At 44.6% G+C, this 63,495-nt stretch overlaps 2 protein-coding genes and 1 long non-coding RNA gene across 5 annotated transcripts; 1 reads left to right on the top strand and 2 right to left on the bottom strand.

The window, feature by feature from the left end:
* Nucleotides 1-4,887: 4,887 nt before the first annotated feature.
* On the bottom strand, nt 4,888-51,662 carry LOC146175413 (PI-PLC X domain-containing protein 1-like). Of its 3 annotated transcripts, none has more exons than XM_084581759.1 (4): nt 51,596-51,662; nt 20,369-20,437; nt 10,473-10,554; nt 4,888-6,711 (listed from the first exon to the last, which is right to left on the bottom strand). In XM_084581759.1, exons 1-4 carry the CDS (start codon nt 51,626-51,628, stop codon nt 5,480-5,482), a joined length of 1,416 nt encoding a protein of 471 aa, XP_084437885.1. In that variant the 5' UTR covers nt 51,629-51,662; the 3' UTR covers nt 4,888-5,479. The 3 variants fall into 3 exon arrangements, with proteins under 3 accessions (XP_084437885.1, XP_084437887.1, XP_084437886.1); XM_084581761.1 differs by lacking the exon at nt 51,596-51,662 and adding an exon at nt 32,328-32,740; XM_084581760.1 differs by lacking the exon at nt 51,596-51,662 and having other exon boundaries at nt 20,262-20,369.
* LOC146175414 (uncharacterized) lies at nt 22,007-27,054 on the bottom strand. The gene is made up of 4 exons (XR_014701135.1): nt 26,951-27,054; nt 24,993-25,164; nt 24,436-24,518; nt 22,007-22,024 (listed from the first exon to the last, which is right to left on the bottom strand). It is a non-coding gene; the product is annotated as an uncharacterized LOC146175414 (long non-coding RNA).
* Nucleotides 32,338-58,348, top strand: LOC146175412 (xaa-Arg dipeptidase-like). Its single transcript, XM_084581762.1, has 6 exons — nt 32,338-32,569; nt 37,403-37,548; nt 41,353-41,502; nt 53,597-53,738; nt 56,278-56,520; nt 58,014-58,348. The coding sequence occupies exons 1-6, from the start codon at nt 32,338-32,340 to the stop codon at nt 58,346-58,348; spliced, it is 1,248 nt and encodes a 415-aa protein (XP_084437888.1).
* The last annotated feature ends 5,147 nt before the right edge of the window (nt 58,349-63,495 follow it).

Here is a 63,495-nt window from a genome sequence, read left to right as displayed (position 1 = left end):
TCAGTCACGTGATATTTTTTTTTTATTTCGGGTGCATTTTATAGAGGTAGAAAAAAACGATGCACGTGAGGTTTTTTTTTTTAAACCAGAAATAAATGGAATGGGGGTTTCAGGAGGTCCTCTCCAACTTTGCAAATCACATTTATTTGAAAGCAATACTTAGTAAATTAGAATTGCAAAATGAAAAATTGCCTGTACCTAGAGATCGAAGGATATACCATGACTACGCAGAATTGGGTTTAATTTAACCTAGCTGTCTTCTTTATTGAGTCAGTGGTAGCGTTCGAGAGTAGCCTGTATCACGCAAACAGTAAAGCTAATTCTTCTCCTTCAGACCTGGTGCGCCAGATGGCTGGCAGCAAATGGTTTCTCTGGCCTATCTCAAATTGTTTATTTTTAACCCTTGGTTGAAGTTAGCTTGGACACGCGGTATAAAATATGTCGCCTATCATTTGGGGCCACATGCTGAATAGCAAGAATCTGCCCTGAGCACAACTCTCTGCAGCACCTATATTGATCACATCCAGCCTTGGCTTCACGGGTTTGACGGTAAGATATGCCGGACAACCCGACAAGGTGCCAGTGACAGCTTTTCACGCGGTATATCCGCACTTCTGCCGTTGATCATATATGCGCGTAGTCACGCAGCAGCTCACACACTGCCGATGTTTATTTCAGAGGCCTCTCCTGCCTTCACAAGCTTCGTTCCCACTTTCTGCGAAGTTTGTCGTCCCTTGGGCGCAGCAAACAAAGATGAGGGAGCACCCGGATAGCCGCACTTCAGCATCTCGGAGCAAAACAGTGTAAGTTGGTCTTACTCCTGGCGGTTTCTAACTGCACATGGCGCTTTTGAAGAGCTGAGATGCCTTAGTTGCTTTGATGGAAGGCAGAACTGAAATTTCGAGGGCGAAATCGCAACTATGTGTAGGTTGCACGGAGCGAAAAGCCTCGACTTCCCTTTGCGGACGCACGCGCGGTCCTAGGATGGATGGATGGATGGATGGATGGAATATAGGAGCGTCCACTTTGAAACGGGGTGGTAGCAGTAGCTATCATGCTCATTTTTCTCCATATATCTTAATTATTGATTTAGATTGGTTAACTAAACCATCATTCTATTTCTTAAATTTTTGTTCCTAGATTACGAACATTATGTCACTTCTCTGCTTTTCCTAGTAAACGTAACTGCAGCGCCACTAGCGGCTGTCAGAGGCGTCCAGCGTGCCCGAGCACGGCCGGTCTCGAGGGAGAGAGAAGAGAAGCGCTCTCTCCCTCGAGACCGGCCGTGGCCCGAGGCGCCCATTTCCCTTCCGTTCGTGCCACTAGAAAGTATTCTAGTTCACTATAACCACGGTCCTCGCGGTCATTTCTTCTGGCGTGGTGCAGGCAGCTACGAAAGCCTTAGGCCTAACAGCCATTACGACGAAGACCGCTTTCAAAAAAAAAAGAAACAACAACCGGAAAAGGGTTACGCGCACACAGCCGCAAGGAGACATCGGGTCGGTGGGATGGTCCCACCCCGCACGAAGCAGATTTGCGTTTGGCGCCCACCGGCCCGGACGGTGTCGGAATGCCCGGTGCCGAGCTGCAATACCAGCAAGCTCGCTATGGCGCTCGTGGTCCAGCCCACTCGGCTCCCAGAGCCCGCGACTCCAGGAGTTGCAAAACAGACAGAAGAGAAAATATGTACAAGAAAATAGGGACCACCCACAGGGCTTCCGTACTCACTCAGGCCGGCAACTCCGCGGGCACTAGGCCTTGCACTCCCTCGAAGTGGACCGTGCACGTTGTCCTAAAACTGAAGGAGGTTCTCCAAATGGTACAAAAAAAAGCGCTGAACATGTCGAAAAGTTCAAACACGCTGCAGCGGAAGTCACTTCGCACTTAAGAATGCATGCCGTAGGGCCTAGTGATCAAAATTCACGCCTAGCACTTGTCATGTCCGGACAAAGAACGTCCCTTACCACGAACGAACAGTCGTCCAGTGTTCCAAGAGTAGACCCCACGTTGGGCTCACGTGTCACGTTAATTTAGTGTCACGTAAAAGCCAATTTTATCTCACCTCTACGAATGTTGTGTGCGTTTAAGCAGGCAGTTTTTGTACTGCTACCGTCATCCACAGAAATAGGCTTTGTAAATGCCTATTTCTGAGCGCGCTATATACATGGCTGCTAATAATGAATAACATACCCTTCAGTTAGTAAGTATGCGAAAACATTATTTCTTTTCTTCTCCTTTAGTAAGGGCGGCTAATTGGGGTACTTGGTGGGGATTAATGAATAACATACCCTTCAGTTAGTAAGTATGCGAGAACATTATTTCTTTTCTTCTCTTTTAGTAAGGGCGGCTAATTGGGGTACTTGGTGGGGATAAATGAATAACATACCCTTCAGTTAGTAAGTATGCGAGAACATTATTTCTTTTCTTCTCCTTTAGTAAGGGCGGCTAATTGGGGTACTTGGTGGGGATTAATGAATAACATACCCTTCAGTTAGTAAGTATGAGAGAACATTATTTCTTTTCTTCTCCTTTAGTAAGGGCGGCTAATTGGGGTACTTGGTGGGGATTAATGAATAACATACCCTTCAGTTAGTAAGTATGCGAAAACATTATTTCTTTTCTTCTCCTTTAGTAAGGGCGGCTAATTGGGGTACTTGGTGGGGATTAATGAATAACATACCCTTCAGTTAGTAAGTATGCGAGAACATTATTTCTTTTCTTCTCCTTTAGTAAGGGCGGCTAATTGGGGTACTTGGTGGGGATTAATGAATAACATACCCTTCAGTTAGTAAGTATGCGAGAACATTATTTCTTTTCTCCTCCTTTAGTAAGGGCAGCTAATTGGGGTACTTGGTGGGGATTAATGAATAACATACCCTTCAGTTAGTAAGTATGCGAGAACATTATTTCTTTTCTTCTCCTTTAGTAAGGGCGGCTAGTTGGGGTACTTGGTGGGGATTAATGAATAACATACCCTTCAGTTAGTAAGTATGCGAGAACATTATTTCTTTTCTTCTCCTTTACTAAGGGCGGCTAATTGGGGTACTTGGTTGGGATTAATGAATAACATACCCTTCAGTTAGTAAGTATGCGAGAACATTATTTCTTTTCTTCTCCTTTAGTAAGGGCGGCTAATTGGGGTACTTGGTGGGGATTAATGAATAACATACCCTTCAGTTAGTAAGTATGCGAGAACATTATTTCTTTTCTTCTCCTTTAGTAAGGGCGGCTAATTGGGGTACTTGGTGGGGATTAATGAATAACATACCCTTCAGTTAGTAAGTATGCGAGAACATTATTTCTTTTCTTCTCCTTTAGTAAGGGCGGCTAATTGGGGTACTTGGTGGGGATTAATGAATAACATACCCTTCAGTTAGTAAGTATGCGAGAACATTATTTCTTTTCTTCTCCTTTAGTAAGGGCGGCTAATTGGGGTACTTGGTGGGAATTAATGAATAACATACCCTTCAGTTAGTAAGTATGCGAGAACATTATTTCTTTTCTTCTCCTTTAGTAAGGGCGGCTAATTGGGGTACTTGGTGGGGATTAATGAATAACATACCCTTCAGTTAGTAAGTATGCGAGAACATTATTTCTTTTCTTCTCCTTTAGTAAGGGCGGCTAATTGGGGTACTTGGTGGGGATTAATGAATAACATACCCTTCAGTTAGTAAGTATGCGAGAACATTATTTCTTTTCTTCTCCTTTAGTAAGGGCGGCTAATTGGGGTACTTGGTGGGGATTAATGAATAACATACCCTTCAGTTAGTAAGTATGCGAAAACATTATTTCTTTTCTTCTCCTTTAGTAAGGGCGGCTAATTGGGGTACTTGGTGGGGATTAATGAATAACATACCCTTCAGTTAGTAAGTATGCGAGAACATTATTTCTTTTCTTCTCCTTTAGTAAGGGCGGCTAATTGGGGTACTTGGTGGGGATTAATGAATAACATACCCTTCAGTTAGTAAGTATGCGAGAACATTATTTCTTTTCTTCTCCTTTAGTAAGGGCGGCTAATTGGGGTACTTGGTGGGGATTAATGAATAACATACCCTTCAGTTAGTAAGTATGCGAGAACATTATTTCTTTTATTCTCCTTTAGTAAGGGCGGCTAATTGGGGTACTTGGTGGGGATTAATGAATAACATACCCTTCAGTTAGTAAGTATGCGAGAACATTATTTCTTTTCTTCTCCTTTAGTAAGGGCGGCTAATTGGGGTACTTGGTGGGGATTAATGAATAACATACCCTTCAGTTAGTAAGTATGCGAGAACATTATTTCTTTTCTTCTCCTTTAGTAAGGGCGGCTAATTGGGGTACTTGGTGGGGATTAATGAATAACATACCCTTCAGTTAGTAAGTATGCGAGAACATTATTTCTTTTCTTCTCCTTTAGTAAGGGCGGCTAATTGGGGTACTTGGTGGGGATTAATGAATAACATACCCTTCAGTTAGTAAGTATGCGAGAACATTATTTCTTTTCTTCTCCTTTAGTAAGGGCGGCTAATTGGGGTACTTGGTGGGGATTAATGAATAACATACCCTTCAGTTAGTAAGTATGCGAGAACATTATTTCTTTTCTTCTCCTTTAGTAAGGGCGGCTAATTGGGGTACTTGGTGGGAATTAATGAATAACATACCCTTCAGTTAGTAAGTATGCGAGAACATTATTTCTTTTCTTCTCCTTTAGTAAGGGCGGCTAATTGGGGTACTTGGTGGGGATTAATGAATAACATACCCTTCAGTTAGTAAGTATGCGAGAACATTATTTCTTTTCTTCTCCTTTAGTAAGGGCGGCTAATTGGGGTATTTGGGGGGGGGGGCTCATATTGCTGTGGTGCACCGCACAGACGACGGACAAGAAACTGACACACAAGACGCTGACACTATCAAGTGAATTTTATTAGGAGAAACGCATCTGTTTAGTCTACAATCACTCATTTTTGCACTATGCTATTTATTAGTTCAACAGATGGCTTATTTATAGACATATAATTCGAATAAACTTCGACAGCGGTGGCAGAAGAGCTTTAAAGACGTGCTCATAAATAGGTCAAAGCCGCCGCTATATATCACACAGCGCAAGAGGACGTCTCTAGCGCTGGACAAGAGTTGAGGTGCGAAGCGCGCTCTCTCCGCAACCCTAAAATCGCATATTCTATTTGTCGCAAATGGTGAACTGCATAGTGCATTAGCGGTCCACCTTGCTAGCCCCCCGGGTTAAACTTGTGTTCGCTCAAAATGACAATCGCCAGTGATATAACGCAGCGTTCAAACAGCTTATGGAGCTGAAATGCATGTGAACTCCGCGAACTGCAAAGTGTCTTGTACTTCACTATGTCCTCATAGTCAGTTTTACGGGGAAGAATAGCGTACATTATCAGGACGTTCTCTGTGGCCTCAAACCATGAAAGGTAAACTTGTTGCTCGAATGCGTCTTATTCGTTCAAGGGCTCTTTTCTTAAGATAGCTTTCACACTTAGACTGTGACGTCATTTGTACACTTTCGTAGCCTTTGTTTCATCGTTCCTTTAATCTTATTCGCTTCTATTGCCAGCTCGATGATTCCGCTTCCCAAAAAATAATCTGACGCCACAATGTTTGCACACTTCCAGAATCTCTCCCTGAAAAGGTTTGTTACATTAAAGTTCACTATTTCCGCCAGTTCACGCAGCCTGTGCACTTGGACAGGAAACTTCACCGTAAGCTCCGCTTGCGCCGATGATAATGCACCCGAAACCTTTTTGCACGCGTGTACTTCCAGGTAATCTACCAAATGGTCGAGATCTTGAGCATTGGCCCAATTTTGTATCACGCCTGGACTCAGCAATTCGGAGTGCTGGCCTTTGTAGTCGTAGTTGTACATTACAAACACTGTCTGATTACACCGTGCTGAAGTAGCGCCACAGACACCGAGTATGTCTCCGATGGTGCTGTTAAACAGTAGCCGCGGAGCCATGACATCTCCGAGAGTCTTAACGATGAGCTGGACAAGACTTCGATGACGTTCCTCGACTGGATCAATGGAAGGGTCGAAGCCAAGCGTGAACCTGTGGAAATCCAACACAATGATCTCTCCGGTAGTCTCGGCGAATCTTCTGACCTGCTCTAGGACTGATTTAATAGTCACCTGCGCCTTGAATTTGTTGTGGAAAATCCAGAAGACGCCATTTGTGAATCCGACTCTCAGGTCTAGAGATCTGATTCCAAAAGCTAATTGCTGTGTGATGGTTTGATCCTGCGTGAAAATGAAGTCGCCGATCGGCCACTCTGGCTTGACGAGGTACATGGCCGAATCATGAGTTCCTGGTAGAAAGAGTTCGTGTAATCTGAGGCTTGATAAGTGGCAACAATTTTCGTGCATCCACCTAGACCTCCCGCGTAGACAAGAATATTCGATCACTCTAGCATCCCTTATGTCCACGTCGAACTGTAGTAAGACGGCCCAGTAACCGAGACAGCCTCCAGTCATAAGGCGTTCCGTGGTGTAGCCCGGAAACCTCACCAAAGTCTTCACTCGTCCCACGTCTTGTGTAACTGGATACAAGGTCGCGCCTTCCCAGCTGCGTGAGCTGGGCGGGTGCCTGAGCAGAGTGGCGAATATGTCGCTCTTCGGGTCTACGCCGTACCAGTTGATCTCAAAATGGCCGGCTTTCTGGAGATTACCTTCGAACGACGACACAGTGAGGTACACTCCGCGGCGTTTTAGTCCTGCAACAGACAATGTTTATATATAAAAATAGGCGAGTATAGTGAGCTTGCAGAATAAGCATAATCACAGTGTGCACCTTTCGTGCAATGGACCCTGTGTCAGCGATAAGTTATCTCTGACCCCACATGTACGACGCAGAGATTTTTGAAAAACATAATCATTCGTTTAGGTGGCCCACTCATAAGCTTTTTAGCCTGGAAAATAAAAATCTATGTAAGATTTATGGAACACAACTCAATATTTATTTCTACGTTGGGACTATTATCTGGCACCGAGAACGAATGATATGGTACGTTTGTTAGTAAACAAGACAAGACCTGACGCTCACAAGGGTTATTTACAGCGGGAAGAAATCATAGAACACGTAATCTTGCCTCACAGTATAAGTTTCCTAGCATCTGCTAACTTATTTTGGCGAACCCACATGACTTACTAAAAGGCTTATCTTGCGACGCGCAGTTCTCCTTTCACAAATGGATTTAACACTTTAATCGACGCCCCCTTCTTAATTTTTGAGGCCTTGATAACGTTTTTTGCAAGCAAAATTTGTTGAAAGCATCATATCTGAATCTCAACAATTATGTTTTTAATTGGATTGCCACCTTTCTGAGTAGTCGGTCAAGTTGTCGGTAATAAACGTTAACATTTTGGCTTTTTGTCCAAGCTAACTTTAGCCAATGGTTAAAAATAAAATATTTCATGTAGGCCAGAAAAACACTTGTACACAGCTGCCAGACATCTGGAGCGCCACAGAGAATATTTTACTTCACAAATAATTAATTAGTAGATAAGATAATTTTCTAAATTACTAATTATTGCCTGTAGATAATAAATGTGATTTGCAAAGTTGGAGAGTACCTGTGAAATCACCATTTTATTTATTTCCGATAAGGAAAGCTTCACGTGTACATTTCTTCTAAGCTCGAAAGAAAGCCCGTGAAATAGAAAAAAACATCACGTGACTAACGCATTCGCGCGCGACGATTGTGGTGCTCTCCACCGTGGCTTGTGTGAACAAAATTAGCTGCGGCCTTGACTCGACAGTCCAGTTCCAGCGGTAGGCTGATATTTTGGCGATGGTTGCACCGAGCGCGGCGAGCAACTTGCACCGTCACGTGCGCCGACTGTCGGAAACTACCGCAGACATATCGGCCTGCCGCTGCAGGCCACGGCCACAGCCATGGCCTCCAAGATCCCCCCCGCGCGAGCGTAGGCCACGCCGCAGCTTATTTAGCTCACTCAAACGACGGTTGAGAGCACCACAATCGTGGAGTGCGAATGCGCCAGTCACGTGATATTTTTTTTTCGTATGTTTCTTTACAGCTTGGAAAAAAGGTACAGCCTTAGTAAAAAGTTAAAGCCAAGTGGTCCACTTCTGAGCCATACCGTGTGGCTCGTAATGCATTTCCAGGTTTCCATACTTGCTGAAGGCAAGCTTTTTCGTCCTACCTTCTCCAATGGCTAGAATTTCCTCGATTATTAAAGAAGTCATAATTTACGGCTTAAAGGAAAGCCTCTGGACTAACTTTTGACAAAGGCTCTACATGGGAGGCTTTCTTTACCGGAAATAAATGGAATGGGGGTTTCAGAAGGTGCTCTCCAACTCTGCAAATGATATTTATTGTCTAAAGGCAATGGTCAGAAAATTAGGAAAATTACCTTGATTACTAATCAGTTATTTCAAAAATTAAAAAAAAAATTACTGTTGTGCGCCAGATGTTTGGCAGCTGTATACAAGTGGTTTCCATGGCCTACCTTAAAAGTTTTATTTTTTAACCCTTGGCTAAAGTTAGCTTGGACACCCTGTATATCCAGGATGTGTAATGGCATCGTCCTGCTGAATTGTCCGCCCAGCTCTCACGCCCGTGACGTGCTGATCTGTGACGCTATTTTTTTTTCCGGCGGCCATCAATACCAAAAAGTAACTTTCCTATACCCATGATATGACAGTCGTGTTTATTTAATGTAGTGGCTTCGTGATGCTTATCCTCTGTTGACTTTACAGAAATGCACAGCCGTTTAGTGCGTATATCACACTGGCAGCGGCCACTTGTAAAAGTACTCTGATTCATTAGCAAAGCCGCACTAATAAAATTTGATCTGCTTCTGAAAACTACCGTAATGGACGCGCACACATAATGATCCACGCCCTTCCCAATATGCCGCCACTGTGGCTCACTGTCAGAATGAATTAAATTCTTTTAACTCCCACTGTTTGCGCCACCAGGTACCTTCCTGCCAGAACGGAACTTCCTGCATGCTGTGCGCTGCCACTATAGAACCATCGCATGCCTCAGCAATTTTCTTCCTAGTTCAGCAATGTGCGAAGCAAGCGTGCCGCGCGAGAAATATCACGCTGGTTACACTTGGATGCTCGAGCGGTGCATGACGCTGGAGGCACGTGTTAGGCACGTGACGAGCGAGGCGACAGCTGGCGGCAGCGCCGAGTTGGCTGACCACTGACGTTACTAACACTATAACGTTACAGATTATGCGCGCCATTCGAAACTGCACCAACACCACAAAGGCATCGAAGCACCCTAACATGATGATGATAATGATAACTATGATGAGTTGTGGCTGCACCACAGATCTCGTGGCGCCATCCATCGGCATAAGGTGTCACCGGACGGCAGCGTGAAACGGAGAAAAACTACAGAGAAAACGCAGCACCAGATACTGTACGGCACTGCTCAGTCTGCTATACCGGTAGTAAGCCCACTTCGTGATAACATCTACTCTGGAATGATGAAGCACAGATATTTTCTCTCGCGCGCACTCCCTTCTCTTTACCGGCAGTCTGCTGCTGGTGACCGAGAATGCGCCTTTTATTGATTACGAGAACAACTCAATGAGCGCCATTTGTCGAGTGTCACCCATACTCATCCTTACGGGACGAACCATCATTGAAATTGATTGGTAGTAAGGAGTGGGTAAACACCAATCAAGAATTTTTCTTCAATAATAATAATAATAATAATAATAATAATAATAATAATAATAATAATAATAATAATAATAATAATAATAATAATAATAATAATAATAATAATAATAATAATAATAATAATAATAATAATAATAATAATAATAATAATAACAATAATAATAATAATAACAATAATAATAATAATAATAATAATAATAATAAATTGATTCACAGGAAGGGAAAGGCGCAGTATCTGTCACACCTGTGGATACCTGAACCACGTCGTAAGGAAAGGGAGGAAGATTACGAGTGAAAGTGAAAAGAGAGAAAGGAGAGCCGTAGTGGTATATGGGTTGTAGTAGCTTAATGCTATTGGGATTCTAGCTCCAAGCTCTGACGTTTGCTGGATTGAAGTTTAGTTTTGCTCTCTTTTTGGGCGCCATTACATCCGGCTATGCGAGTTGCTCGTGCTAGCTTAAGATAAATTGAGTTGTTCATTATACCGAGGAGCATTGGGCACCATGCAGATGTATATATTTTATTTTATTTGAAGGTTCCCTGCACTTTATAACATGCCTATTCCGTCAGCCCAAATTTTGTACCGTTCTTTACCGCTTCAGATTTTTTAAAATCAATTTTTGACCCTGTGTATAACTGACGCACAATTTTTGTGTGATATTTTAAGAGAAAGAGAGAGGGGGGGGATCTGTCCGTATATTATGAGGATAAATACGATGCTATTCCCACAGCTCTAGTTATGTACCATGATGTTTTCCAGGAAATATTACTTTCGCTGTTAACGAACACATCTATGACTGCCGTTATACTTACCACCGGTGGAGACGTAATTTACAATTGACAGGAGTAAGATTGTTGTGAGGACGGTGAACCTGGCCTTCATTTTGGCAAAGCCCTGGAAAAAAATGCTACTTTAAGTTAAGTAGTTTGGTGACTGTGCTGCATTTGCACTGTACATTTGCATAAGAGTACACCAGCTCATTTATTGGATGTTTACTTCACTGTTTCGCCCGAATCAGTATCTTAAGTGCAGGCGTCAAATGAAGAAGTCGGAAACAGTCACTTACGTGGAATTCTTCAGGTAGTTGTAAAGCCACTTTTGAAAGGGTAGGCAAATACACCTATCGTAATCGGTCTTAGTGCTGTGCATTGCCAGCCGCTATAGCTCAGTGGTTAGGTTGCTTGACGTCTGAGCCGAGCAAATCGGATTCTATCCTGGCTGCGGTGGCCGCTTTTCGATGTAGGCGAGACACAAGATTCCCAAGTAATGTGTGATACAGTTGCATGCTTAAGAACGCCAGGTGGTCGAATTATCCAGTCAGAAACCCTGACCCAATCGCCCATTCTCAAAGGGAGAACTGCAAGCAGCCCTCGAAAGAGGCCGATCTCGCGCCACACCCGGGCATGACCGAGTCAGTTGGTAGGAGCTTCGCAATCTAGACTCGGCAGCCCAGGATGCCCTTCTCGACATCATTATTTCTTACTGGGAGACCGGAACGGTACCGGATAATCTCAAGCTTTCTCTTATTCTTTCTATCCCTAAACCTGGCAAAAACCCTCGACTTCCTAGTAATTTGCGTCCAATCGCCCTGACTTCACATCTCTAAACTCATCAAGTGCCAGCTGCATACCCGAATTAGTCACTACATTGAATACGTCAGTCCTGGATTTCATCCAGCTCAAGCCGGCTTCCGCCCTAACCTCGGAACGCATGACTGTCTTTTGCTTTTGCGAAGAGTTCTGAATAGAGCTCATCATAAAGCGCTACCTGACTATCTCCTGGCTGTAGATATACACAAAGCCTTTGACAATGTTCGCCATGAGGTTATCCTGGAGGAACTCGCCAAACGCTTTCCTAGTACTCGTGCCCAAATCTGGATCCGCAATTTTTTGACATCTAGACCCATTCGGCTACATGGCAAAGTTCCAGGATGGGTGCCCAGAACCTATTACTTGGATGGGGGTGAACCTTAGGGCTCCATTCTCGGACCCATATAGTTCCACTTGGCCATGACACGCGTCGCCGAGAATCTGGAAATCAGCACAAGCACGAGATTCGCTATATGCCGATGATATTACCGTCTGGACTGAGGCAGCGGATTACGTAGACAAATATTCTATGCAGACAGAACTTCAGGCGGCCCTTCTTTGTCTTGAAGATACACTAACCAAATTGACCTCGAACTCGCACCACATAAAACAGAATTGATTAGTATCGACGGAAAACATAAAACCAAACCCAGTATGCAGATCCATCTTCACATCGGAGGCAACACTATCACCTCCTCAAATGGGCAAATCCGCATTCTTGTCCTGCCCATCTCAAGCTGCAACAGTCCCCAGAAATGGGTTCATCAGCTACAACGCCTTTGGCCATCACTGCTACACACTATTCGTCGCCTGTCCAACCAGCACAGCGGTGCGCGGCAACATGCCTGCCGTGCGATGGCCCAAGCAGCGGGGGTCGGAAAAATCCTCTATGGCACACCCGTCCTCCAACTGTCGAAGACTGACTTGGCTAAGGTCGAACGCCTTCATCGCGCAACACTACGCACTATTACCGGTCTACCTAAGCCGAACTCCTATAGCCGAACTTGAGCGTTTGGCCGCTCTTCCACCGCTCACTACCATCGTTACCGAGTCACAGACGCGTCATCGAATACGTCTAAAGAACACTGTCCGAGGGCGTCGCCTGCTGGCCTGGGATGAACAGCGTAAAGAGAAAACAACAGCCCTATATGCATCTCTTCCCCCTTGGGAGATGACAGTAATCACACGCCTCCATCGCCGACCTATAAACCGCGATTTTGTCATTCCCCGAGAGCTCCTCGCTGCCCATCACCGACAAGAGCGAATCCCTGACACGACTGACATATACACCGACGCATCGATTACAAGCGAATTTGCATCTATGGGCTGGGTATGCGATGACAACACTTCCCTTTTAGGCGCTTATGCCTGCCACCTACCTCAAGGTACCCCTCTTCATGCTGAACTCCTCGCGATTTGGGGAGCCTTGTCAGGAGTGCCTTGCACCGGAACTGGTTCAATACGTATTCTTACTGATTCCTATGAAGCTTACAAGGAAATCGCTACACCGGGTTCACAAGATGCAACAGCTACGGCCATACAGCGCCTCCTTAAACGCCACCAACTCGCGACCAGAACTGTCGCTATTCACTGGACCCCAGGTCACTCGGACGAATCAGGGGGCAATGCGGCGGCACACGCCGCGGCTGCCTTGGCAGGTGGGATGTCCACATTTACTTCCTCACCCCCCTTGCTTCATCCTTACTCGACCTTGAGCGAACAACTCACACCTTCTCTTGCCCTTATGCACTATACTCGGACCAGTCTTCGTAGCCTCAGTCAGCATCGCATGCAGGTGGCCACACCAGACCCACCTTTTACGAGAAAAACCCACCTCACCTTAAGTCAAGAAGTTTTTTTGAATAAGCTCATCGCCCATGCGGCTTACACGCCACTTATTATGGCCCGCTGGCGTCAGTATAAAGAGAAAATGATTACGTGCCCCCACTGTATACGGCTATTAACGAGCGGCGGCATATCTCATCTACTCTGGGATTGGCCTGCTTTTTATACTGGACGCTCCGAGATCAAACCCTACCGCCTGAACTACCGTTCCCTTCTAGAAACTGATGCTAACACACAGATGATATTTGCCAAGTATGGCTCGCTTAGTGGCCTGGTTAGAGCAATGTGATTTGAGTGACGACCTAAACAATGAAGATTCTGTCTACTCCCCTTTATCCCCATCCCTTCCCATTCAATAAAGGACATTCAATCAATCAATCTGAGTTCCTCGACTAAGACGTTTCTTATATACTGAGTCGGTTTGCGGAGTTAGGCCCTATAAACCAATAAACGTACACTGACGGCTATTTTTGGTAGATACATTATTCCACAGGGCCGAAGCAGCGCGCTACATAGAAGTTTAGAGTCACCCAGCGTTCTCCTGTGGTTCCGTGAGAGCTTGCTACTTAGCTCGTGCGTTGATTAAAGTTTTCAAGCACAACTGACCACTAATTTTCGCCAGAGCTTCTTGCTGCAATGAAAGCTCTTTCAACGACAGACACGAAAGGAAAAAAATATTCACAAACCATACCTTTAATTTGAGCTAGTTGACTTACAGGTGTAAAATTTTAAACGGCGGTGCATACAAGGACCTGTTCAGGAGTCTCTGAGCAAACAAAAAATATTGAGGAACGGTTAGGCATCATATTGAAGGGTATATATGGCAACATTGATGGCTCCCGTCTCCAGGTCTCTTTGCAGAGCTTCGTTAATTGATGTACGTGGTCTTTCATATAATTTGGCACTTTACGACTGTAGCGTAGAATATAATAAAGACACCTAATAAATGATTAAGCGAGTAGTATTGTGCGTGCACGTAAACGAACATCCGCAAGGTCAATTATCAAGTGGGACTGATTAACGCTGTTACGTCATAGCTTTGAATGTACAGCTCAAGTGTCTTAATTTCATCTAATTTCTCTCGCGCGAGTGTTCCTTTTTTGCTCCCCGTAGTAGAAACACCTATCTCTAGATACGCGATGTCATTAAGATTAAAAATAAAAATCGTATCGTCATTATTTCCAAAATTAACTCGACCATATAGAAGCACCTATCTTATATGGACGCTCGCCACACGAGACGCTAATAAAGGACTTATCATTGTTCCCCTAAGACGAGAAACGCAAAATGCAATCTAATGAAGGTCGCCATGTCGGTTGTAACGCCGTAACACAAACCTAAGCGACAGGTTTTTCATGCCGGCTGCATGTCTTTTAAAGGCATGAAGTTGCGCGCTCCGTGGCAGCCGCACGCGGCGAGCGTCAGCTGACTGAGCTATCGCGCGAGAGTCAAGGGTTGTTATCGGCCAAATGCGCGCCTCTCGTCCTTCAAATGTGGTCACGCGTTTATCGCAACCGCTGACGCGCAGCAGTTTTCCGGTGCGCACAGGAACTCCGCCCGGATAGTGCCCGTCCCTGTAAAGCACTGAGCGAACTTGACTGAAAAAGCTGATAACACCGATTTCATATGTATAACCGAGCACCGCTTAGCAGCGCAAACTTCGGAAAGGCCATCGTTAAACAGGATTAGAAGGCAGCACAGAATGGGAATATGGTTGCGAATAAGGCTAAAGAAGCACCGCTAAATTAAACTTGAGCGAGCTCTCGACAACAAATACTGAAGTGGTTTGAGGCTGCATCTCTTTTTTCGAGCGGCAAAATACTTGGGATTTCGCCGAGTCAGATATTGATAAATCACTTAAGACCGTTCGCGCGCGTCAATCTGAATCTCAGTGACTCATCAGCGGCTAAGAAGAGGAGACAGGCTCCCTTTTAAGCCAATTTATACTCATGTTGGGCCATACAAGTTAAATCCGGATATATAAAGTTATTTTTCACTGTACATTTATGAGCATAAATGAGCTTTGACCGGTTCTTTATGAGTTGGTTAGTGTATGCAGAAATGGGGACAGGTTATGTCAACTATGATCTGACTACAAAGTTTTCTAATTCTTACCGCTACAACCAGTAACTATAAAATATTCGCAGTGTGAAGCGAATGGTTATATTTTCTTTTTGAACAACCTGACAGTTTCACTCGCTGTCGGAGAGTCGTATATATTATTAGGCTGCTCTAGAGTGAATGATTTTGCTTTCATTCGCGGAAGGACACAACAAGCAATTTCTGAAATATTAGCGATGCAGATGAACTTCGACCAGGTACTAATCGAAGCTTTAAGAACTCGATTGCCCACGCAATATTCTGTCACAATGTCCAGCTTCTAAGCCCTTGACCTACTCATTACAATTAGCACAATCATCGCTGCAACAGCACCGGTGATAAGTAAGGGTATCACTGATCGCTGTTCTGCTTTGATGACGTAGGTCTGAAATTTAAACGGAAGCTAACATCTTCTAGTCATTTAACCCTCATTACATCTTTGACAAAGCACTGGGGTGAATAAGCAATGGCTTCAGCATGCATCACTTGAGTTTTTTGGTGAAGCAGGTTAATATTAACTAAGCACACTGAAAATTTATGAAAATGTTCACTCCACTTTATCATGTTCCTTTCTCCTTAAGAGCTATAAAATGTATTATTAAGATGAACAAACTTTGGGTCACCCAGAATGGTATGAAATAGTTACAAACAACATTCGGGTTTACTGTGGGTTTATAATATAAATCATTAAAAAGTTAAATATGTATACATACTATAAACACTAAAGTTAAGCTGTCAAAGAGAGCATATTTTACTTAACGTTGCCGAAACAATCCAAGAGGTCACACGAAAGGCAGTAAATAATGTCCTCCTAAAAGCATTGGCTATTTGTTTCCTTAAACCTGGACAGTCAATGGCACTAAATCTGAAGGGAAAAGGTCTTACTGAGCATTTCAATCGTGGCTTTATTATCGTCAGTTTATTAATGTTTCAAATACTGTCAAATACAGCTCAGTACACTAAAACATGAATAGTGCCCTCGAAAGCATCTTCCTTTATCCGACGGTCGAAAATGACGCGATTGATTAACGGCAGGGCGCTACGTGCATGCTGCTTTGTTTGTGAAGCGGTACTTATATATTTTTTGTATATGTGTTCAACGGTCGCACATGCGCAGTTCCTGAACACTAGCTCGCAAGCGGCACAAACTTGTTTACATTGAGCATATTTTTGACGATGTACATACCTCTTGTCCTGTCCATACTCGCAGCTGCTACACCTTGAAATTCACATCCCTATAACTTTACTTTCCGCTTTATTTCCCTCACCCGCAGTTTGAATGCTTCAGATATCAGATAGCGATTTCCCCATAGCTCGCAACATATTTAGTTTACCTTTTCGATTTTATTTACTAAGTCAGGGCTTCCGCCCTTACAAAATAAAGCATGTTACTATCTACAGATTTTGATAATACCTGTTCTCCCGAAAGATCTTAAGGAGGTAATATCTATGGCTGTATTTCAGTTTGGATTTTGGGAACAGTAGGACACTTGTTTACTTAAGCAGTGCATTAATTGCCTGCATCACAATACTTCTGATACTGAACTCTAACCTGCACAACAAAATCCAAATTGCTTGCAGGAATAAGACTTCATTTTCCCCATTTAATTATGGTGTGTCACAGCTGAGTGCATTGGAGTTACCTTTGTTGTATTTAACAAATGACGATTCAAATGATCGATTAGTACAGCTCGTCATATATGCTGATGATAGCAAAGTACTCGTTTTTTGATAATGATGCAAATTACCTTACTTTGCACTGTATAAAACATTTTCGGTATCGTAGCCAAAAGCTGTATAAAATGAACATCGAGAAAGCAAATGATACCTTAATCCGAGCCTGAAATAAGATACTCATTCCGTAAAACTGCTCAATAATATATAATCAGAAAGACTGAGCGTGTGTATTCCTTGTTATCTGCTTTGGTACACTAGCGGTAACTACATGGTAAACAATCTCCAGTGACAACAGCTCTGTCTATAGGTTTTATACGCCAAAGGTATAGATATAGCAGGTATTATTGGCTGGTGTACTTTACCGATATGGTCTTTAAAAGGATACCACGTGATTTAACTGATATCAGTCGGCCTTGCAGTCAGCCTTGGATATTACTGCCAGCTATGTTAAATCTGTCGGCCTAGAGCTTTCCACGAGCAAAACTATGTTCACGTCGGTCGCCAACCGCTGCGGTCGCCGTAAACTCGCGGCGACGCCGCTCCGTCTCCAACTATCTGGAATCCCGAAAGTGCGACATTGAAAATTCTGGCATTGTCGATTCATCAGTCGGTAACAGGAACCGCCTGGCTTTCTCAGGCTGAAAAGCAGGTGATGCAGACCTTGGGCCTAATAAGACGTATTGCTCCTAAATCCGGTGCCGCATTTGGTGACAGCGGTTCTGCAGCCACGCCTCATTTATCAAGCACAGTTTCAGCACTTGACAAGAGCTCAATGGGATCGTCTAGAAGCAGTAAATAGAGAGGCATTGAGAACAATCACTTGTCTCCCCGGTCGTGGCCTACACGAGAACGCTCAGCTCAACTCATTCGATGAACAGCAACGCTGTGGTGCTCGCAGCGATCCTCTTGCACTCACCGCGAGCACTCCGAGCCTATGCTACATCGCACACCATTTTGCCGTCGCCATCTCTAGTTTCCCCCATGGAATTTTGTTCAGCTGAGCGAAAACAAACCTACTGACGTTCACAGACCGACCACATCTTATGCGGTGTCATCCCTTCGTGAAAGGATCGCAAGGCTCAATAATTGCATATGTAGATGCCAGCATTGACTGATGTGAAATGACAACTGCAATTCATTGTCCTTGTAAGCCGGAACCTAATAGCACATCCACATATCAATTTGCAGAACCTCCCCCTTCTTTCTGTGCTGAGCTGTTGCCGTCCAAGACGCGCTTCGCTTTCTATCGGTCACAACCTTACTACCTAAAGCCAAAATTGTCATCCGCACCGACACCCTACAAGCAATACGTCTGCTCCTACGCGTCAGTCGCAGCCCAGAAATCTGCCAGAATATACATCGTCTGGCGGCTCGGACCTCGCAAACCATTCGAATTGAGTGGGTCCCACGTGACCTACTCAGTTCGCAAACCTCTGCAGATTCTGCAACCCGCCAGGCCACTCCACCTTCATCAATGACACGCTCCCTCACTATGGATGATGCCACTCTGCTTCTCACAAGAAAGGAGCACCTCCGGCGCCGCACACGTGCTCTTGTCCCACCGTGTGCGGTAACCCTCCTGAGCGGTCTTACCCCCGCAGAGGAGGTTGCGCTACGGAGGATCCGGGTCGGGGTTGTCCACACACCTGCTTTAACGTCGTGTCCTGTCTGCAAGTCACAAGATTATGAGGCAGATATTCACGACGTGTTGTGGGTTTGGAAGCCGACGAGAATTCGGCACCTGACGGCAGTGGACCTTTCGCCGAACTACTCACCTTCGTACATTGCCTTAACGCAAGGGCCTTATCATCGCTCTCTCTCTTGAACTTTATTACATCATCCAACTTTTTTCTTTCATTTATTACCCCTTTAAATTTTTTTTTACATATTCCATTATGCCCTGAGGCAATAAACAACGCTATTAAACCCTTGACAAGGCATCCTTATAGATGGTTCTGTTTGAGCAATGTTAATGTAATCATTACATGCTGGTTATTTTTCATAAAAGTATACTTAATTCTTTTTTTTTCCTTTACCATTGTTGCAGACCTCGATAGGACTCTTGTTTTAAGTAGAACTTCTTAACCCTCGTTTTCTGAGCCCTTGTTTACTGAATAAGATTACAACCACCAACTGCAATTTACCCGCTTTCCTAAACAAAATCAAACGAGCATCATATGTTGCCCAAAACAGGTGCAGAAGTAACTTTAATGCCTGTAAATTTGCGACTAGTGACCATCGCTAGTCGCAAATTTCTATTTTATTTGCATGAATCCCACATCAGCTGCCCCTTTCTTCATCTTTTCGTTGTAGTCTCTTCTTGTAATTTTGGATTCGAACAACTGTTTTTGTACACAGGGCCCCAGTCAGGTTGTCTGATACAAGTCAAAAGCCTGGGGACCATGCAGTTTTACGGAATACAAAACTGAATTCAACTCTTTTCGGGTCAAACGACTAAATGGATCAAATGACCGAATCACATTGCTACAGCAATTCCCACGCAGCCTATGTTATTACATTATTACACGTCCTTGATTGCTTATACGGCTGAGGCTGAGACTACCGCAGGGCGTGACTGTTCCGCCTACTTTTCTTATCGCACTTATTTACACAGGTCAATAAATATTAACACTACTATCTCTAGAGCGCTGTAGGAATGGCGTAATGGCTCATGATCATTCCTGCTGGCTTCATCAAGTGACACTTATTTGTTTCGGGCAGCCTAAATCAAGGAAGCAGTTATGTAATTTGAAAGGATCAGGGAAACAAATTTTGGGCAGTTGACCATCTTTCGGAGTTGTCCATACCACAAAAGGCTGTAAAATGTCCTCCTACGGTAACTGCACTACAGCTAACTCTGTAACGTCCTCGCAGGGAGAACTAATGAGCCTATCAGTTCCATTCTTTCGTGATATGCAGTGAGCACAGGGAAGCTTTACTCTATAATTAGACTGCTGTGAAACAGAATTTTACAACCACAAATGATAACACAATTGTTTGATAAGTGCTTAGGCACACGTCATCATCTTCCTTTTCGTGGCAAGCAGGAGGGAGTGTGAAACCGAGAAATCGAACTCTCAACTTAAGCACCTCGCTTTTTTTGCGCCTAAACGAAGGCGACAAGGGCAGCTGTCGCCGCTGATGCACTACCACTGCTCCATGAAGGCGAACGCGCCAACGTTAGGGAAAATGTCAGAACGCTCAGTGGCATCCAAAGGAAAGGTCCTTCCTATTCGCGCCATACATGCGGGAAACAGATATCTCCCCTTTTCCTGCCGTTAGCAGACTGCATAGAAGTATAAAATGTTGCTCCTTACAACATACAAGTTTTATAATAATTAATTATTAGGGTACACGTACTTCAAACAGTGACTCGGTAGATGTCTTTACCTTTTGGCATCGACTGCGAGGGGGCCGAACCAATGACTCGGAACCGTGCGGCTCGAGCGGCCACATGGCCGAATTCTCATCCGCGCAAGGAATTGTCGAAAACGCACCTTTGGGCGAAGAGGCGAAGTTGATAGGCCCTTTCTCGCACTGCCGCTTTCATCTGGAGCTTCCTGCGTCTTTGTAAACAGAAAGAAGCATTATCGTTTTGGCCTATTACCTCCCTCAGTGACGCAAATGCAACGCTTCGATATTTATCAGAGGCAGGGGTGTGAAGAAGCTGATTACAGCGGCTCGCGATAACATGGGCAAAATGCCACAGCCACAGCAGGCTGATAACAATACGCATGACATGGATTAGCTAGAACCATTTCGAAAGCAAAAACGAAACGATAACTCCCGGTCTAGGTTTCACAAACTCTTTATCACCACTTTAAAAATCCTTCAGGGGCGGCAGATAAACGAATTCTTGGACATCCCAAGCCTGTCACGAACGCTAGAAGCAGACGATGACGCCGGATTCGTCTCCCCCTTGACGCTGGTCAGAACAAGGTCAAGAGTGACTACCCCAATTACCAACGCTTGAATGTCCCAAGCTCCCGTCGCTTTCCTCTCAGGTCTCTTGTTGTATGCAAAGATCGCATATGGTCAAGTGCTAAACGCTGGTAGAGTTTAAAACTTTAACAGAAGGACTTTCGATCTGACCTCAAGTCATTGTTTATTTATTTTTCTGAACCCTTTTTTTTTGTCGGCAGTTTCAGTGACGTCACGGGGTCACTTGCCATGGCAGGAGTGGCCAGCTTTGGCAGCACATTAGAGACGCGAATCCAACCGATGGCGACATTCGGAACTGACACGTTGTTTGTACGCCATGCAGGCACGTTCGAGCAGCTTGGTTCAAACATGGGTTTACATGGGCCAGCGCATGATAATTTGGTGTTAGCCCCAAGCTAAGCCATCTGGTCGTTTTTTTTTTGTTCGACATCTTTGTGCGCGGTAAGAATGTCACCAACAGATGTGTTAAAGCGCTCCATGGGGTGATCGTTTCTTCGAGTGGCGGACACTCCTTGTGAGGTACTAGCTCGCCTCGCTTTAGCGTGGAACTGCACTGTAAAAACAAAAACACCTTATTAGGTGTTTTCGCATGTCTATAACTAACACCCATGCACCCTTGAAAAAAAAAAAATGGCTTCAGAGTGCCAGTACACCCTCAAAGATGGTGCTTCGGTTGGTCATAACACCCTTCTATGGGGCCAATGCACTGGGGTGTTTTCATCACCTTTACACCCTATTGCAGGGTGGAAGCAGTGGCATTGCACCCTTACACCCCTTGATAAAAATCAGTGCGGATAACGTCCATATATTGCATTCCCTAATTAGGAAATACTTTTGCCACTACACGTTCCTTAATGCTTTTCCTATGTGCACATTTGCTATCAAGCTTAATGGTATTCCTTTTAACCACCTATAATGCCAAATGAGCATGTAAAGAGATGCTGCATGGCATTATTTTGACATCTAGAATGGCCCATGCCAGTATGATTGTTTTTTCAAATTCACAGAGCATGGTACAAAAAAATGTCACACAGAAGGAAACTGGAAGTCTTTTATTCGGCATAGAAGGGTCAGGGTTCGGGCTAGTGGGTGCTCGGGTGCTGGTGGAGGGGAGGGGGGGGGGGGCAAGGGGCACTTGTGTTCTGTTTCTTCATTGATGCGCGCTATGGAGCCTCATTTATTTAACAAAACTGCTACTTTCCACCGAGAGCCTAGCAGACGGGCAAAAACATACATGGTATGTACGTAAATACCTAAAAAAATGAAAGCAGCAAAACAGTTCCAACAAATGCAGACAACAAAGTATACAATTTTTTTCAAAAACAGAACCGAACAATGAACACAACAGCATGGTGACATTTCTTAAAAAATAACAACAAAGCTTTTAGTCGTATGCAACAATAATCGCATTACACAATATTAATCCTGTGCTTTGTCAGTGTCAACGCGTGCGCTTGCATAAAATTCGGCCTTAAGCGATGAAATAAAGCGTCGTGCAGCGCATCTTGGCTTCGACACGCAGACGCCCAAAAAGAGGGCTCTATAAAGCAGCACAAATTGTCGGACCCCTTGTCATATGTCAGATTGAACAGCCAAAATCGACCCATTATTGGAACAATACCCTAAGTAGAGTCGATGACTCGAAGTAGCTTCCGCTGCTGAATGAAGGGGAAATGCCCTTCAGCTTCTTTGATTCTGCTCCCAGTATATCCGACACACGGCGTGGCAGGCTTTTCTTCCTGTTCCTTCAAAAAATTGTGAAAACTGCATAACAGAGCAGCTGTATAAATATGCACTGCACCTGGCAAAAAGCAAATTCAACATATTTTCTACTCTATATTTAGAATACGCCAATGCCCCTATCAGAAACCACTGGTGGTTATCTCAAAATTAACAATGCAGAGTATACTGTTATGGTTGGTTCAGGAGGCAGAAAGCCAGCAGTGTGATCAAGTCATAAATGAGAGCACATAAGGTCAACCCATTTTAATCCATGCAGCATGCTGTTGCATGGTAATTTTAGATTATGCAAGCTATTTTATCAAACAAAAATGGCTACACTCATCAAAAGCACCTGGGTTAGAGAACTTCTATGCTGCCCCACGAACTTTTCATTTCACATGAACTGGAATGCTTATTATGATAGTTAAAAATATAAATAAACAATAAACAGCACTGGAGCACGGTGTTTCCTACTGAAATAATAACAGCTGGCTCAATTGAAGGCTTCACACAAGGCCTACAGCATACCCTGCACTAGCCAAGTAGATACTGCAGAACCAAACAAAAGAAACGTGGAAAGAGCATACTTAGTGATGGGGCACTACAAAAAAAAAAAAAAGTGCATGTAATACATAACACATAATGCATTTCTGAACTTTTGCACGTCTTCTTGTGCTAAGTATGAACCAGCCAAGCCCTAGGTCATCGCAATGCTTCCTGAAGTGTTTACATTTAAGGTTTAGTAACAAGGAAAAAGTGTTCTCGCTGCTCTATGTGGCAGTTCTGAAACTTCATCACACATTATTCATTGAAAGTGTACACTGGAGCTTTGAGTTGAGCGACAATTACATGTGCAACAGCAGAGCATTACCAAACAACCAAACAGCAGAAGCTCTAAAAAATGTCGACACCGAAGCATTTCATGTTAAAACATTTTCCACGCATAGCACATTGTATGCATAGACATCCAGAACAACAGTGGTGAGCCTCAAGAGGCGGCAGGAAGCTCAAGTGTTCAAGAAGTTGTAATCGTTATAGCGGCAGGCAGTCTGAGCACTTTGAAATACTAAAGTTTCGAATACTAAAAATATGTTGACTAACTTGAAATGCAAAAATAACAATTTGGATTTATTCAAATGTTTACTAAAAATGAAAATGTCTATGACAGTGCCACATGGTTAATGCATGAAATTTTAGCATCTGTAGTTGAAGGCATTATATTTATACAGCATGAACCTTGAAACACAGCAGTATTTTCTCCCAACCAATGTGGTAAACCTAATCTCAGAAGAATTAAAATTATTACATCATTTCAAACTTGGCTAGCAAATTACAGCATTTTTTTAAAACAACTATTAAACTGCAATACCCACCTTCAAAAGCCTGTACGATAAGACAATGTGGCAAATATTTCTTTTGAAGCAGTCGCAGATTATATATTCCAGACATTAGGAACATGTTAGGTACTAGCATGCATGAGCAGGTTGAGAGACCCCTTTCCAGCAAATGCTAAACCCCACCAAGCTGCCTGCAAGAGCCATCTGATAAAGCACTGCTGGTCCACTGCAGCAGAGTGCTTAGACAAATGGCACACTGCACCAATCTTGACATTACCAGTGCTTCATCAGGTGACTCTTGTATGCAATACGACGGGGTAAGCATGTGATGGCGGGAGTCCCTTAAAAGTGCTTTTCATTGTACTTACAGTGCAAATAATCCTTTCACAGCAAAGAATTCACAGTTGTGATGAAAACTTGTGTAGTATTTCTATTTGAATTATGAAACACTAATACATATTACAAGTTAGACTGTAAACCATTTTAGAAACAAAGAAAATTCGCTAATAAAGTCGGTTTCAAGTAGGCTTCCTGAATATTCAAGTGACAAAGAGAAAACTTACAAATGATACAAACATAACATCCAGAGCTCCCGGCTGGTTCCCAATGTTTGCCAAGAGTTGCAGAATGCATACTGTCTGTACATCTACAACAGAAATAAGCAACACAACAATGGTGTACCTCCTTGCAGGTAAAAAGAGACAGCCGAGTTTTGAGGCGATAATTTATTGTCTAATTTAGGAAGGCAAATAAACAAAATTGAGAACATGTAGAGGAACGCAAACTGAAAGCCAAACATCTTACAGCAAAAATTAGCAAAGCTTGTGAAGATTTGAATCAGGTATCACCTAATTCTCTGCTACTAGTTGAACAGATTCGAAAAGGCTGCACCATTACAATGGAGAAGAACAATAGGTAATTTAAATTTAGCTAATGCGAAAATTGTTACATAAGAAGAAATGCACAGGCTAGTTATGGTTTTATTATTCTTTCTGATGCTCAGCCATGTTTTTAGTATATCTATAAGGCACTGCAAAATGGCAAAAATTTAGGCATTTAGCGAAAAACTGCCAATTAGATATCACATGCAGCAAACAGAAGGAAACAGCTTAATACTTACGCTTCTTTCTCCTTTCACGCATTCCCTCAGAACATACTTCGAGCACCCGGGCAATGTCCTTTTTTCTTGCACGAATGGTGTCCTTCAAAACCAAGACAAGTGTCTTGTTAAGGCCAATTTCAACTGCCTCTTTGCCGTCCTTCTTGATCAGCATGTTGAAGTCATGTAAGAACTGCAAGTTTGTGTGAATGGTAGACATAAAGAATTCATTTTACTCAATGTTTCAAGTAACTGAATATTAAAAACCATTGTACGAAAGCTAAGGCAATTGATGCCTTTGTACATATCTAAAAAAAAAACAAAAAACTGACATTAGCAAACAGCAAATACAAATATTTACTAAGGTTAGAAAACTGCAAAAACCATCAGTATTTTGCCACTCATCGCCAAACTGCAAGCAATATTAAGGAAAGTCTAATATAAAAAATAACAAAGCAAAAATTATGATCCTCCTTCCCTCAACTTGGCACACGGCTGAATGGCAATAAAATATGTAATATATCTCTAAACTAAGGGTCCCCGCTCAGCTTTAAAAAGTAGGCTTCAATTCTTAGAGACAATCTACAGACATGCATCGTTAGCATATGAAAGTCAAATTGTTTTCTGGGCCCTTTAAATCATTAAACTGCTTTCAAAACATACATTACAAATTTTTTAATAACAGTAAGTCACAAATTTGCCTTCAATATGCGCACTGTGATGAGCAAAGAAGGTAAACATATGCGAATAAGGCTATGATAACCGCTTCATATGTACATTTAAGAAAAAAAAAATTAAACATCTGGTCAGAATCAAACTCTGTAATAGCAACATCCGGTACAATATTTGGCCACAGAATTTAAGCTGTCGACCTCTACTTGAATGCTGAGGCATCAGTATCGAAATCCATTTATTCTAGTCTAAAGACACAAAAATCAAGTAATACGGTCAAACAGTTATGTTGAATTGTGACCACAAAAATAATGAAAACTGGATTGTTTGAACCACATCAGCTGACTTAGCACGTGTACAAGTGCCTTAATTGAAGTCTTGCTGAAAATAAAATACGTACCTAAATGATTCTTCGAGAGCGAAAGTAAACGCCATAACAAAAGCAGCATAATAAAAATGCAACTTCACATTCCATGCAACCGCAAAATATGGTCCCCGTAAAATGAAAAATGCTCCCATATTGATTAAGAAAGGCAAATCCAGACGCGGGGAAGTTAACATAGGCTGACGATAGCGGCATACAGTTTACGCAGTTTATAATAAACTATTATGCAACCAGGCCGGCCGACCAGCGCACTTCGATGCCGAGAGCACGAGCGTAGAGGCGTGCCGCGCTAAACGGCCGCCGAGAACGAACATAGCCTCCTCGAACAAAAAGTTTAAACAGAAGGGCTGCGGGAGGACGCTCCCCGAGCAGCAGGACGGTGCGCGCCTATGCTCCGAGTAAATAAAAAAGAAAGGGGGGGGTGTCGCAGCGCTCCGAGTGAAAGAAGATGACGAAGCATGAAAGAGGTTTCAGGAGAGCGAGCGCGAAGTGTAAGAGATGAGGGAGGAGGGGGGAGTCGAGAGTGCTAGGAGAATTAAGGTAGTACGCCAACATGGCCTTGCCGCACGAACGGAAACGGTAGAACAAAACCGAGTCGTTGCGAACTGAGCGCAAGTATCAAACTGTCAAGAAACGAAAATCGTTTCGTGAACCTCCTGCGCGTACAAAATGCAAGGAAACGTAGCACATACATTATTTCTGTTCAAGAAAGTTGAGACTGATGTTCCTGCGCGAAGTCTGCGTAACTCGCCGCGACATCTACCACATGTGCGATGTCATTTTGGCAGCCGGGTGAAAACAAGCGCGTGTCTCACGTTTTCACAACACATTCTGGAGCGTTCCGGCACAAAAAGACACAGAATGCCGCAATCCGGTAGGAAACTGTTCCCACAAAGCGCAATATGCGTGAGAATAGGCTTACCTTTACAGACGATTGCGTCAGCCGCAAAGTACGCTGTCCGCCTTCGTATCACCGGCACCGAACCAACCAGTGCGATTTCTGCGCGAGTGCAATGTAGTCGGCGCATATACCTCTTAATCACGCGGAAAAAAGTCGTCCATGCCTTCTTCTTTCGAACATCTCAAACATAAAGCGGTGCAGCAGTCCTTCGGCCTGAGCAAAGCAAAAAGAAGCCCGGACGCCCGGACACTTGCCGACACGATAAATGCCCGTTTGCGTTAAAAACCACATGTAGAAGGCACTTCACAAGCGTACACACTTCTGTAATACATATGCATGGGAAATGCAACACATTTCACGAGGGTACACAATCGAAGAAGCACATTCAGCATTCGCCGAAACGTGGTCGAAACGCACCCCACAATGCTAACGGTCATATTGTGAAATTTGAAAAGAGCGTTCGTAGCTACCGGCGGCCTCCTGGCGGTGAAATTTTGTTTCAGTTTCTGTTTCATTTTTAGAAAGCATTCGTGTGTAATTTTAATTTTAGCGTTACTTTTGTTGCTTTATTTAGGTGTTGGGTTATATTAGCAGCGCCACTTGTGTATAAAAGGCTACGAAGTTACGCAGCCACATACCCCCAGCATGTTAGGTGATATTGCTTGCCCGTAACACCCTAAGGCATATTCTCCAACCAAAGCACCCTTTTGGCATGCAAGAGGTGATTTTCAATGGCACGAACACCCTAGACTCAGGGTGTAAGGGTGTTTTGAATCAGACAAATGCCCAAAGAGGTGTATTTGTTTTTACAGTGTGCTTGCTAAAGTACGGGTGTAAAAGCCTCTTTTTGAGGAGAAAGTCATGTCTGGAACGTGTCTCAGCGGGATTAAGCAGAGAGGGGGAAAAAAAAATCCTACCTACTTCAAGGCCGGTGAAAAGTTTTCACTTCAGTTAAAAGGTCGCGTGACCCCTAGATGTTGCAATTGAGACAAAACAAATGCATAACCGGTTAGAAATGCCTTGTCGACAATGCAAGCTTCGAAACTCTTCCTGGCTTTGTCAGTGACGTTTTCCGCTTCTGAACATCACGACAAGCTTCAGTGCACTCCCCTATGCTGTGAGATATGCTTGGAGGGTACCGTAGGCATGGAATTCTTCGGAACGTACAATTGAATCCAAAATCAAAATTACTCTGCGTGAGACTCGCAGGCGTCGCCATGCAAGAAGTAGAGGCAGCCGCCTCATTCCCTTAATGGCATATATAGATATCTCGATCTAGTCGGTAAAATAAATACCGGAGGCTCGCTGGTACAAGGAGACGGTAAGCTATGCTGTTGAGAGCAAAGTTCATTTTTCCAGCTACGTTATTTTCTGAATTGCAACACACTTGGGGTTTTGATAGATATTACTTGCTTGTCACATTGGTAGGGAGAGACGGGGCAGCCGCAGCCATTGCCACACACCTGTTTTAGCTGTAATGAATTTCTATGACACAATACTGTGGAGAAACATTACAATCGCATTCACTGCCTCCTAATATGCGCAACAAAACAAACAAACGAAGTTCGCTGTCACTGGAACATCCTGTGCATTATTACGCATGGCTTGAAACCGAAAGCTGTAGCAAATGAAGCGCACCGCAGCGATATAGTTGAGCGAAATTCTCCTAACCTCTACGTGCTCGGTGAAGGCTACTGTAGTTCAGAATTGGTGCACTATGTCAGTACAAAAGTACCAGCGCATGTAGGTTACTGAAAGCGGTCGTGATTGTGACAGTTTTAATGCTGTTGTGCTAAAGGGCCTGTTCTCCAAAATATCCGGTGTTTTCGGCGTTGTCGGTGTCGACTTTGTGAGCAAAAAATCGCAGGAATGACTTTGACAGAAATTAGCTGGAAGCTGATACGACCGGGCACTCACGGGTCATGGGGTTGTGCGACATGACGTGACGTGGTCTATTTGTCAGATGCTTCCATACCGGTCGTCTCGATTCAGCTGGGAGGTTGGGGGATTCAAAACCTCCATGACTCTTGCATCCCGAGTGAGACATGCTATACCTCTTCGCCACGCAAGCGCGTTTGTACGGCGTGGTTAATCGGGCCATAATAACTATGCAGATTATTCTAACATAATCTTAGGACTGCGCTAAAGAGCATTTGTGCGATAATACAGGCACAAGTGGAAGGATCAGTCACTGAGCCAGTCGCAAGAGGAGCCGCGGACGCTGTTTCAGCTGTCGCGTCCTATCCTTAAAGGCGGCGCTTAAGTATCCCTTTCAAATCTATTCAGGTGCGTGCTCTGGAATTTGTCAGTGGTCATACGCGTCCATCCAGGCTCTTGTGAACCATTGTGCCGTCGAACGTTTTGAATCGGAAACTCTAATCAGTGATGCGACCGAGCTACGCTGATGGCCGCCAACAAGTTTTGATAGTTTGCCGTAGAAAATACAGTGTGGTTTTGGTGCTGTGTAAATAAGTGCATTGATTATTCGTTATCCAAACCGACATTTTTAAGAGGGAGCGGTTAGTCTAGGAGTCTAGATGGCCATGTCTTACGACTACTTCGGGAAGGTGCGGCGCCATGCTCGTATACACGCCGGTTGTCTCATGTTCGGCGTCTACCTCGAAGTGCCTCTGTACTTCTGGCGATTGTATCCGGTGCCGATGTTCTTGAAAGGTGTCAATTTAGGTGCTTTCCGTCCGAATAACGCTCAGCCTTCATTAGCTATAGTAATAACGGTGCTACAATGCGCTGCCTACGCGGGCCTGCAGGCCCCATCAGCAGGAGAACTTGCGCGTTGGTGCGCTGACTGTGGTCGCTGCGACTTTGTAGGACCTGGTAGCTGCTCCACAAGCTCCGGTGCATCCAGCGCACATTTAGAATCATGCCGAGTGACGATGGCTAGGTTAACAGACTTTTTATTGCGCTTTGGGGGACGTTTTTTGCAGGCCCTTGCCAACCGCAGAATGGATGCTCTCTCGAATGGCCTCGTTGGCAACGATTATTCCGTCATCATTGCTCGTCGCAGTGTCTCCGCGGAGGTCGTGCTGCACGGCATGCAACTGTCGCCCGCTATATCTCTACCCGTGGTTCCAAGCTCAGCTGTGTCGACCGACTCCAGAAACTCGGGGACGAGTACTAAGGAACTCTTCTTTCAGGTCTAGCAACTAAAAGTCTATTCTGTTTCGGTTGCGATGGAGTTGGATTGTTGCTCGAAATGATCCCTGCAGCTGCTCTAAAAGATGAACGGCAGTGGACTCATGCCACTTTCAAGCAGTGACAATGCGAAGACTCTGATTGGACCCCTTCGTGCCATCAAAGTGAGCACAGACAGCACGCTGATCGACACTCAGTATTGACAAAGCCAATCACAGCAGCGGGATGGTAATCAAAAGTGTTCTTTCCAACACCGGGTCTCCTAGCGTGGTCGGTCCAGAAAGGAAGAAAGGCGGACAGGCACACAAAAGTAATATCTCTAAGGCGAGATGGCCGCAGCCTGTTTCTGTGCACGAAAATTTACAGAATTTCTTTAATTCTTCTTTCAGCTGAGAGTTTGTATTTGTACTAGGGTGGATAGAACTCGTATGTTGCTGCTCGTGATGGATGTCACTTCGGAAACGTTTTAAACTATCGAGTGGGCTCATATACATACGCGTGTTGCTTGTTTAGGGATATGTTTCAAGTTGTGATGGTTATGAAGGTCAGCAGTGAACAAGAAGGAGCCGGGGACGACGAAAGGCAGGGTTTGGTCACGCTCACACGGAGTCGGCACTCAAAGCGAGAGCTTCCCACTTCCCCGCTCTCAGAAAAATATAAACCAGCTGCAATACAGCAAAAAGCGGTTAACCTGGTCTTAATTTGAAAAAAATAAAAAAAAAATAAAATGGCTAATTGATACACCGCGTCCTGTCAGGTGCTTAATTTTATAAGGCGTCAAGCTCTCACTAATTTGTTGAAATGTGGCCGCATCGGTTAATTCGGACGTGTGGCGGGTCTCGTATATATATGGGGCGCAGATGATGGAATAACAATAATAAGCCGATCTCACCGAAAGGTGACGGTGATAAGCCCAGGTAGTCAGCAAGTCTTGCACCCCTTTTGTCCAATTTCTGTGTAAATGCTGCGTAATAATATTTGTGATAATAACTCTACAAGTGAGGCCGAATGATTTTTATCGTTTTGCGCTGCGTTCTTCTATGTCCTTAGGTGTTTTCGTTGTGCGCGCGCATTGAACACAGGACTGTTAGCTTTATCGCAAAGCCACTGATAATTTCGCGTGTAGGTGAGCAGGGTGTGCATTAATTTTTCAGGTAACGTGTGAGAGGCAGCAGATGCAAATAAGGTCTTAATTTTTTTACAGTGTGCAAGCCCTACTGTGGTGCAAAGGCATGCAAAAATGGCAAATTCTACACAAATAACTCGAGCAAAGCAATTAACGAATGTGGGTTATTCAAGGAATATGCACTCGCTCATGCAGGAACCAGTTCCAGGACCACCTGAGTGCCGAATGTCAGATTGAAAAGCGATGACGCGGCAGTAGGTCGACATCACTGACTATCGACAAGGTCCTTAGCAGTAAACACTATAAAGTAATTTCAACAGCACGCTTCAATATAGTACAGCATGTATTATGTGTCAAAAGATTTTTTTCTGTTTTCCTCTTGATAAAATACAAGCTAAATGGGGCATCTAAATCACTCACTGTGATCAATATACGTGCATTTTTCCTGAACCTGCTTTTTATGCTGACAGTCGGATTCTGACATTGCCGTCCTCCCTTTCAAGCTTTCAAGTCAACTATGTCGCAAACTTTCGACTCTGGATGTTCATGCTTCAAGAGAAGAGATCATAAAGGGGAGGTAATAAATTCAAGAAGAAAAAACAACAACGGAACCGCACACCTCCGTAACTCTTTGGCGCCGGCCTAAGCTTCGGAGTGACGATATAGAGCCAACACAAGAAAGTAACTTGAATATGCAACGAGCAGAAATCATATTTTGTTTCATTTTCCAGACGCCAAACATTACAGAGACACCAGACATTTTTTGAGAATGGAAAAGCAAGCAGTAAATTACAGATAAGCATTGCTTGAAACGGAAAAGGGAAACATTTCAGCACTCTGCAATAGGTCCTTAAGTACCCATGTTCGCCTGTTTACCACATACCACAAAAAGATCGCAAGATAGGGCGTGTCGTGTGCTCCAAAGTGCAAAGGATGCCGGCCTTGCATCTCACTGCTTGCTTTGTCCGCGCTGCGGTAGCAGCTCAGACAAGCTGGTGGACGTTCTCCAGAAAGTGCGCAGGAGTGCAAGGAAAAAAAAAAAATTTTCAGCTCTTGAAACGCGGACACATAATCGCTTCTACTCTCCACGTCAACAGTACATCCTAGCGTACGTCTTACCGTGGAAGCGATGGCGACCGCCAACCTCGGGGATCTCGTGCATAACGTCGTCGAGAGAAATTCGCAGGATTTGCGGCAGCTTAGTCGCTTCGTCTGGGAGCATCCGGAGGTCGCCCTTGAAGAGGTGCAATGCCACGCCTGGCTGACAGACTTCCTCGAACGGCACGGGTTCGACGTGACGCGTCATTACCTCCTGGACACTGCCTTCAAGGCAGAATTCGACGCGCCCGGAGGGTCGGGAGGTACGGCCGGCAATTCTCTCATTCTTATTATCCCTATGGTTGGATGTCTAGGCGACTCATGTGCCAGCTGCTGGCTGTAATTATGCCTTTCTGAGTCAGAGGCGATGACGTCCAAACGCGTGTGGCTTTTCAGGAAAAACAGCTGATTATTAAGGTTCGCTGCACGTCGCCTGTGTCGCAAGTATCGGGAACTTTCGTCTGTTGCGAACGTCTGATATGCACGAATAACAAAAGTGTGCTGGAGAAAGTATTAGAATAACCTGTCTTCTGGGAGCTCGTTCACTTATGTAGGTGCTTCGCATGCATAATCTTCATAGTTTTTCGAAAGCGTGTGACAGTAAAGGAGGACCTTTCGAGTGTACGAGATATATGCATGGTAAGGTTGATGCAATGCTTGAAACTTGCAAGCCTTTTCTGGTTTACACTTCTACACGACACAAGCTGGAAGAAGGCGGACGATAAAAGGTCGCTCCAAGTATTTCTCCACCGATGGAGAAACAAAACGCCGCCAGGCGATCACTTGAAATGTACTTTGCACTTTGGTTGACTATTCCTACTCTTTTCGGCGACTTAAAAAAATAGGAACAGGAGGCGAATGGTTTAACCTGACTTTAATGAGGAAATTCTTTACACTGGACAATAATTTGAAGTTAATAACAATGGTTGGAGCGGATAGAAGGAGTTTTCGCGATAATGAGGCACGCACAAAATTCTATTTAGGATTCATGCTAGCTTCTTCGCCTTTAAGGTGAATACATATAATGCAAAATTGTTAATGACTCCGGTCTGTACATCCACACGCGGATATTCGTTCGCATACATAAGATTTGCTACTCGCTTACCCGGTGATCTTTTAATTTGTGTCTCTGCAATCTCGTGTCTCTGCAGTTTTATTTGACCATTTTTGAAGAATTCTCCAGCTTCAGCCAGAACCGCAATTGTGGTGAAACCATGTAGAAAGCAACTATTTTTAATTCCTCTTTATGTTGACGCGTACAATGAAGTCCACTAGTCGTCCCAGCTCCTTCAAGCACTTCAGATGTTCTTATTACAGCGCAAATCAGCTCCATTGTCAGAATAGGTAAATTTTTCCCCTCTTTGAAGAAAAGTTGCCTCACGGAGAAACCTTAATTGTGCTTGCATAGATGAGACATATCGTAATCGCTGAATTGGTAAAATTTCTGAAATGCTTCATTAGTCCCTGCACTTTTCTTTTTTATCAATTCTTCATCCATATCAGCTCCTTATTGTCTCGGGACTGCTTATTCGGGCTCATCGTCTCGCGAACTCGGCTGGCAGCAGAGGTGGCCAAATTGCCATTTCCCTTCTGAAGCTGTTCGTGTAACGGGAATATATTTTATCCCAAGACGACGTAAAATCGAGACCATGGTTCTGGAAATGGTAGTTGAATATCGGTGTGGGGGGGGGGGGGGGGGATAACTTATTAGTAATGACGTCAGAAGGTCACGCTGGCAGCAGCTACCAACTCAGGCGCTTGGTTTGAGCGGGGAATCAAACCTTCCGACACCCTTGGATTCCGAGGAATAAATTAAGCTTTAAGTTATTAGGTGAGCAGCAAAGTGCATGAACGCGATTGAGGACCCGAAAGGGGAGCTGTAGACGGGAGCCATTAAACCTGCAGCCTCATGCGCTTAAAGGCGAATCCCAAGTCTCCTCATTTTTTTTTTTTTGTTTCAGTTCAAAACACGGCCTCAAATCTGGTGACAAAGAAAGCAGTTTTCCTGAGAACCCTTATTCACCGTTTTCAGATATTCGCAGACATCATGCATTCATGAAAGCCCGGTATTAGTGTCTAAAAATAGGCATTTTGAATTATCAAAACGGCTTCTGTGGCACAGTGGTACTAGTCTTAGAGAAAATCAGAAAATAAGGAATTAATTCTAACTAGTAGGCTCAGTAACTAATCTTTTATAATTATCTATTTAACTATTTCAGCCATAGCGTCTCGGTCAAGTTTGAGACCTGTAGTCAGCTACTAGTTATAAACCTATCAGCTTTTAGAATTTCAAAATATTGCTGCCCCTCCCGTAATTAAGAGTATAGATGTAAGCATGAAAAGGTTACGGGCATAACAACTTGGTTGTAGATGTTACTAGCCACCATCTTGAAATAGGTCTAGCGCACACCGCAGCTTTTCTTCTTGCGACAGGCCAGCGCGCTCAGCATTTCCCGAAGGTTTTTCTAGTCGCGTTGAAGCGATTGCCTGCAATTGTTCGGCCAGGGGTTGAGACGTGTGGTCCGTAGCGGCCTTTCCACCTTCGTGAGCGACCAGATAATCATGGTTTTTTTGCCAGTCTTCTACCTGGGCACGTAACTCGAAAGCGATCGCTTCTTTCTAAATTTCCTTTCATCCATTGTTTGGTTTAAGCAGCTGTCATGTTGACGGCACTGAGATGCAGGACTTTGCAAATGCTTACATGGAGACAATGAGATGCGGATCTAACAAAAACTGGCAGGGTTCAAACCGGCTGAACCTAGTTAGCGAGCGCAATTGCTCCTGTTAAGTAAAGCGTTACGTGCACGGGCCAGCCGGGCTTCTCGCTGTTCGTGAGTCTCAGTTGCAAATCTAGCACGACTGTGTTTCTAATGGCAAGCGAGGTAGGCGTCGCGTCTGGCTACTTTAGCAGGATTGTCCGATTCAGCCTGACACTTGCGACACAGTGTACATACCAACGTCTCAGACACCGCATCATGCATGGCTAGAGAGAGGAAGTGAGATTCAGTTAAGTAGCTTATGAACCCTCTCTAAGCAGCTGTCATGTGGCGGCGAGAGCAACGGTTTGAACTAGCGGTGAGGCGAAGGTGGAGTTCACGGCGCAGTCGGTGGTACAGCGAGAGAGTGTATCGCGATGAGAGTGTAACGCGATGATCGAAGACGACGATGCATGTTGCGCATGGTGAGTGTGTTGCAGTTTTACACGAGGTGTAAAACTGGAAGGCGGAGAGATGCGCTTTTAATGGTTTTTACTATGTACGTCCGACCAATTTTGGAATTTGGGTATGTGTGCTTTTCTGGTTTTCTGGATTTGCTCCTCACCCTTGCCTTTCGTTGTGCTGCAAACATTTGGGAAGCGCGCAGTGTAGAGTGAAGGTGTCGCTCAAACGCTGACTGTCGGCTGTCCGTGAGTGATAAGTGCCATGCTATTGGTGCTGAACGCTCCTGAAGGCCCAGCCTTCAGTGCACTGCAGTGCTGGAAGGTGGCATAGCTATTCTCATTCTCAGTATGGTTTTCAAGGCTTAGTGATGCCGCTCCCCTTTTTTAGACGGCTGGCCTAAGTTCACCGCGCGGATTTTCTGCTTTCGAGGCAACCTACCTGACAAACGCAAAGCCTAAACGCGAAGGCTAACACAAAGAGGATAAGCGGTTTAATTGTAACAAAGCAAAAGTAATTTCATTTGTAATGTGGTTATTTAGAAATAGTTTGTTTACATTTCTGAATACCTACGTCACAGTAGCAGATCATTGGCTTAGATTTATCGATAAATTGATATTAATTAATGTAATTTTATTGCTGTTTTTCATTACCTTTTTTATGCTGCATGGATATGTCCTCTCTTGATGGCAGCTCGATAGGTGTTATTTATCTCAGTACGCATGCACTTAACAGCTGTGCGAGAAATGCAGATGCCATTTATGCCCATTGACTTTCTTTTCGTTGTAGACAAAGTCCTGGCTGCCAGGATGCGAGAACAGTTTTGTGCTGGTACAGTTCGTTCCTTAAACCTATCCTACGCGGCAGCCCAATTTACGTCGAGAAACGAGTTTTACAAAAAACGCCCATTTAGAGAGGTTTAGGAGCACGTTAAAAACCTGCATGATCGAACTTGAACGATTACTACGGTGTTCCTCGAAGCTCATGGTATTGATTTGTTCGATCAATTACAGCTTCCTACACTATCACGTCGCCGGCATTTGGAATCGTTGAAATTCTTGTATCATTCATGCTCATTATCGACTTTCATCTAACAGTTAAATTACTCCAGCCTAGCCTACTGCCTCCAGATACTACCATGAGCTTAATATTGTCCCCTACTTTGCTCGACATAATCCATTTAAAAACAGCTTCTTCCCTCGCACCATCGCAGCTTGGAACAAGCTTCCTGGTTCAATTCGCTCCCTTCCTTTACAAAACTTTACTGATGCCATCGCACACTGACTATTTCATACAGTTAAGTAACCTCTAGCCGTTATTAGTGTTGTTGCTCTGTTTCAATTCTGTCCTCTTATTGCTCTACTGACTGTATTGTATAATTATTTTATTTATATCATGTTCGCCTCCCACTCCTGCTATAGCTCCGGATGGAGCTGCAGTGTGTAAAAATAAAAATAAAATAAAAATCAACCAACCAATCAATCAATTAATTAATCAATCATCCCGGACATGGCGGCCGCTTTTCGTTGTCGACGAAAAGCAAGGTGCCCATGCACTGTGCGATGTGAGTAAATGTTACCAGGTAGTGGAAATTTCCGGAGCCCTCCACTGCAAGGTCTTTAATAGTCTGAGTCACTTTGGTACGTTAAACCTGATGAAGTTAAATCAAACCAATGGAACAATCAGTCAATCTATCAATCAATACAGCAATCAATGAACAATCGTGGTACACAAGGACAATAACCCTGAATTAAAAGTGGAATCGAATTCGTTCTCCGCGAGCCGAGCCAGATATTTGTCCCGCCTAAAAGTAATCCCTAAAACTTGGCACAAGGTCACGCGAAAATCTGGGACGAAAGTCTGGGAGCACAAAGTTTACTCTGTCTTTGTGCATATTGTCCTTATCTTTACTCCTTATCAATCACGTGGCTGATGCAGGGCCCTGCGTGGCCTTCCTGTGCGAGTTCGACGCCCTTCCAGATATCGGCCACGCTTGCGGACACAACCTGATCGCCGAGGCCTCCGTGGGAGCCGCCCTGGCAGTGCAAGAGGCCATGAAGAGGCGCCCGGATATACGTGGCAAAGTATGATGCCCGGATACGTGGCACGGTATAGGTTCCGCGGACATACGTGATGCAGTCGGTAGATATGGTGGTTCAGAATTTGGGAAATATCTGGGGAAAATATATTAAGGTGGAGGACACGTAATTGGGAGGGATTGAGACTTCTTATTGAAGGAAAACATTGCAGTGTGTAAAACAAAATGACCCTCGCATGTGCGAACTTGTTTATGGCCAAAAAGGGAATTCTACAGCTAGGCCAAAGCAGCCAATGCTACCTGGACACTAAACAATTTCTTACCATTAACGGTGGAGCGATGTCCCCGGGTTATCCACCTATAGATAGAACAGCACTGCTTCACCGTCGCACATCTTTCGTAGTGCAAATGTCACTTGCTTAGCCATGATGCAGTGGTTAAGATGCCCGACTACTGCGCCGGAGTACACAGGTTCGATCCCGGCGATACGTTGTGGTGTTCATGTGCTGTGCAATGTTAGTACTTGTTAACGGACCCCAGGTGGTCGAAATTTCCGGAGTCCTCCACTACGACATCTCTGATAGCCTGAGGCGATTTGGGACGTTAAACCCTACAAAGCGGATGCCGTGATCTGTTGAGGCCGCACCGTGCGGCAACCTTTACAATGCCCAGGACACTGCTGCAGTGGTGTTTGGCTTTCAGACCGCATTTCTATATTTCGCTTTTTCTTATACGTCCCTCTTCCATTTTACGCAACGTAGGGTAGACAACCAGTAACCCTTTATTGTTAAGAGTCTTGCAGTTTTTTACGTAGTGTATTAGCCCGAGGACAACTTTACACCTTTAATGGTGAGAAATTATTTATTTAGTGTGTGCGTCACCTGTGCGAGCGATAAACACACGAACGACATGGGCACTGACCCATAAAGCAGCTTTTTCACTATAAGAAACAATAAAAAGAGAAACAGGGGACACTTAAGCTCCTCCTGTAAGGGTATGACGTGATAGCGTTAGTGGTTTCACTGTCAAATCCTCGTTCGGGTATAAATGCACTTTGCTACCCGCATGCTCACTGAACCCTCCACTTGTGCCTCTAATTTACCTCACACACCCTCATTCGTACAGAGCCTTAAGGCGCTGTATTATGTGAATAACCACTTGGCTTAGATATAAAGCACCAAACAGTGCGAGCGTATAGCTGCCTGGCCTAACCCGGGGCCCAGCGGTCCTGGAGAAGGGCTGCATTCTGGTCTGACCCTCGCTTCTCAAAGGCGAAGCCTGAGTTGCCATGTCATGTGTTTTCTTAGCGTCAAAAAATCTAACCAACGCAAGGATATATGTTATGCGTCTACTAGCAAGTATGTATAGTGTTCTAGAATTGAGAAGTGTGCCGTCTGCCGCCGGCGAACTGGTCGTTTCAGCGATGACAGGAGAGAGGGCGCTGTGTGCAGGAGGAGCGCAGTGAGCGCGGAGCAGACAGCTGGGTGAACCGCCTTCGTCACCGCTAGTTCAATCGGACTCCGAAGGCGCGTAGCAAGAAATTGTGTCGCTTTAGCTCCCACACGCTTGTCTAAATGTATTAAAACGGTTATGTTCATGAACAAAACAACTAGTTCCCTATAAAATAAGCGGCTATGTAAGATACAGATTGCCGACGAACTGACAAGCAACGGCAAGATATATTTCCTGAACTTAATGGGTACTTTATTTCTCGAACGCTAGCGGGAAGTTCAATGACGAATGTCTAACGTATTTCTATGATCACGTAAATTTTTAATATTGGATGCACCGGTTTATGCGGACTAGACTGAAGTCTTCCATCGACGCTCGCACGTACTGAAAACGCAGTGAATGGTGTTTTAGGCCAGGCTAGCGTACTTTTTGCGCTACATGTAAATAGAGGTATGCGAAGATTGCTTGAAGACAGAAATTATGCCAGCGCTTACTGATGACTTTATTTAAATGTGGGCGAGTACATATGAACTGGCAGTTCTACTCAAAACGAAATGAATGAATGAGAGCACATAGCAATGAACGAAACCACACAATGGACGACGTGAAAAAAAAAAATCGCTACTTAGTGCAAGAATATGGTACAAACGTATAAAACTGTACAGATCTGTAGGAGAATATTAAGGAACTGTACTAGGCCGTGAATAAATTAAGCTGCTAAATTTGAAAACACACAAGAGAAAGACAGAATGATTAAATAAAGTCCTCAAACACGATTACTTGCACCTCCTCAGCTTTAGGTGCTTTACCTGCTCTGCTTTAGAGGTCTGCTCTTGGTTTAGCGACTTGGCATAAAAACGCAATAGCATGAGGACGTAGAACTTCACTATGTTAAGTGTCATTTCTTTGTCATGAGTAGGGCAACCAAGCTTGGAAACCTCTGCGCTTTGCAAAAACAACGCAAATTCACGCCTGCTATTTGCGTTAATCTTTCTTGAACTAAAAAAAAAAAAAAAAAAAAAAAAACCATGAAAGACTCTTCCAGTGTGAGCACGAGCTTTGCAAGCTCCGAGGACGGATAAAGAAGACCTCCGTGGTCGAAGTTTGAGATAAATTGATTTTCTTCTTTTTGTGCCGCGCACGATTTGCTTGTAATGAGATAAGCGGAGCAAGTACTGCATTTTGACTTCTTCATGAACTTTCTAGCGACATATCCTGCAATATAAGCTATGAGACGGCTAGAACTGTGCCTAGTGACGTATCTGTGGTCATCTCAAGGAAGGGAATTCAAAGTAGTTTCGACGTCCTCGAGCCATCCCTCGTCAACCAAACGGTCAAGCTCATCAATAGGATTTGAAAGAAGCTGGGTAGGTTTCTTGCTTGTACGGCTAATTCCAAGTAAGGCATTTACAATTTCCTGTCTTTGGGGGCTTCGCTAAGTTGTAAAATGCCAGGGCATTAACTGTCACTAAAACTTGAGCCGGTGTGGGATGATCGTTGCAGCCATTAAATTGCCTCACGATGCCGAAGAGGTTTTCTAGTTTGTCTTGGCTTAGTCTCGATGTGATAATGTCTGTAAAACCGCATTTTGCAGATAAGTAGTCGATGAGGTCGACTGTGGACTGCAAAGTTACCCGAAGGCCTTCCGCGGTGCTGTTGCTTAGGAAACAATGCTTTGAGTCAACCATGCTTTGAGTGTATTTCGAGAAAGGAAGGGTTCGAATAGGGAAGGCAGCAGAAAGAGCGCGCAATGAGCAAGAAGAAAGAACGAAAGGAAAAGAGCATTCAGTAAAAGAAGGGGGGGGGGGGGGGGGGGGCGAAAGTCATACGAGACGGACGGAACTGTGACTGTGCTCTCTGCAAACATGTATTTTTCTGCTTGACCAATCATCGCTCTTCGCTCAACAACGCGCCATAGTACAACAGCCAGAGAAGCAACGCGATGCAACAAAATTCACGCAGGAAACGAGCCGCAGAAGCAGACGCCCCAAGCGTTTCCTCTGCGGCGCGCGCGCTTGTGATGCGCTCCTACGGCTGACAGCGCCACCTACGCTTTTCATCGCTCCGGCGACCACGTCGCTCCCATTGCCGCGCGCCGAAGACGGCACATTTCCCAATTCTAGAACACTATAAAGTATGTGTCGGAGCCATGTTTGTGATTTTTCGTTCACAACGACGGCCGACGCTGGATTTTCTGGAGAACTGGGCGTTTAACGTTCATTCGTTGAAATATAAACGCTGAGCAATAAATAAGAAATGGAGTGGTATTTAGAATGCGTGTTTTCTGTTATCGGGTTGAAAGGAAGGGATTAGAGGCAACTTCAAGCAGCTTTCGCATCTTTTTACATATATATGGGATATACACAGTTGCGGCAACCATTCTTCCTTTCTCCGACAGCTGATCGTTCTGGGTACCCCGGCTGAGGAGAACTTGTGCGGAAAGGAGCTCATGATACGAAATGGAGCCTTGCAGGGAGTCGACGCGGCCCTCATGGCTCATCCGTCTCCCAAGGACTTCTTGATGGCTGCCTTCACAGCGACGCACCAGGTGGGATGGGTATATATTAAAGCGAAAACCTTTAATTCCTCATCGTTGTCAGCAGAAGCTGTCCGCAGAGGCTGTCGGCAGGTGTCACGCTTTCGAGGGAGATACTTAAAATAAATATATAATACTTGACTCCACCGGAAATCGAACCTCCATCCCTTGGATCCCCAACCGTGCGCTTTACCAACTGCGCCACGCCCCGGATCGTGAAACGTACATAATTCCCCTTGTCTACCGCGTGGATGATAGCGGGGTTTTAATTTCCTGTAAACGAATTATAAAACGCCGGGGAAGTTTGATGCGTTCAATGGGATGCTGGTTGTGTTCGGCAAGAGGTGCGCCATGTACCATCACGACTGGTGCCGACGTCACCAGGCGATTCATGCATAGCCGATGCTGACCCCGCCGGGCGTCCCATCCAGGCGTCCGTGCGGCGCCTTTCATTTGGCGCATCCTCGAACGCCGCACCACACAGCAAACAGACCCAGATGTCTAGGAGGCGTTAGTACAGCAGGCATCAGCGGCATTTGAAATTGATTTACAGGATAGAAAGGCGCAGTATCTGTCACAATTGGTTGGTTTGGTTGGTTGGTTTGTAGGGTTTAACGTCCCAAAGCAACTCAGGCTATGGAAGACGCCGTAGCGGAGGACTCCGGAAATTTCGACCACCTGGGGTTCTTTAACGTGCACTGACATCGCACAGTACACAGACGCCTTTCTTTTCGCCTCCATCGAAACGCAGCCGCCGAGGCCGGGATTCGATCCCGCATCCTTGGGAACAGTAGTCAAGCGCCGTAACCACTGCGCCACCCCGGCGGGGCGTATCTGGCACAATTCTCCGCGGGAACATGTGCCATGCCGTAATGGAAGGGAGGTGGGAGCGAAAGAAGAGAGGGAGATAAAGGGGCCGTAGTGGAGGGCTGCGATTCACCGCGCTATAATGGCTTTCGCCTCATCGCACTTTAGTGGTTCAAAGTGTCCTTTAGACGTTTTCAGCGATGCTGTTCATACGGGTATTTAAGTAAATATTGTGTAATGTGAATAAAACACGCCTCCTTCAGCGCTGCTCATTCAAGAGGTAAATTAAGAGCACACACAGAGTGTGCAATGCGTAGAGCTCGTACACAGTAGTCGTTCAGAGTGTAAGTGCGGTCAACAAGAGCAGATGCAGGCAGTTAGGGGTGGCCGCTCCTAAAAATGGATTGACGATTTTCACAAATTTCCTGGAACAACGAGGTCGTCGCGAACTTAGTATTCGGGGGGTCATAAGTAACCTCTTTTCCGCCTCTTGGGTTCTATACTGGTGACCGTGAGCATGGTAGTGATGCGATCCTTTACTTTGGCCATCCGTAACCGATAGAACAATGGCCATCCATAAGCGTTTCTAGAGCGTGTTCTATTTCATTTCATTTTATTTATTGTACCCTCAGGGCTTTCGCATTCCAGAGGGGGTGGGAGTAGTAAAACAAAACAAAATCAAGAACAAGAGGAAGCGTGGCACGAAAGGATTCTATTGAAAATTGCTGAAAACGAAATTCAACAAAAAGGAATATAGTACACATGAGTCAACGAAAAGAAACCAAACAAAAACATCCAAAATAAATTCGTGAAACAACTTGGGTTTAATCAGTTTCCAACAGTGCGATTAATGCGGCTCTGAAGCGCGCAGGGTCGATGATGCAAGTAACTTCGTGTGGAAGATGGTTCCAGACATTGCATGCTTTAGAAAGAAAGCAATTAAAGCAGGTCATTGTCCTACAGTGGGAACAGCAACGTTTTGAATGTGGTCGATGTGAGGCAAGATGAAAGATGGCTCTTTTATACAGGTAGCCGTCAACTGCACGTTGTGGTAGTATAGCTTGTGGAAAAGACAAATGCGTGAAAGTTTACGGCGAGTAGACAGTGACTGAAGCTTGAGGTTAGATTTCATACGCGTAACACTTGTAGCCCGATGATAATTTCCAACTATGAAACGGGCGCTTTGATTCTGCAGAGCCTCTAGTTCATTTATTGATGTGATATTACCGGGGTCCCAGATGGAGGATGCATACTCGAGTTGCGGACGGATAAGTGTGGTGTACAGTAACATTTTCAATGAAGGTGGCGATGAAGAGAAATTTCTGCGGCCATACCCAAGCATGCGGTTAGCCTTCGAAGTGATGTGCTTCAACAGTATCTCTTGCTAGGCTAGTTGGTGTGACATTGTGTTTAACCAAAGAAAAAAACAAACAGCGCTAAATGTTAGGCGGAACACACAGAAAGACGAACGGGACAGGCGCTGACTCCAACTAAGTTTATTGAAAGATACATGTGTACAAATATATAGCCCGAAGGCGGTGAACGCCTGCGCATGTCCTGAAAGGTAGGACGAAAAAAAAAAGGAAAAAAAAAAAAACGCCCTCAGGTAAAACTTGTCATAACCTCGCATCTTTCAATAATCTATGATCACTTTCATGCAGAGATATAGAAGTGGTGCTGACACACCTGCCCCCCCCCTCCCCCCCCCCCCCCCCCCCCCCCTATCTCTCTCTTTCATAAAAAAGGCTTCTCCAAGCTCGTGACCTAATCTGTCTTTTTCTGGTGAGAATTTTATTCTCTCCAAATCGTGGTTCACAGCTTTTTTCTGTTTTCATCAAAGCAGGAGCGGCAATGGGTGGGTGGGCTTCCGAACGAATCTGATGCGTTCCTGTAATGTTCACCGGCACGCTCGTTAACGCAGCGCCCGGTCTGACCGGCATACACCTTGCCACACGTAAGGGGGATCTCGTAGACCACTCCCGTGGCACACCTTACGTAGGGCTTTGAGTGTTTCTTTCCACACCCCGATGTTGCTTTAGCACTGCTGGTAACCTTGGGGCACATCTTGGCCAATTTGCAGGAAGCGGAGAAGACCATAGCAACTCCGTACTTGTTGCCAACTCGTATTAAATTGGGGGACACTTTGTGGATATAAGGTTTCACCACTGCCTTGGCTCCACGAAAGGTTTCTTTCCGACGTTGCCCCTTTGGCTTGCCCTTGAGTTTTTGTAGCAATGCTTCGGTGACGCCAGCCAAAACATGGCCTGGGAACCCTGCTTTACGCAGTCTACTCACCTCACCCTGGAAGCTCGCCCGCATCATGTGAGAGCACGACTTGAGGAGTGCAGATTCCACAGAGAAGGCGACATAGCCGTCTTAAAAGGTTTGGACTGGGCCGAATCGAATGGCAAGAAATCTTTCTTCGCCCTAGGTAGGTAACGCCAGCACACACTTCTGTCCCCCAGCTTAATGTTCAGGTCTAAAAACTGGAGGCAGTACTGTTCAGGAAGCTCAAATGTGAAAGAGAGCCCCTTCCCATGTTGCTTAAACATTTCTAATATTCTCATAGTAGTCTCCTCATATCGGCCTGTGTCATGTCTGTTCAAAACCACAAAAAAATCATCTACATATCTAAAAATCTTTAGGACAGTTTCGTCGTCAGTTAGTGATGCAAATATGTTGTCAACAGATCCAACAGACCAGATCGAATTGGCCGAGATATCAAAGCTAATCAATAAGCGCAAGGTGGCCGATATAAGGAAGTATAACATGGAGAAAATTGAGCATGCTGTAAAGAACGGGGGAAGCCTTAAAGCGGTAAAGAAGAAATTGGGCATAGGCAAAAACAAGATGTATGCGATAAGGGACAAGGCGGGTAACGTCATCACTAATATGGACAAGATAGTCAAAGTATCCGAGGAGTTCTATACAGATCTCTACAGTAGCCAAAGTAGTCAGGACCGTAATGAGATTGGCGGTAGGGAAAAACAGTCAGACGTTCCACCAGTGACGAAGGACGAGGTCAAGAAAGCACTAGAAACTATGAAAAGGGGGAAATCAGCTGGAGAGGATCAGATAACTACAGATTTGCTGAAGGACGGGGGGGATATCGTGCTAGAAAAACTGGCCACCCTGTATACTCAGTGCCTGGTGTCATCGACGGTACCGGAAGCATGGAAGAATGCAAACATTATCCTCATTCACAAGAAATTGGACTCTAAGGACCTTAAAAATTACAGACCAATCAGCTTACTGTCTGTTACGTATAAGGTATTTACTAAGGTAATCGCTAATAGAATCAGGACAACCTTAGACTGCAATCAAGCAAAGGATCAAGCAGGGTTTCGGAAACGGTACTCTACTATCGATCATATCCATACCATCAATCAGGTGATAGAAAAATGCTCGGAATATAACCAGCCCTTATACATAGCATTCATTGATTACGAAAAAGCATTTGACTCAGTTGAAACCTCGGCGGTGATGCAGGCATTGCGAAATCAGGGGGTAGACGAGCCGTACGTGAAAGTGCTGGAAGATATATATAGTGGCTGCACAGCAACCATAGTTCTGCATAAAGAAAGTAACAAAATTCCCATAAAGAAAGGTGTTAGGCAAGGAGACACAATCTCCCCAGTACTATTCACAGCTTGTTTAGAGGAAGTATTCAGAGATTTGGAATGGGAGCAGTTAGGGATAAGGGTAGATGGAGAATACCTCAGTAATCTGCGATTTGCTGATGACATTGCCTTGCTAAGCAACTCGGGAGATGAACTGCAAATAATGATTGATGACCTAGACAGGAAAAGTAGAAAGGTAGGCTTGAAAATCAATATGCAGAAGACTAAGGTAATGTTCAACAGCCTCGGGAAGGAACAGGAGTTTAAATTAGGTAGCGAAATACTGGAAGTAGTAGGCGAATATATCTACTTAGGACAGGTAGTAACCGCAGATCCGGACCATGAAAAGGAAATAACAAGAAGAATAAGATTGGGATGGAGCGCTTTTGGCAAGCACTCGCAGATTATGACTAGCAGCTTACCGGTATCGCTCAAGAGGAAAGTATACAACAGTTGCATCTTGCCTGTACTCACCTATGAGGCTGAAACGTGGAGGCTAACCAAGAGAGGTCTACTTAAGTTGAGGACAACCCAGAGGGCTATGGAACGAAAAATGGTAGGGGTAACATTAAGGGATAGAAAGCGTGCAGAGTGGGTCAGAGAAATAACTCAAGTTAACGACATTCTAGTGGAAATTAGGAAGAAGAAATGGACATGGGCAGGACATGTAGTGCGAAGAGAGGATAACCGATGGTCGCTGAGGGTAACAAACTGGATTCCAAGGGAAGGAAAGCGTAGCAGGGGGCGGCAGAAAGTTAGGTGGGAGGATGAGATTGAGAAGTTCGCAGGGGTCAAGTGGATGCAGCTAGCACAGAACCGGGTTAACTGGAGAGATATGGGAGAGGCCTTCGCCCTGCAGTGGGTATAATCAGGCTGATGATGATGATGATGATGAGATGCAAGAAAAATAGTACATAAGACTGGAGCTACACATGAACCGATGCAAATGCCCTGGCGTTGTAGGAACCGCTGGTTGTCAAACTGGATGAAAGTGGACTGAATATAAAACTCTAAAAGAGACATGAAATTTTCAACGCTAACCCCTGGCTTGTTTTGAAATGCAATGGTCCCGCTAGCTTCAATGCAGTGTCGAACAGCGATGAACAGGTCGCTATGGGGCACCGAGTTAAAAAAGATCTACGACATCTACGGAGAAGGCGTAACCAACATTTTTTTCCTTCTCCAACACGCTGACTACATCAAAAACTTTTTGTGGAAAAAGGGTCCGAAACATGCAAATATTTCAGATTCTTAAGCAAAAAACGGCTAATATTTTGCTGCCATGTACCTTTCTCGCTAACTATGGCTCTAAATGGCGCATCTGGTTTATGGGTCTTCACTGCAAAGAACATGGACAAATTGTTCACAGTAGAGTTCAAAATATCTCTTGCCAAGCTCTGCAGCTCCAGGGATTTGCACAGGTCAACAGCTGTGCCTTTTATCCTTGTGATGGACGGTTTTACTTGCATGAAGTTCTTCGAAATGGCTTGACAAGCTTTCTGGTTGTAAAGGCCTGAAGGCATGAGAACAAAGCTCCCTTCTTTGTCCGCTTGCAAAAGGGACAGGCTGTTATCGTTGCAATAGGCGATCACCTTAGCGGCCAAGGCTTTCCCTCTTGGAGCGGGTCTCCTCTGAAGTGTGGTCCTTGTCAAACTGTCTACGCCGTCTAGAACGCACCTTTCTTCATTTTTTCCTCTGCTTTTCTTGCGACGCGACGGTTAAAGCCAACAACTCATGTGTCGGTACGAAAGGCTCAAAGCTGTATTTTGGTCCTTTTGCCAGGACGTCATCGATGTCTTTTGCCACATTCACGTTGCCTAGAACCACTGGTTCACTCTTCTTCCGTTCATTCCTAGGATGTTTTACACCGCTGTGTAGGGTCTTATTCAAAACGCACTTCCATAAGGCCTCCGTGCTTGATGCGAAAATTCCAAGAAAGATTATAAGATATGTTAATGCCAAGGTATTTGTAGGATGATACTGATTCGAGACGAGTACTATTAAGAAAGTAGTCTGGATCTGTTTGTTGGTTATGAGGGATACGCATGCAGTTGCATTTAGATGTGTTTAATTCCATCTTCCATGATTGGCACCAGTCATTTAAATCAGTTTGTAGGCATGCAATGCCATTCGTGTTATTAATTACTCTATAAATTACGCAGTCGTCGGCAAACAAGCAGATATTAGATGAGATGTTAAGAGGCAAGTCATTTATTGCTAAAATGGCGAGAATTGGGCCTAGTTGGTTATTCATATTGGTTTCACGTCGAATGCGATACAGGCGTGGTTTATTCCATCCCCCTCTCATGCGGATTGAAGTATGCCGGCCAAACGGGTCGGTGCATAAACAAAAGGCTAAATGAGCATGCTAACAATTGCAAATCAATCGCGCATCCAGGGAAGCTGGCTACGCATTGCCAGCACTGCAAATGTAAGCCTCAATTTGAAAAAAAAAAACCGCTGTTATTTCGCATTCTGATAATAAAAACGAAAGAGAGATCACAGAAGCGTTTGAAATAGAATCCGTCAGGGCCGATATGTGTATCAGCAACGTATCACTGTGGTTGTCTGCGAAAGAAGTTGATTTGCTTAGATTATCGCGATGAGTGTGTCTAGCTGTATGCCTTTGTTCCCTGCGATGATTGTTTCCTCATGTTTCCTCGTTGCTTATGTTTGTTTGATGACGATCACGTTTTGTGTATAAAATGACTTCCGTTTCATCCATTAAAACCAGTTGTTAGTTCGCGCTCCGTGGTGTTTGTCTTTTCTGTCGTTCAATGTGTTAGCGCGGTGAAACCAATAAGTCATTTATGTAGATCAAAAATAATAATGGCCCAAGAACCGATCCTTGTGGCACGCCTGAATGTACAGGGGCTGATTGTGAGTCGTGATTGTTTACACAGACGAACTGAGTGCGGTTACTAAGGAAGGCACGAATCCAATTGAGTATGTTAGGATCAAGGTTAAGGTGGCTCAGTTTTAAAAGCAAAAGAGAATGACTAACTTTATCAAAGGCTTTTGAGAAATCTACGAATAGGCAATCTGTTATGAATCCAGAGTCTAGAGAGGCATGAAGGTCATTAGTGAAGGTCATTAGCGAAGGTCATTAACTGTGTTTCACACGAAAAGAATTTGCGAAATCCATGCTGCTTTAGAATAAAGGACTGGTTAGATTCTAAAAAATTAACAACTTGAATAAATATAATGTGCTCGAGAACCTTACATGGGGCGGAAGTAAGTGAAATGGGCCGATAATTACGTGGATCGTGAGTATCTCCAGATTCATGCACTGGAATGACTTTTCCGGTAAGCCAGTCATCGGGAAGAATGTGATAATCTAAGCTTTGCGAGAAGAGACATTGCAGTATAATAGAAGAATACTCAACAGTAGTTTTAAGGAATGTGATGCTGACGTCATCGATGCCGCATGAGGATGACACTTTAAGATGGTTAATGACACTCCGAATTCCTTCTGACGAAATGACAATGGCGTCCATTGGTAAGAAGTTATATGCTTGCTGGGAAGGTAGCGTTGAAGGACCGGTGGAGCTGGAGAAAACCTTGATGAAAGTGTCATTGAAAACAGTTGCGCACAGTGGGTCAGGCACTGGATCACCCTGCTCAGTAACTAGTACTATAGTGCTAATTCGGTTGCCTTTTACTGTGTTCCAAAACTGTTTTGGATTATATTTAAGCATAGCTGGGAGAGTCTCATTGAAGAAGGTAAACTTGGTTGACGTTAATGCATTTGAATAAGCTGTTGAAGAAGCTTGATACGCAGACCACCGGATAGCAGACTGAATTTTGCCTTTTTTCTTATTGGAAAGACGGTTAAGATACCGGTTGTACCACGGACCAGCAGAGTTAGTATATACTCTCTTTACAGGTATATGCTTTCTTTATGAATTCAGAAACCCTGTTTTTGAATAATTCCCAATTACAATGAACACTGCGGTCAAGGTACGCAGGCAAAAATTCATCTAAAAATGAGGCCAGATTGATGTTAATAGCAAGAAAGTCAGCCTTACTGTAATCTCTGATATGTTTGAAACGCCTACGCGAACGTGTTACTGGCAGAGAGAGAGGGTAAAGTGGATTATCTCGTGATCGCTTAGACCAGGTAAGATGATAATAGGGGACACGATTTCTGGCGACGACGTAAGGACAAGATCAAGAAGGGATGACGTGGAAAGAGTGACTCGAGTTGGTAGTTCAACAAGCTGCGACAACCCAAAATCAGAACATATGCGAAGGACATTTTCAGAATGCGAACATGACGAAACCAAGACTGATTTGTCTTGATTCTATTGAAGGTCGAGGTAGTTGAAATCCCCTAACAGAAAGACAGACACACCCGGAAAGCGAACAGAGATTTGATTGAGGCAATCGTGCAAATCATCACAGAAACTGCCTGGCAAGACGGTGGTCGATAGCACACACCAAAAATAATTTTTCTGAAACATAACGTTATACAACACTACATAATATCTAAACTTGTTGTTAAGGTAACACAAAAGGTCTCGATTTGTTGATTAATAGCAAGTAATACACCGCCTACGTTCCTCTCAGATCTGTCGCATCGGAATATGTCGTAATTTTTTTCGCACAGAAAGAGTTCACTATCTAATACCTTATCAAACAGCCATGTCTCTGTAAGAGCAATAATATCAGCGTTACAATCATTTATCAGACCACACAAGTCGTCTCTCTTGGGCAAGATACGAAGAAAACATTCGGGCCAGTGCTCTGAATAGTAGTACCGCCACCCCTGGCGAATCCCTACTTTCCCACATCAAGTAGAATACGACCAGAACAGAGGGTGCGCGGGGGCTCACTGTCAGCATTGTACAGTGCAGGCCCAACCTCAAATACAACATCAGTTTCCACATTATAGTTGTAGCATTTTTCATTGCCAATTTGTTGTGCCGTAAAATGACTGGTAGATCATACTGTTTGGCGTATTCAATTAACCGCTTCCTCGCCTTACGTGTCGATACGGAAAAATCTTCCCTTATAGACGGGTCCTTGTTCATGAGCACAGATCGCTTGGAGTAAACTAGCGTTTTTGTTTTGTGGGTCTCAAATTTTACCACGACTGGCCTTGTTTTGTTTCCTGCGAATCTATCGATTCTATGTGCTCGAGCAATGCAGTCACTCATTAAAGAGAGTTCGAGTTTTTCGTTAATAAGACCAACAACTTTTTCTTCAGTTTGTTCATGAGTCTCAGAAGCGCTGTCAGGAAACCCATAAAAGATAAGGTTGTCACGCCGGGAACGATTTTTGCTGTCGTCTAAACGAGCACGCAACGCACGTGTTTCCATTTCTACACAATCGAGTGCTTTACGTGTATGACAAAGATCCCGCTTCCAGTTATCAATGCCAGACGTTATATTTTCTACAGCTTCAAGACGCTTCTTAATGTCGGCAATGTCACGCGTTGCCGTCTGTTAGTCTCGTTTCAACTCTGATGCTTCCATGCGAATCGATCTTTCGCGTATGTCCTGCAGCATTTCACAAATGTTAGAGGGGTACTCCTCATCCGGACCAGGGTTGCTCTCGATGTCACCGCCTATCAATAATAAAAGATCACCGAACAGCTGGATTAGTGCTCCGGGGCGTGGAAGCACAACTATACACCGTTCATCGGAGTTAAAACATGCATATGAAGGTTGACTAACCTGCACAAAGAACAAAGACCAGCGTGAGGCCATTGCTGTCACGGTGCTTCCAAGCCCACTGAAGAAAGCGCTCGAGATGTTTGGTTTTATAGCTGACGTCAGCGGCACACTCGGTATTGACGATGCCACTCCGGATGCCCTGATTGCAGCGAAGTTCCTTTCGGCTGCCACATTTATTAATTATTATTTATTAAATTGGTTCACAGGAAGGGAAAGGCGCAGTAACTGTCACACTTGCTCTGTGGACACCCGAACCGCGCCGTAAGGGAAGGGAGGAAGGTGGGAATGAAAGTGGACAGAGAGAAAGAGGAGCCGTAGTGGAGGGCTACGGAGTAATTTCGACCACCTGGGGATCTTTAACGTGCGCTGACATCGCACAGCACACGACGCCTCTTCGTTTCGCCTCCATCGAAACGCAGCCGCCGCGGTCGGGTTCGAACCCGGGAACTCCGGCACAGTAGTCGGGCGTCTTACCACTGCACCACCCCGGCGGGGCCCACATTTTCGAAGCCGATGATGATTTTGGCTGTCAGTGAAGGAAATGCCCCTGCATCGGGGATGCCGTAGAAAGGATCCAAAGACCATTCCAAGACGGTGTTTCCACAGGTGGACGAGGCAAAGCAGGACTGGTAGGTCCTGAGGGTCGCGCCGAGAAACTGCACAAAGACCAGCGTGAGGCCATTGCTGTCACGGTGCTTCTACGTCTCAATGAAGCCAGTAACAGGATAAAACCCGCCAGGACAAAATAACGCGAGCCCAGACCAATCCTTTCTAGATCACTTCAGATCTGTGCAGTGCCGCCTTGATGTCACGTATAGTACCTTTACCGACCAGAGCGTATGTATGTATGACTTTATTGAGATGCCGGCAAACGACGGTTTGATGCGTCGTGACGCTGGCCAAGCGTCGACTCGGGGTTATGCCCTACTCTGCATTACTTCATTTTGGCCCGTTTGTGGGGGGCCGTGAGGCTTTTCGAGCGCACCCGAGCCTGCTGAACGGCCCATAGTTGAATGTCCTTTGTACAGCACTTTGAAGTTCTGGTGGGTATGTCTTGGATGTAGCTTTGGTCGGGAACCTGGCACAGTGTCACATGATGTGCCATTGGTCTGCCGGACCCACTTGACATGCACTGCACTAAGCACTCGTGTAGATGTCTAGATGGAGGACGTGTAGCACTGCCAGGGCGAGGAGTGACCCGGTTTGTATTTGCCTTAGGATGACCGCCTCCTCCCGACTGAGTGCCGGGTGAGGCGGCGGCATTGTCAGTGAGTTAGACACGGTCATGCTGGTGTGTCATGTCGCTTTGGCACTGTACGTTGTTGAATAAAAATATCTGGACGACAGCAGGAATATTTGTTCCCATAACACTATCTCAGTTTATAAGATGCGCGTTGTGTGCTACACGTGTGCTTTGTGAAGTGTAACTAACAACAACACAAATTGGGCCTCATCTGCGAGCCGAACTGTCCAAGAAATTGTTACACACTGTTAAATTAAAAAAAAAAAAGCCAGCGATTATTCCTGACAATTGGGAATATTCGCATAAATTACGGTCGACAGTCACCAGTAAAAGTGCCGAAATATTGACTTTCTGGGAAACATGGTCCTTGCACGTCGCTTCCTTTTTCTGTTAACTATTGGGAAAAAGGCAACCACCGTACACTCGCTCGTATTGGTTGTTCTATTGCAGACTAAGCCGCAGATTACTTAGAGCAAATGTTTCAAGTCTGCACAGACCGCGCTGAGAATTCGCTTTCATGCACAGCGTGACTGGGCGGTGTTTTTTTTTTTTTTTCGCACTGCTTGGCTAAGGCGCGTGACTTACGGGACGAATAGGCAGGCCTTAACTAGAACCGAGCACCCAATAGTAATATAGGCAGTGCAGCGTGCCGCGTAACAGCTCTCGGCAGCCAATGAGTCAATCATAGATTTGAAGTTAGCACTGTTCATTTTGCTTTTATTTTTCCCGTCTTAATCTACGCTTCCCTTTTCTGACAGCTGACCATTCGGTACAAGGGCAAAGCGGCCCACGCAGCAGCGACACCGTGGGAAGGTCTGAATGCCCTGGACGCCGCTGTCTCTGCCTACGTCAACATCGGTCTACTGCGACAGCATCTGAAGCCGGATACGAGAGTGCACGGTACAACGCTTTCATACAAGCCCGTACTCTTCAGTACCCATATAAGCTGGTCGATAGCCATTGGCATTCTAGAAAAATCTGCACAGCTTTTGAAAAGCTTCGCAATTGAAGAACAATTCATTCTGTTCCGGGGTTGAAACCCAGCATCGTGGGACGGTCGTGATATGCAATGAGCGAGGAGATTACGCCAGCACCGAGTGCAGATGGATACAATATATTTTTGTCCCGAGTCCCATTTCGCGTACCCTCCTGTGCACCCATGGTGCACCAGTCCTCTGGAATTAGCCTAGCTCTGACGCCACATCTGGATTTTTGGCTTTCAGAAGGTCTTGCGGGCAAGAAACGGACAACCCTATTACACTCAGTAGCCGTATCTATCTGGTGCCTTCGTCAGAACAGAGAAAACATCAGGCACCAGACAAATGTGACCGCCTCCTTCTAGTTAAGGACACTTGCGGCTCTATAGCGAAAGTTGTTGACAAATTGATGACATGCCTGCGATAATACCTCAATATTGGTGTCCGTAGTAACAATACCCGAACATGGATGGTTGACTCCACTTGCGACATCTCCGGCGCACTGAAGCTTTGATAGCCGCAAGTCGTCTCCTGTGACAGCATTGGTAAAATACATGCTTCTGCTTCGGCCTTCTACTGTTTTTGCCCTGTTTCCTCGCGCATACATTTTGGTCAACAGACTGCGGTTTCAGCTGGGGTAGAAGTATATTCGTAAACGACCGTGCAGTCATCTTTCCATCAGGAGTTCGGTTGGGCTCAAGCCATCGTGTAGAGGCCTCACATGCTTTCGCAGTAGAGATACGCAGGGATTTTGCGGCTTCTCCAGATAGCTTTGCACTGTCCTAGCCACAACCTCAGCTTAACTGCGTTGCTTTAAAGGTAAGGTGGGCTGCTGGTTATAAGAAGGAATCCATAATCGGTGACGATCGAATGTCGCGAACTTTACTGCACTGAACTGAGGACCGTTGTCAGTGACTAGGAATTCATGCACTCACTGATCGGCGTATATAGACAGCCTTCGCGCTCTGAATTACTGTCGTTGAATAGGATGACCCAGGGAATAAGGCCACTTCCAAATACACAGAGCGGTAGTCTACGAGCAAGACGTCATGCCTGCCTCTTGGGAGGAAACGGTCAGCTCCAATTTTTGTAAGGAATGCTCTTTACGTAGGCAACGTTAGTTATCTAGTTATCCTGACAGAACATTGTGCATAGCATATCGGCGGCATTTGGCTAATAGTTCAATGAGAGGAAATATATTGTTTATCCACTAAACAGATCTTGTAGATCCCGGACCACACTATTCTCTGACGAAATTCGCAAATGCTGGCCATAACTTATATTACTGTCGTACACTCTTAGGAATCACCAATCGACCGTCCCTCAGAAGTTCATTGGATACTCTTGAAATTCTTTGTTCCGGGTTACATGGGTGTCGCTGCTTCTCCCTGCAGCCCATTTTCCACTACTGCATGAGTACAATTCATTCAGTGTGGCTTTTCCGCTCTTCAATACACTCTCTGCTGCGTGCAGCACACGAAAAACCTCGACGACAAAGGACATCTTTTCTTTTTTTTTTTCGGAAATAGCGGAGAGTGGGTAGAGATGAAATAATGCGTATACCTAAGGAAAAATAGAGCTTGAAATTGCGGCGAGAAAGAATTTGCCTGCGTGTTAATGATGACGGCATTGGAATTGTATTCCGAAGAAAGCACTTAAGCAGCCGCATGCTTTGCGTTCTGCCAGAGTAAATAAGTAGTACTGAGAGTGCGCGCGCTGCGCGTCGCTTCGCCCTTGTCACATTTCCTCAAGTGAGTTCGTCATTCTTATTTGTTCGCCATCATTTTAGGGCGGTGCGTTTCGGTGCGCGCGGCTCGGGCTCCGGGTCAGAAGAAACCTGGTCTGTTGAGCCTTGCATCAAAAATTATTCATTTTATTTGGATTGAAGCTGGAGAAAACAATACAGTTTAGAGAAAAAAATGTGGATCGTGTGTCTTACCCTAGTGAAACAAGCTTGTTTGAATCTGTTCTCTTTCCTCTCTCCTATTTCCGGCGCATCGAATTCGGTCGTACATGACAGTTTGGACTCGATTGCGACCAATAACAACTATGTGCCGTCACGTTTCTTACGTTATACCTGCGCGCAGTTACTACTTTACAGCAGTACCAAGTTGACAGCTATTTGCTTAACGCGATACTTCGCCTTTGAAGCACGCTTGATATAGCTCGTATGAGCATGCCTTTTTTTCTCAGACATCCACCTGGAAGTTAGTGCACGCACAGACATACGTATACGTTTAATAGCGTTTCAAGTTGTATAGTGACTGAAACTACAAAGACCACAATTTTAATCAAAAATACTTTCACTTCTTTATGTTGTGCATCTATGATTGGCCGACAGAACAACACAAGTAGTGTCAATAGAGAAAACCTCACAAAGGCGAAGAGTAACTTGAATACAACCGAATGCTCAAAAGCTTGTTTCGTTTCAAGCTCTTTATTCTTTCATACATCCTCCGCAGGCGTCATCTCGCAAGGTGGCAGGTACGCCAACATCGTGCCCGAGGAGACTGAACTGCGCTACTTCGTTCGGTCTCCGTGCACCGAAGGCCTGGTCGAACTGCTGGGGAAAGTGGAAGCGTGCTTCCACGCAGCAGCCGATGCAACCGGCTGCTCAGTGGAGATCGAGAAGGGCACCGCGTACATGCATCTCATCCACAACGCCTCTATTGCCAGAGCGTACGGCAAGCATGCTCGAGCACTCGGTGAGGCCTCGGCGGCGAATGTTTTATTTATTCACCCTAAAGACTTTCTTCGGAGGGTGTTAATTCAAGGATAAGTGACATTTGTACAAAATGAGAAAGAGCAACCAAAAGGATACAGATCCAACAGGCTAGTTAGTCATAGCTTGAGTCAAATATCTGTCACTGACTGCAAAGTATTGGATACTAAATAATTAAAGTACAGACGTCTGTAGAATAGCTGGCAAAATAATTCTTTCAAAAATACAGGCGATCATGTTCTAGAAAGCGTACCTTGTATCTTTCACGTCCCCTGCTATGAGGTAGGAACTTCTACAGGCCCTGAATGCTAAGCTTCGTTAGAGACCGAGGAAATACTTAGGCTGTATAAAAACGTGGTTCGATGTTACCATGAGTGGGGCTGAAAGCCGTGTCCCTCAGTGCAGCGTGGTTTGGATGCTTACACATCAAATTTTCAGTCGTATTTGATATCTGGTTTGTCGTAGATGGTCCTTTGCAATGCTTGTTTCTTGTGTATTCTTCAGTTTTGCATCACGCACGCAAATGTTTCTCCTAAATAAAACGCTGCACCAAAAGGACAGAGTGACCAAATATGCTTCAAAGAAGGATGGGTAACTTTCTGCTGAAAGTCAGTAGTCTAAGCTCTATGTTCTTCCTGCCATAGTAAATGATTGTGGAAAAAATGAGGCGACAATGAGGCAGTGATCGATTATCGAGTGTTTGCTGTAGTAATATACTTTGTATTTTTTTCGTTGTTGAATAAGCTGATTTGTCAATATTGTAGCGAACTTTGGTTATATCCGGATCACATGGTGTATATTCACCTTCTCTATACCCGTTGTATTCATGGGATCATTTCGCACTATTCGGAACGTCCTGCGTCAAACGGTTAGACCGTACTGGGGAGGTTTTGGGGATCAAATTTCGTCGTTGCGAATCCCTCGTGTAGACTGCGATCTGACTAAACTAGCAATTTTATGCTCCGTGACCACGAAATCGTTTGATACAGCCTTGATTCTTCTGCGCGAAACGGGCAGTCCTAAATTTTATACAAATGATGGCACCAAAGGGTGCAACCTCGATGCCAGTCAGACTGTCCTATACATAGTGAAACGAAAGTATAGGTCTTAATTACGGTGCCCGTGCACCACCGTTACAGGTTCGTTGTGTAAACACGTGGGCTCTATTCTAGTCACGTGGTATGGTACCGCGCCTTGGCCACAACTTATGGTACCACCTTGGCCGCGTGCTATATAAACGTTATCGCTTCCACTGTCACGCTGGATTTCCATTTTGAAACCATGGCTCACATGAGATTGGATTACGGAAAATATGACCTTAAGAAATGTAACCATTAGAGATGACGCTTTAAAACCAATTCCATGCATAACAGAAGGCTTAAGAATTCACCGAATCGTTTCAGCTTGTATCATCAAGATTTAATTTCATGTTCATCAACAGTGAGTGTTAGTAAACCACTTTCTTTCCTCCTTCAGGCGCGTGCTTCGTGGACGACTTTGTGAAGAACCTGCCGCCGTCCGGTGCAGCGACGGACTGTGGCAACATTTCCCATCGTGTGCCCACCATCCACCCAGTGTTCGGCATCGGCCCCCAGGGTAGGGCCGTCAAGGGAGCGGTTAACCACACGCGGGAGTTTGCAACCGTGGCCAACGCTGATGACTCCCAGCCGCCCACGCTGAGGGCCGCCAAGTGCCTGGCGCTGACTGCGCTCGATCTGTTCAGTGACGCCGAGCTTCTACGCCAGGCCAAGGAGGAATTCGCAGCCCTGAGCCTCCCTCCGGAAGATGACTTGAAGGCGATGCTATCGTGAAAAGTATTTTATTATCTTTGGCTGAATAAACGTACTTGAAGGCTTGCACTGAGGACTGAAGGCGGCTCCAAGCTGCACGTGGCACATGTGGAAAGGCGTAGGGTAGCGCGCCGGGTTGGAAAGGACAGTGTGTAATAAGTGAACTTGACCTGTGCGTTGTGAATTGGGCAGGTGTCATTCGATAATGATTATAATTTATTAACGATGTGCCACTATTGGTGTGCACACTCGCAGACACCCTTAGTGTGTGTGTGTGTGTGTGTGTGTGTGTGTGTGTGTGTGTGTGTGTGTGTGTGTGTGTGTGTGTGTGTGTGTGTGTGTGTGTGTGTGTGTGTGTGTGTGTGTGTGTGTGTGTGTGTGTGTGTGTGTGTGTGTGTGTGTGTGTGTGTGTGTGTGTGTGTGTGTGTGTGTGTGTGTGTGTGTGTGTGTGTGTGTGTGTGTAGGGGGGGAGGGAGTGCAGCTGTTCCGGGTTCAAAAGAGATGCCCTCCCAGTCGAAAAAAACTACAGAACCTTGTCAAAAATACGACAAAACATCCTTTAGTTCTGTCGTAACCATCCGATTTTTCTATAGTTCTGTAGTACTTTTCTGTAGTTCTGTAGTTTTTCTGTAGTAAAATTTTGTTGTCTGTAGTTCTGTAGTACTTTAATGTTGCAACTACAGAAATTTCTGATGTTACTAAAGAATGTTCTGTTGTCACAACAGGTTTCCCGTCAAAAACCGCACAGAAATTCTGTCGTAATATCAGAAAATTTTCTGTAGTTTTTTCCGACTGGGCTTGACTTGCGCGGCAAGCTCAGCCGGAAGTCAACTAACAGCAGTGACAGAAAAGGGTGGCCGTTTGGTTCTCAGCTTTCGCCAGTTCTAGCCAGATTAAGTCTCGGAGTCAGAACTAACAAGCAAAGCAACCTTTATACAGCAAGATACGATACAGAGGAATTCACACTAATAAGAATACATGGACAAGAGGTTCGCAGAAAGGCAGTACAAAGCATGAAACTAAAGAGGCTTTCAACAAACGCAGGTGCTTTGTAACACTAAACACACCAGAGAGTCAGTACAAATAAGCATCAAACTGTCACAGACCGACCGACGAGCGCCGCTCTCTCGAAGATCAGTGGGCTTGCCGAGCAGTGGGTTGACCTCGGCATTCGGGAGCCGAACAGTAGCACTTGCTAACTCGCAGCAACACTGGCTCTAACACTGGCTGGCTGGCTGGCTTGCGAAGCAACCTCAATAAACAGGGTACAAATACAAATACAAATAATTTTATTTAACATCAACACTGATTACACAGTACTCGTGATGCTGCAGGGTTCTAGCAAAAAGCCTGCGATGGCTTGTCAAAGGCTAGCACCCCGCTTACAGTGCAATACAGCAGCGGACAAAAACGCAACAAAACAAGAAAAAGCCATTATAAACATAACGACGGCTTTATATATTACAAAGTACATTTAGATGATAGGACTAATATTGGGTGGTACAGAACTGCATGTGTTAACAATATTTTGATTTGAGGACATATACTGTTGTTTAAATTAGCTGGACTTGTTAACAGAGGAATTAAGAGCTTGTGGTAGCATGTACATCAACATTTGGCGGCCATAGTTGGTACGGGTATGGGGAATCTTCCAAACCTCACTGCTTCGTGTGCCATACGTTTTTTCAACTGGAGTCAGCGTTGCAAGTGTTTCAAGGAAAGGGTCACTATTTATGCGATAAGTATGATAACGTTTTAACAGAATTGAGTTGAACAGGTTCGGTAATGGTTTTATTCTAAGGTCATGAAATATAGGTTCTGTGAGTGCATCATTGGGTTCATTAGAAATGATTCTTACAGCTTTTTTTCTGTAGTCGATAGATTTTGGACAGGCTTGTGTAGGTCGTTGTTCCCCATACCAAATAACCATACGATAGCGTGGACGTGAAAAGGGAGTTGTATAAGAGCAATTTAATGTGCTGTGGCAAAAAATAACGAAAGCGTGCAAGAATACCTACTATTCGCGAAAGCTTGGAGTGAACAAGGTCAGCATGCGCGCTCCACTGCATATTCTCTTGAAAAAGAACGCCTAATGTTTTTATGACTGGTACCAAATCTATGACCGAAAGACCTAGTCGAAGGACAATATTGGAATTAACTGGCTTATTTTTAGGGCGAAAAAGGGCTGATTTTGTCTTCGAGACGTTTAAAGTTAAAGAATTAATTTGACTCCAAGTGTTCAGTACATCAAGCGCTTCATTCGCTTTTTTAACAAGCAGGGGTAAACTGTGATTTGAAAAAAATAAGCTTGTATCGTCGGCATAAATAGCAAATGAAGTGTTTAAATCTATGTTAACAAGGTCGTTAATATATAGGTTGAAAAACAGCGGCCCGAGAATATTTCCCTGCCGAACGCCGTGTAGTAATGGTCTGAAACTGGAGCAAGAGTTATTTATGTGTACCCTTTGTTGGCGGTGTTGTAGGTAGGACTTAATGACACATAGAAAACAGCCTCTGAAACCATAATATTCCAATTTTTTTAATAGCGTGGTGTGTGATTTATTTTGTCAAATGCTTTGGAATAGTCTACAAATATTCCAAGTGTATAAAATTCACGCTCAAAAGCATTCAGAATGAGTTCTTTTTGCGCAAGCAAGACGCTTTCTGTGGGTCGTTTTTTTGTAAACCCAAACTGATATTGTGCTATGATGTGATGCTGGTTAGGAATGAGCTCATTCGAACGTGTATTAGTTTTTCAACGACTTTGGAGAAAACAGGGAGTATTGAAATAGGCCTGTAGTTAGACATGTTGCATTTCTCACCACCTTTAAAAATGGTAGTAACTTTAGCCACTTAGAGCCGGCGAGGAAATTGACCGCATAAAAATATTTGATTAATGATGTACTCTAAATCTGGAGCTATAATAATAGCAAAATACTTAAGTGGCCGAATCTGTAAGCCATCTGTATCAGTACAAGTAGAATTGTTTAGAGACATGATTGTAGACACGACCTCATCTGCAGTTACTGGAGATAAAAGTGCACTCTCTTGTGTTCGTTGGTGCATAAAATCTGTACAGCTGGGGTCATGATGGCTATTTGCTACTGATGTGAAAAAATCATTAAAAGCTACAGCTAAATTTTCTCCAGCAAGAGTTGTACCATTTACAGTTATCTCGTTGGGGTAATCATTCGCACCAGGATAGCGGTTTAGGAGCGTATTTAATTTTTTCCAAATCTGTCTGTTACAATCTGTCTGATACGCCGCATCTGTTACAACGCGTAACACATACACGTAACGCTCGCGCTGCAAGCGTCCTCACTTCATCCCGCCGAGACGCGCCTCGTCATTGGTCAGCTTCAGCCGAAACATCTGGAGCAATCTGGTTGGTTCTGCGGCCGTGGGAGTCCCCGTTGCCGCCGAGTGATAAGGAGGGGTGACGCCGACGCGCGCAAGGCTAAGAGCTCTCCTCGCGCAGAAAAGGAGACGCTTTTCCAATATTCTGGAACTCTCCATGTGCACTCACTCAACGGAAATGTGCGCCGATTTCGTGACAGCAGGCTGCATTGCCATTCGCTTCAAAACGCCAGTTGCGGGGTTGTTTTCGGTGTGACGTCACAAGCTTGAATCGAGTGGTGGGGAGGTTGAAATGGCATGCCATTTTTACGTCTAAATTTATCAGCAGAAAGGTATGGCTCAATTCTGCGCGACAAAATATTATCAGCGTTTATTTAATTTCCAGCATCTGAGATGTTGAACTCACGCATAGGACAAAGTCCATACTAAGTTTGTTCTCAGGGAAGATCCATTCTATAGTCCTCCTGTCTCTGTTGTTGCCTTCCAGCAACAAAATGTGCATTAGTTGCTCAAAAAATTGCATAAAAAAATGTTCGCGCCCCCTTCACAACACTTTGAACGTCTACACCGTGAAGCAGTCGATCGCTGTTTGACCTAATTAAGAGCCGCTATAGCCTAGCCACAGAGATCCGTGTCTAAGAACTTTCGATGCATGTGCACGCAGACAACTTGCGATGTTGGCGTATGAGGATGACACTTGTAGTAATTTATTTTTGTGTTTTCCTTCTTGTAAAGGCCCCGTTTCGAATAGATGTCGTTAGAATTACGTAATAAGTGGATACAAGCTAGCCTTAGTTAATACCCATTGTCCCTTTAACATGCACTGAAAAATTATACAGCACGGTCTCCCGCTTTCGTGGTAACTGCATGCGCTGAAATTCAAGAAGGACCTTTTCTTTCGTTAACGCAGACCTTCGATTGTTTTGTTTCTGTAAACAACGTAATATGTTTCAGGAGTGGTGATGCCTCTTCAGTTGCTTACTGGCAGCACAGCAGTAACGGACAGGGGTCTTTAGCGCCGTGCAAAGTGATTCGCAGAAGCGTTTCCTTTTTTCAAACCCGGGGAAAGACCAGCAGTCTTTCTGCCTTCTCGACACTGTAAAAACAAACAAACAAATATGCTTGATGCGGGCTCGAGATTGCAGATGCATATTCTAATTTCGCTCTTACAAGGGATTTGTACGTGAGCAACGTTTTCAGAGGTGGCGCAAGACAGGTGTGACGCTTAAGAAAACCTAGTATTTTATTAGATGCTCAAATTATGTTACCAGTATGAGCGCGCCATGGCATATCGGAATAGACGGTGACTTCTATAGATACTTACACGATAGTGTTAGTGCCGTTGGTGTAACTGAGTAATAAAAATGATAGGAATTATGACGACCAGAAAAAGGAATGAATTTACGTTTAGTAAGAATAATTGACATTAATCAATTATTGCACCAATTTATTACATTGTTAAGACCCGTATAAAGTTTGTGTTGATCACGACGATTGCTAGTGGTACAGAAAATGACACAATCATCCGCGAACATTCCAATGCTGCAGCAATCATGCATAGGAAAGTCATTTATATATGTTAGGAATAGACGGGGACCGAGTATAGATCCTTGCTGAACGCCCGACATAACTAAGAGATTAATAAAGGTGGCCGTTAACATTGTCTAACTCAGAATAATTAGTTAGAAATCCTTCTATCCATTTTAGAAGATAAGGGTGCAGGTTCAGTTTCGAAATTCTTATTAATAGCCAATGATGTATGACTGTAATCTAGAAAAATGGCGTCGGCGTTCATGTTACGGTCGAGTTAA

Source organism: Amblyomma maculatum, chromosome 10, assembly GCF_055883805.1.
Source record: "Amblyomma maculatum isolate TAMU_Amacu chromosome 10, ASM5588380v1, whole genome shotgun sequence".
Classification (NCBI taxonomy): Eukaryota; Metazoa; Arthropoda; class Arachnida; order Ixodida; family Ixodidae; genus Amblyomma; species Amblyomma maculatum.
Note: the sequence above shows the minus strand (reverse complement) of the source record. Positions and strands in the feature narration are given on the sequence as shown.

Coding starts and splice junctions, on each gene's coding strand:
- LOC146175413 (XM_084581759.1), bottom strand. CDS start 51,628: ATGGCCTCACGCTGGTCTTTGTTCTTTGTGCAG. Junction 10,555..20,368: donor CTTCGCCTCTTCGCCCAAAG/GTGCGTTTTCGA, acceptor ATTTTTTTCCAG/GGCTTTGCCAAAATGAAGGC. Junction 6,712..10,472: donor AAATTACGTCTCCACCGGTG/GTAAGTATAACG, acceptor TGTCTGTTGCAG/GACTAAAACGCCGCGGAGTG.
- LOC146175412 (XM_084581762.1), top strand. CDS start 32,338: ATGGCGACCGCCAACCTCGGGGATCTCGTGCATAACGTCGTCGAGAGA. Junction 53,739..56,277: donor GCCGGATACGAGAGTGCACG/GTACAACGCTTT, acceptor CATCCTCCGCAG/GCGTCATCTCGCAAGGTGGC. Junction 56,521..58,013: donor CAAGCATGCTCGAGCACTCG/GTGAGGCCTCGG, acceptor TTCCTCCTTCAG/GCGCGTGCTTCGTGGACGAC.